This window comes from Tenrec ecaudatus, chromosome 10 (genome assembly GCF_050624435.1).
Source record: "Tenrec ecaudatus isolate mTenEca1 chromosome 10, mTenEca1.hap1, whole genome shotgun sequence".
NCBI classification, from domain to species: Eukaryota; Metazoa; Chordata; class Mammalia; order Afrosoricida; family Tenrecidae; genus Tenrec; species Tenrec ecaudatus.
In genome coordinates this window covers 25,858,829-25,919,776 of record NC_134539.1, presented here as the reverse complement: position 1 = coordinate 25,919,776, position 60,948 = coordinate 25,858,829, and the positions used below count along the sequence as shown (strand labels likewise).

Here is a 60,948-nt window from a genome sequence, read left to right as displayed (position 1 = left end):
CTAAATTATCTTCATATTATAACTTTTAGCTTCATAAAAACTGTGAGAGGCAGAAACTACATCTTTACATCAGTTCACAGTTGCTTGTTACAATTCACTAAGGAAAAGAGCTGTTTTAAAGCTCCACCTTTCCTCCTTTTCAGGGGCATTAATTAAAAACATTTTATTTTAAAAGAAAGAAATGGAAACACGACGAGGGGTGCCGTCGCGCCAGTGGGTTCCGACCGCAGAAGCTCCACGCGCCTCTGAGGTGCCTCCGGGAGGAAAAGCGATGGGCTCGAACCAATCGCGATCGCGCTTCAGGACGATGTGCGACGAGACCGGAAGTGACGTGTCAAGGCCGCGACGCCTGCGTCCGCTGCCTGACGTCTCAGCCCCGGGGCTGCGGTCGTTGCTGAGCCAGCCGGCCGGCTCCCGCTGCATGGTGGCTGCTGGGAGACCATGACGGGGAAGAAGTCTTCCCGTGAGAAGCGGCGCAAGCGAAGCAGCCAGGAGGCCAGCGCAGCCGCCGCGGCGCCGGACCCGGCGGCCACCCTGGCCAGCAGCGGCAGCGGCAGCACCAGCGGCTGCGGCAGCACCAGCGGCTGCGGGAGCGTCACCTGCTGTGGCAACACCAGTGTCAGTGGAAGTGTCACCGGCGGTGGGAGCCTCGGCAGCTGCTGGGGCGGGAGCAGCGTGGAGCGCAGCGAGCGGCGGAAGCGAAGGAGCACTGACTCGTCGTCCAGCGTCTCGGGGTCCCTGCAGCAGGTGCGTCCGGCTGCCCAGCCGCTTCCCCGCGGCTGCTGCTTGGTCCCAGGAAGGCCGACGACCAGCGCAGCGGAGTTGGGCCGCCGAGCGCGACTCGCTGTTAGCGTTATCTGTCTCGGGCTCCACCTGGGCTCTGGTTCTGCTTCCCCAATCCCGAAACGTTTGCTTTGAAGTACCAAGCTTCTGACTGGCTAACTTCTTTCAACTTTTGACCCCTCTCATCCCTGGTTTCTTCCCCCGCCTGAAAAGCAGGAGGCAAGAGCTATGCATCAATTTCCCCTGGAGCTAGGCATCAATGCCCCCAGGAGCCAGGCATCAATGCCCTGGTGAGCCAGACACGTGACTTCTCATTTTTTCTTTACTTTTTGATTTGTTGTTGTTGGATGCTGTCGACTGACTTCCGGCCGTAGCAACCCTATGTACCACAGAACGAAACACTGCCCCGTCCTGCGCCGTCCTCACAATTGTCCTTATGCTTGAGCACATTGTTTGCAGCCACTGTGCCAATCCATCTTGCTGAGGGTCTTCCTCGTTTTTGTTTCCCCTCCTTCTTTACTAAACATTGTGCCCTTCTCCAGGGACCGATCTCTCCAGACAACATGCCCAAAGTAGGTGAGGCAAAATCTCACCATCTGTGCCCCTCATTAGCATTCTGGCTGTACTTCTTCAAAGACAGATCTGTTTGTTCTTTTGGCAGTCCACGGCACTTTTTATATTCTTTTTTTCATTGGCCTTTAAGTAGATGTGGTTAGCTCTACATTATAGATAAGAAAATTGTGGGCAGGACCATGTACCCAAGATAGCAATTAATAGCGTGTAGATTTCAGTCCAGATATCTGGCTTTGTCAAACTCATGTTTTTTATTGTCCGTTGACCTGGCAAGACAATGTGTTCTTTAACCCTTTAAAAAATAGTATCATAAAACAAGTACATGAATACATGCTTGAACAAAATTCATACGGCAAAGAACTAAAGAGAAACTCTTGAAAGTCGTTCTTTGTGCGTCCCTTTAAAAAAAGCTTGATTCACCCCAGAATCAAAGCCCAGTGCCATGGAGTTGATTTGGACATACAGTGAACCGTTTCTGAGCTGTAAGTCCTTAATAGGAGCAGGCAGTCTTGTCTTTCTCCAGCAAGTCAGCTGGTGGGCTGAAACAGCTCACCTTGCAGTTGGGAGTTCACTGCCAGGACTCCACACGTTGACACAAAACCCTCGCATTTTCTTACCCTCTGTGTACAATCAATGCATTCCTACTCTTATGCTTTATTGTGATTCCACTCCCCACGTTGAATTGGGTTCTATCGCCAGGTCATTGGGATGAGGGTCTTTCCAGACCTAGCCCTTACTTTTTTAGTGAGAGGAATATTTTGGCTTCCGGTATTTTGCTACCACAGTGGACATTAGCGTTAGCTTTAATTCGGTCTCAGGAAAATCTGAGCAAAGAGCATGCTTACTTGTCTTTTGGCTCCTATGAGCCAGCATCGACTTGATGGTAGCGAGTTAAGTTTTGTTGTTTTTTTGCATTGGCTGGGCTTTTAGTGTAGCATTGGACAATAACAGTGATAGCAGGCCTACATCTCCCATTCTTTAGTGGGGTCATTTCTAATGTCCCATTAGAAATATGATGTCTGTCCCGTAAAAACAAAGTTCATGGCTGCCTAGTTGATTCTGGCTCAAAGTGACCGACAGGAGAGAGTAGAAATGCACTATAGGGTTTCCAAGACGGACATACATTTTCCCCCCAGCCTGCTGACCTTGTGGTTTGTCTCCCCAAATGCTTAACAAAATGTGGCACCAGGGTTCCATCTTGGATCATGTTGTGTAGATTGTCTTTAATTCCTTATTCTCTGAGTGTTGTAGAGTTTTCTACAAATCAGATACTTTTCTGGCATTCAGATCACACAATTTTCTTCTTTAACTGTATGAAATTATTCATTTATTTTTATTCATTATTCATAAATGCACTTCATGTACTTGAAGTATGGGGCAATAAACCCTATTTGGTTTGTTCTCATCTGGAATTCATATGATAATTTACTTTTGTGTTCATAAGCTAGATGATCTAAAAAGGAAATAAAAACATAAAATAAAACAAACAAAAAGTTAGATGGTCTTAGGGCATTTCATAGGCCTGCTAAGCACCAGGTCATCGGTTCGAATCCACTGGCCCCTTCTTAGGAAAAAGATGAGGCTTTCTACTCCGGTAAAGAGTTACAATGTTGGAAACTCATGGGCTTTTTAAAAGAGTTACAGTCATGGAAACCTACCCATGGAGAAGTTGTACTCTGTCCCAGCGGGTCATGATGAATCAGGATGGTTTGGTCTTTGGCCCGATTTCCATACAAGTTAATGCCTGCCAGCTACCCATATAAATACTCCCCCCCGTATATTGGTTTGTTTCCTGTAGTCTTGCTGAAAGTTTGTTTAGTTTAATGGTTTAGTTGACCACTTGTGATTTCTTATATATACTATTATATTTGGAAATAGAGATCTTTTTGCTTCTTTCACCCCAGTTGGAATGCCTTCTCTTTTCTTGTCAAATTGCCAATATTGTTGGGTGCCTCTGAGTTGATTCTAACTCATAGAGGACCCACATGACAGACCACAGTTGTCCCATAATTTTCTTGGTTGTACAAAGCAGATTGGAAAGACCTCAGATTCATTGCAGGGAGCCCGGTAAGTAAGTTATTGAAACAATTTAGGCAAACCTGTAAAAGTAGCTTTGGAGAAACTGGATATATTTGAGAGAAGAAAGAGAAGTGCCCCCAAATGTATTGATTAACAAATTACTTGGCTCCTTTTGGAATGTTTATATTGTGTGTAACAGATTTAAAAACCAAAATAGCCCCTTGTAAGCAACATTACTTGATTGTACAGCAGTTGTGATTTGTCATAGTTTTGCCATCTTTTTCTACTTATTTATGTGTTCTTAGGTAGCATGTAGCTTCATTCTTGCATATACAACGTAGCTTCAGAAAATCCATGGGAAAATGGAGTAGAAAGATAATGAAATTTTTCTGCAAGCTTTCTGTAGCCCCTTTGTATGGAAGACTTAGGTGTGAATGACCAACTTGAAGAATACTTGAATTCTTCAAAAGTCTAAAATTGTATTCAGTATTGAGTATATGTTCATGTGTGTGTCCTAAAATATTATCAAGTGCTGGTTTAATTGTCACATGAAGAGTATGATAAGGGAAGACTGTGCAGTTAGTTAACCTGTGGTTTTCAGATCTGTGCAAAGAAAGAATTTGGAAATGTTTCATGAGGAAGAATTTATTATATGGCATCCTATACATATTTTACACATTTTGAGTAGTATTTAATATTTCTTTTTCTCTCTCCATTTTAGGAAACCAAATATCTTTTTCCATCTTTGGAAAAAGAATTACTCTTAGCAGAACACAGTGACATTGAAGAAGGTGGACTGGACCTGACTGTGTCTTTAAAACCAGTTAGTTTCTATATATCGGACAAAAAAGAAATGCTTCAGCAGTGCTTCTGTATCATAGGGGAGAAGAAGTTACAGAAGATGCTTCCTGAAGTGCTAAAGGTACTTCCTTGTACACAGTATCAGACTATATGTGTATTTGGGAATACAACTCTTATTGTAGTGGGCACCTTACACATGCACTTTATAATCGAGTGCTTTCAATTAGAACAAGTTACATGAGAAGTCATAAAAAGGGATTCTGTGAATCATAAATTGTCTTTTGTATTTAGATGTTGGTCAAGAAAAAGATGAGGCCTTTTGCTATGAAGGCAGAAAAATTTTTTTAAAACAATTTATTGGGGCTCATACAATTCTTATCACAGTTCATACATATACATACATCAGTTGTATAAAGCACATCTGTACAGTCTTTGCCCTAATCATTTTTTTCTCCTCTTTTCTTTTTTTACATTTTATTAGGGACTCAGAACTCTTATCACAATCCATACATATACATACATCAATTGTATAAAGCACATCCATACATTCCCTGCCCCAATCATTCTCAAGGCATTTGCTCTCCACTTAAGCCCCTTGCATCAGGTCCTCTTTTTTTTTCCCCTCCCTCCCCTTTCCCCCCTCCCTCATGTGCCCTTGGTAATTTATACATCGTTATTTTGTCTTATCTTGCCCTATCCGGAGTCTCCCTTCCCCCCTTCTCTGCCGTCCCTCTCCCAGGGAAGAGGTCACATGTGGATCCTTGTAATCAGTTCCCCCTTTCCAACCCACTCACCCTCCACTCTCCCAGCATCGTCCCTCACACCCTTGGTCCTGAAGGTATCATCCACCCTGGATTCCCTGTACCTCCAGCCCTCATATGTACCAGTGTACAGCCTCTGTCCTATCCAGCCCTGCAAGGTAGAATTCGGATCATGGTAGTTGGGGGGAGGAAGCATCCAGGATCTGGGGGAAAGCTGTGTTCTTCATCGGTACTACCTCGCACCCTAATTAACCCATCTCCTCTCCTAAACCCCTCTATGAGGGGATCTCCATTGGCCGACACTTGGGCCTTGGGTCTCCACTCTGCACTTCCCCCTTCATTTAATATGGTATATATATACATATACACATATATACACATACATACACACACTTATATCGTTTTTGTTTTTTTTTTTGCATGATGCCTTATACCTGGTCCCTTGGCACCTCGTGATCGCACTGGCTGGTGTGCTTCTTCCATGTGGGCTTTTTTGCTTCTGAGCTAGATGGCCGCTTGTTCACCTTCAAGCCTTTAAGACCCCAGACACTATCTCTTTTGATAGCCGGGCACCATCAGCTTTCTTCACCACATTTGCTTATGCACCCATTTGTCTTCAGCGATCCTATCATGGAGGTGTGCAGTCAATGATATGATTTTTTGTTCTTTGATGCCTGGTAACTGATCCCTTTGGGACCACTCGATCACACAGGCTGGTGTGTTCTTCCATGTGGACTTTGTTGCTTCTGAGCTAGATGGCCGCTTGTTTATCTTCAAGCCTTTAAGACCCCAGTCACTATCTCTTTTGATAGCCGGGCACCATCAGCTTTCTTCACCACATTTACTTGTTCACCCACTTTGGCTCCAGCCGTTGTGTCGGGAGAGTGAGCATCATAGAGTTCCAATTTAATAAAAGAAGGTATTCATGCATTGAGGGAGTGTTTGAGTAGAGGCCCAAGGTCCTTCTGCCGGAAGGCAGAAATTTTATTGAAAAAAATAATTCTGTAAACGCTCACTGCAATTTTTACTCAGCAACCCAACAGGACAGAGTAGACCTGCCCATTTGGGTTTTCAAGATTAGAAATGTTTGTAGGAGCAAACAGCCTCCTTTTTCTCCCATAGAGAGTCTGGTGGATTTGAATTGCTAATCTTATAGTTAGCCCAACACGTAACCCACTATGCCACCAGAGTTCCTTAATACAGGAGCTAGCAATTAAATTGAGGGAATAATCAATTGTTTGGTGCTTTAAAAAATAGTATGATAATAGACTGGTATGTAACTCCACAATGGTTGGTAGGTAATGTATTTCATCAAATTCATAACTCTTTCCATGTACTTGTGAAAATGATCAAGGGAAAAACAGCATTATTCTGATTTTATAGTTGTGGAAAAGAGCTTGAATAAGGTAAACCACGTTCATATGTCTAGAAAGTATAGAACCAAGACTTGCATATTTAATCCTTTAAAGAATTGCTTGAAGTGAAATTAAGACTATCTGGCCACTTGATTTATTCTTTAGTTTGTTCTTTCATGATAAATAAGCTTTTATATGTTCCCATCAATTTTTAAATAAAATGTTCACATGTTAAACTAGCTCTTTTCTTATTTCATTACACAGAGAGATATTTGTGAATCTACTTGAGACTTAGAATTTGTTCTTATAAGATTTTGTTAACTGGATTTTTTTACGTGCTAACCAGTTTATGGTAGAGTTATATTACATAACATACAATTTTTTAATCCCCTTTCCTTAGAACTGTTCAATAGAAGAAATTAAAAAACTCTGCCAGGAACAGTTAGAGCTCCTATCTGAAAAAAAGATCTTGAAGATTCTTGAGGGTAAGGATGCTTATCTGCATATTCTAGGACATGTCTTCGTTATAAATTCTGTGGTATTCTCTTCTTATTTTGGGTATTAACATTTTGTTTGTAGGTAGCCACTGAAGAGTTTTTTAGTTCTCTTTGTATTGACAAATTTGATTACACGTCAGAATAACATTTCATCATTTACTGACCTAGAGTTTTTCTAAATCAAGTGTATGTAGGTAAGTGTGTAAGGTTGTACATAGTAAAATGAAATAGAAAAGGTTTATTCAAACTACTATAAATAATGTTTAAAAAACCCAAATTTCTCCTAAAATAAATTTTTACTTGCTGCTGTGTCTTCATAGCTTCATCGCCTTTTGCATATCTCTGCACTACTCAGACCCTTTTCACAGATAAAGGAATCTCACAGACTTTGCCAGCTTTCCTGTGTGCCTCAGTGACTCCTCTTTGTGTGATACTTTTTATTATCTCTAGAATTTTCGATTTACAAGCCCCCCCAAAGTTTTATTGGCACATAATTTACATATAATTCAAGTTTTTTCCTCTTGAACATTGGAGTGATATTTGTATTAGTGATATAAGAGTAGGAACAAAAATAGAGACCTTCACTTTCTAGAAATAATTTCTAATTTTGCTTTTCCATGAACTTTTTGAAACCCCCTCATATAAGCATTTAAAAAGTGTAACCTTTCAAAACTATAAAGTTCCTTAATCTGCAGCACTTTTAACGTTGACATTTTTGTCTGATTGAATCGTGTTGATGGTTTTTTTGTAAGCATGTTTTATATAGTTTATTTCGTTTATAAGGTGACAATGGTATGGATTCTGATATGGAAGAAGAGGCAGATGATGGCTCTAAGATGGGATCTGATTTAGTCAGTCAGTAAGTTAAAAAAAACACTTTCATTTTGATTTCATACCTCACGCATGTGATAGTTTTATGTGTTTTGTTTTCTAGAAAATAATTCTACAGTGTAGAAGAATTGATTTGATGTAATGATCGAAAGCCTTATACTGATTGCTCATTTTGGTGTCTGAAAATAGAGTTAATCGCTTTCAGGATGAATGTGATTTTCCCCAACTATTATACATAAGACAACACAGATGTCAACCTAAAGCAAATTCTTATCTCTCCTTAGAATTTGAATATATACTTCATAATATCTAACACTTATCCAGCATGTACTATGTACCAGATTCCATGTTAACAGTACTGGTGATTTTATATTATTGAATTCTTCTGCATATCTAATACTATTCATTTATAGTAGACTCATTTCACAGATGACTTAGTAAAATGGTTCATTTTATATACGTATATCAACCAAAAAAACAAAAAGCAAACTCACTGCTATTGAATCAATTCTGACTCATGGTGACCCTGTAGGACAAGGGAGAACTGCCCCTGGGGGTTTCCAAGACTGGAACTCTTCACAGGAGTAGAAGACTTCGTCTCTCTCCCGAGGATTGCCTGGTGCTTATGAAGTGCTGATCTTATAGATCCCAGCCAACTCATAACCACTAGGCCACCAGCATTCCTTGAAGTTCACAATAGCTGGTGACAAAGCTGCCGAGCCCAGAGCCCAGCCCTGTGCCTGGTTTCTACTGATGGCGCAGAGGAGGCGGGGTGGAGGGCGCCCGATGACAACAGTCCTTTCAGTGTCTGCTCTCTTCTCAGTGGGATGCAACTAGCCCTCTAGCCCCAGTCCCTCCCCAAAGGCTACTGGGGTGGTTAATTGAGACTTACTGTCCGTGTCTGATGTGCAGGGACTCTCCCCTCCCAGCTTCTCTTTGGTGAAAGCCTAACTACACACACATATAATTTGATTAGTGGGATGCTAAAAAGTGCCTACAATTCTGAAACACAAATTCATCAAAAAAAGAAGCACGCGGATGTTTTACAATAAATTTTTCTACCTGTGGTAGCATGGCCAAGGGGTGTAAGGTGCTGGAGTACAATGAAGCGTTCTGCCCTACCGCTGCTCATCAAACTCACACTCAAGAATGTTAGCCTCTAGAGGTAACTTTTGCCTGGAAAAGCAATTACTTTGGTGATTGCCAAAGACTGATTTTTATCTCATTTTGCAAAGCTTAGAATAAGAAAGGATTTGTACCACAGGTACACAATTAAGTCATTAGAGGCAGTAGAATAAATAAACAGTATATATTTCGCTTAAAATCTTGAGTACCTTTGCCATTTCTAAAAGTTCTATTGTGTAGGTCTCACTGAAGAGGGAGAATTTTACTTTATGTGATAATGTTTTTTTAAAAATCATTTTATTGGGGGCGCATACAACTCTTATCACACTCCATCCGTCAAGCACATTTGTTGCCATCATCATTCTCAAAACATTTTCTTTTACTTGAGCCCGTGGTATCAGCTCCTTGTTTTTCCTCTCCTGCCCCGCTCCCCCCTCATGAACCCTTGATAATTTATAAATTATTTTTATTTTGTTGTCTTAAACTGTCCAACATCTCCCTTCACCCACTTTTCTGTTGTCCGTCCCCTAGGGAGGGGATTATATGTAGATCCTTATAATTTGTTCCCCCATTCTACCCCACCTTCCCACCACCCTCCCGGTATTGCCACTCTCACCACTGGTCCTGAAGGGTTCATCAGTCCTGATTCATGTTACAACTTTAAAGAGCATCAAAATTATTGATTTGTAGCAAAGCTTTTGGAAGCTCACCATATTACTTGGCTTTCTCATTATCAACAGGCTCTATTAGGTCATCTCATACAATGATACCTCCTCGATTGTCGAACTCAATTTGTTCCAACGTTGTGTTCAGATACCCAAACTTACTTACAGCATCAGACAGTGATTCTTTCTGAGTGAACACAAAATTAGTTGTGTATTTCCTTGTGTTACAGAGTAAATTCTGGCCTGAATATTTGTTGTGCAAAGTCTATTAAATGAGAGTGAAGGGAGACCACATGAAGGTCAAGAAAGGTGACCTTACAATTATGTCAGTGTGTCAGCTTCTTATCAGCCTCTAGATAGGTTTTTACCTTCTCGTCTTAATTTTAATGAACAAAAATCACTTTAATAACGTAGAAAAAGGGATGTGTGGTATTGAACATCCATGAAAGTTGTGACCTTTCCTCTCAGAGTCCCCTCTTTCTCTTAAATAGTCTTCTCTACTTGATCTCTGGGTTCTGTTACCCGTTGCAATGGGTACACAGAACTCACAGGCAAATTTCAAGATGGAAGGGTTTATTAAGGACACTAACAAGTTGTAGTGCCAGTGAGAAATACTTAGGGATGAGGTGCTGATCAGGATGTGTTACACAGTTTTGTCAAGTCTGCCAGTAAATGCCCAAAGGGCATACTATTCTGCTAAACCTCAGCCAAAAGGCTGTGAGCTCCATTTCTTTGGGTCAGCAAATCCAGCTTCCCCAATTAAGTGCCCAGAGGCTCACCACTCCACAAGCCTGCCTCCTGCAAAAAAGCACTCATCTCAACTTGCTCTGTGGGTTGGGAAGCCCCTCACTCTGTCCCATGCTCCTGGTTCTGCTGCGGCTCCTCTGATGATGTAGCTCTCTTCTGGATCCAGGAGGTTCACTGCGCAGGGACTGCAGATCCCAAGAACATACTCCATCCACTGCTGCCTCTTGCTGGTAATGAAATCTCTCTACCGGACCAGGACCTATCCAGGGCAAGGTCATTTGAGAGACTTGGCCTCGAAGAGCCACATGGAATAATTCACTGCCCCGCACCACCTTTCCCCTTCATTATAGTTTTTGTCAAACGAGATATTCCATTGGTAGCAGGATCTCAGAAGCTGTCCCCTGTGGCAGTGTGCTATGTAAGGGTGTGCCTGTGTGGTATGTGGAGCATCTGCTGTAGTAACTGCCCCTGGGCAGTTAGCCACTGAGTGCGTCAAGGATTTGCATCACTTAGGAACTCCCTGTGTATTTTAGTTTCACTTATTCCAGTAACGATTTGAATATACAGAAGTACTTGTTTACACTAATGAAGCTATGTTATGAAATTATCTTTACACTTTTATCTCCTCACATTGTCATCTTTATATGTTGAAAATCTAGCCTTCCTTTAAAATCAGCTGTTAAATGCACACACCCCCCACTCCCTGTCCCCAGAGCTTCCTGGTCTCTACTGTTTTTTATAGAAGATTATTTCCTTATTCATATTTTATACTGTTTTGCTGGTGTCAAAATAGCTTGTGCTTTTGAAGTTTAGTGGTTAGTGTGCCTCAGAGATTAACATCCCCAAACTGGAAGCTGTAAGAAACTGTTAAAGATGAGCAAATAAGTGAACGTTGAATGTATAACACTTTCAATAGGAATAATGTATCACTAAAGTGGTAATTATAAGAAATGAGTGAGAATGGACCACTGTGAAACACGAATGAATGAATGAATGTCTACTTTATAACATTGCTTCTACTTCTCTTCACTGTAACAACTTCGAAGGATGAGATTGTCACCTCAAGTACGCTTTATGTAAATTAAGGATCATTTTAAAGCTTTAAAAATCCCCAGCTTCGCTGATCTTGAGTCGATTCCAAATCAGCGTGACCCTTTGTGGCTTCCCTTTGGGTTCCTAGGACTTGAAGTATTTGCAGAAGAAGACAGCCCCCTCTTCCTCCCTCAGAACGACTGTTGTGCTCGACCTGCGGACCTTTAGTTAGCAGCTCCATGCATGCTGCTGCCAGAGCGCCTTTAGTAATGTAGCATCTCTAACTTTGCATTGTTTAAAAAGTTCTACAAATGATGGTGAGCTAGTGAATGTTACAGATTAAGACAGATTACTTAATATGAACAATAATTTAAAGTTAAATGCAGTAATATGAAGAGGAATATATGGAGATGGATTAGGAGGAGCTTTATTTAACCAAAATGGCACTAAAAATAAGAACAGTATTAGTTTGATATAATGTTTTATAATTGTGCTTTAAATAATATGTTCATAATGAAATGTAAGTGTAAAATAGTACAGTGTAAAATAATCAGAATTAAAGTTTTTAATATAGAAAGGATAAAAAACACTTGGGGAAATGTCAGCAATATTTTAGAATTGCTCCCTCTAGTCTCTTTCTGAATTTCAAACTAATGCACTTTTAGTGAATGATATAGAGGGAGATGGCATTGGAAAGGAGTCTATACTTCTTTATTTTACATTTTATTAGGGGTTCATACAACTCTTATCACAATCTATACATGTACATACATCAATTGTATAAAGCACATCCGCACATTCCCTGCCCCAATCATTCTCAAAGCATTTGCTCTCCACTTAAGCCCTTTGCATCAGGTCCTCTTTTTTTCTCTCCCCTAATCTATACTTCTTTAGCTAATGTTAAGACAGTGTCACAATTCTAGGAGATAAATTTAAAACTCCAGGTTCTCAAAATAAGGTGTATGACTTGTCCTCTAAAGTAGATTCTGTACAGATATTCTGGAACGACTGTTCCTAGCCATTGCCGCTTTATGGTCACAGCATAGGCAGTTTCTAATGTCGTTTTGACTGGATTCTAGTTTTTCATTGTGCACCATAATGACCCGGTAGGAGATAGCAGAACTGCCTCTGTGGGTTTATAAAACTGTAAATCTTCACCACAGTAGAAAGCCTCATCTTTTTATTAGCAGAGCGACTGATGGGTTTGAACTGCTGACTTGAGACTAAGTAATATGCAAGGATAAGTAAAACGTTATTGCTCGTTGGGTTCCAGTTAATACATGTTTATTTCACATAAAGCATGCTTAAACATGTCTGTGCGATCAGAAATCCTCGCAGCAATATACTTGTCTTAGTCCTAGCAGGTTGCCTTTGAAAAACAAAATCCAGTCAAAAGGCTGGGTCAGTTAACTCAAAAGAGAGAGCTCCATCAGCTCAGACAGCTAGGATGACTATTAGGGCGAAGGACATACGATGATCACAGGAACCTGTTGTGAAGAAGTTTTAAGAAAACGGAAAACTTCAGTGGTGTGAAAAGGCCAGGAAAATGATATCAGGGAATTTTTTCTCCATCATGACAATACACCTGGCTCGTTCTTTGAGACTATCAAGGGCTGTCCCAGGAGAATTTCCTTCTTAAACATTATCCCATCCACCCAACAACAGCCCTAGTCTTGTCCCTCAAACTCCTTTTTGTGGCGAGAAGAGGATTCATGTGGAGCTCTGGTGGCACTGTGGGCTAAGCACAGGTTGGCTGCTCAAACCCTCAGTCACTCCACAAGAGAAAGATGAGGCGGTTTGCTCCCATAAGACTGACAGTCTAGAAGTCTTCGTGGGGCTACGTGAGCCAGCAGTTCGGAGCCCTGCGGTGTCGGGGTGCAGTTGTTGGGCTGCGATCCGAATGGTCGGCATTTGGAAACCACAGCCCCTCCTGGGAGAAAGTCTGGGTTTACTACCACCATTTACAGTTAGTCTCAGAACTCCACCGGGAGGTCCCGCGTGAGTACTAAATGGATGGCATTGAGTGTGCAGTGGGTTTGGTTTTTTTGTTCCAGGTAATTTGGAGTGGGCTTTTTTATAAAATGAATGTTTTTCTTTTGCCAAATCAGAAACGGTAGTGGTTTTATTTAAAATAGAGTACATAAATAGGCTTGAAATAGAAAATGGCTGAAAAGAGCAATTTATGGGTCAAGTAGATACTAGTTAGTATTTGCAATGTACTGGTTACTACAGTGCTATAGTTCTTTTTTTTCTTCAATCATTTTATTGGGGGCTCATACAGCTCATCACAATCCATCCAGCCATCCAGCCGTTGTGTCAGCACATGTGTACGTTGGGTGCTCTCATCATTCCCCAGACATTTGCTCTCTGCTCGAGCCCTGGTACAGTGTTATATCTCTTTCAGCGTCTACAGTTCTTCCACACCTCACATCAGGAAGTGTCCAGCACACAGCTGTTCGCAGTCAGAAGAGGCAGTTGAGGGATGAATGACAGAATGGAAGACGATCTTATTTGTAGGGCAGTTAATGAGGATGCAGCCTTGAGATAAGTTGCTTATTCTTGAAAATGATAGAGTGATCACTAGAATTGTGCATATGACCATTTTTCTATCGCTGAACTCTAACCAGTGGTGTATGGTAGAATTCTGTCATGGTATTTTTGTATGTATAGATAACTTTTAAAGGGGCAATGACATGTAGCCATATACATAAAACATTCTCAATAATTATCAACACAATTGGACATGTTGGAAATAAAAGAATCCATCATAAACTGCTATTCTTAAAAACTTAAAAGAAGTGAAATATTTGATTAAAATTCATATGCTATGAGCATTGGCTTTACAGTACTTAAATAAAGATAGTTTTATCCATAGATTCGAGAACAGGCCTCAGATGAGGAAGTTAACGTTTGATTTGTCAAACTCATGTAATCACTCCGGATGTAGGTGATTGTTTTGTGCCTGTGACTTAAAAAAAAAATTATGAAAAAAAACTCGATGCAATAGTTTATTAAATTCTCGCTTGCCTATTGCTCAGCTTGCCTTATACCATATTATTTTAACCCCTTTCAGTTCTTTCATTCTGATTACTTTGAAGCAATATCTTCACTCTGTTACTTTAAAACAGTGGTCCTCAACCTGTGGGTTGTGACCCCTTTGGGGGGTCAAACAGTCCTTTCACAGGGGTTGCCTGATTCATAACAGTATCAAAATTACAGTAATGAAGTAACAACGGAAATAATCTTATGGTGGGGGGATCACCACAACCTGAGGAACTGTATGAAAGGGCCGTGGCGAGAACCACTGCTTTAAAAAGACAGAGAGCTAGCTCTCCTAATTGCTGTAATAGTCCTGCATGAGCATGGTTGAGATACTCCAGGTGGGCGCTGACTGCAGGCAAGAGGTCCGACTTGCATGCATTGTGTCCCTGAAGGGAACTTTGAGGCCTAGGAGGAACTGTATTTTTGTAGCAGTCTCCATGCCGAGAATTTCAGTATTTTTTTGTGAATAGAAGCATTTTTCCCCTTCCTCATCAAGTGGCTTTACCTACCAAGTTTGTTAAAAGGATTTTTGCTCCACATTTTAAATTTAATCTTTATCATGAAAAAGCCAGACATCTCACGTGGTTCTGAACGGATCAGCTATCAGGCACCAAAGAACAAAAAATCATATCATTGGGTGCACACCTCTATGATATGATCGCTGAGGACGAGCAGGTGCATAAGCAAATGTGGCGAAGAAAGCTGATGGTGCCCGGCTATCAAAAGAGATAGTGTCTGGGGTCTTAAAGGCTTGAAGGTGAATAAGCGGCCATCTAGCTCAGAAGCAACAAAGCCCACATGGAAGAAGCACACTGGCCAGTGCGATCACGAGGTGTCGAAGGGATCAGGTTTATGGCATCATCATCATCAAAAAATAAAAAATCTTACCATAGTGAATGAAGGGGGAAGTACAGAGTGGAGACCCAAAGCCCATTTGTCAGCCACTGGAGATCCCCTCCCAGAGGGGTCTAGAGGAGGACATGAGTCAGTCAGGGTGCGATGTAGCACCGATGCAGAATAGAGCTTTCCTCCAGTTCCTAAATGCTTCCTCCCTCCCACCCCCACCCCACCCCCACCTACCATGATCCGAATTCAACCTAGAGCAGAGGTTGTACACTGGTGCAGATAGGAGCTGGAAACACAGGGAATTCAGGGTAGACGATACCTTCAGGACCAGGGGTGTGAGGGGTGATGCTGGGAGGGTAGAGGGTGAGTGGGTTGGAAAGGGGGAACCGATTACAAGGATCTACATGTGACCTCCTCCCTGGGGGATGGACAACAGAAAAGTAGGTGAAGGGAGACGTCAGGCAGGGAAAGATGACAAAATAATAATTTATAAATTATCAAGGGCTCATGAGGGAGCGGGGAGGGAGGGGGAAAAATGAGGACCTGATGCCAGGGGCTTAAGTGGAGAGCAAATGCTTTGAAAATGATTAGGACAATGAATGTACAGATGTGCTTTATACAATTGATGTATGCATATGTATGGATTCTGATGAGTTGTATGAGCCCCTAATAAAATGTAAAAAAAAGAAAAAGAAAAAACCAGACATCCAGAAAAGTAAATTGCAATATATTGAATCCCTGACATAAGCGTTGCCTAGATCTGCGGGTTGTCAATTGTAGCACTTTCCCGTGTGTGTTGCAGCTCAGTTCTCTAGTGCTGCTGTAACGGAAACAACCACAAGTGGGTGCTCTAACAAACAGGAAGTCATTGCCCCAGTTTGGGAGGGTCTCAATCCAAAGTCTGAACGCTGGCATTGGGGAAAGGCTTTCTCTGTTCATCACCTCTGAGAGAAGTTCCTTATCTCCTTGAACATCTGTGGGCCAGGCACTCACCTACATATATCTTGGTGTCAGTCTTCCCTTTGATCTAGGCGGTTCTCAGCACAGGGCCCCCGTATCCAAAGATCTCTACTCTAATGCACTCCAGAAAATTTCCCTACATTAAATTAAGATTGTGACCCAAGTAAGTGTATTGTAGACCACAAACACCCTGCCTTATTAACATAACAGACATAACTAATCCTGTTTAATGTAATCTAATCCTGCCTTATTTACCATGGCAGAGCTTAGGAACTACAACACATATGACAATTCTGCCCAATCGCAAAATGCTAGTACCGGCTTTATCAAAGCGCTTCTTCACTGTGATGTTTGACTTGTTTCTATGTTGTTATACTTGTTAGGTGCGATAAAGCGAGTTCTGACTCAACAAACCCACGCCAAACTCACTGCCATCGTCAGTGCTGGCCCACAGCGACCCCCTGTGGGCTACAGGGACTGTAACTGTTAATGGGAAAGCCAGACTTTCTTCTACAGAGCTGCTGGTGTTTCCTAATTGCCTACCTCTTTTCACAATCACTGCCATGCGTAGGCTCATGGTTGTAGCTCCTGTAGGTCGCACCATGTGGTTGACGTCTTCTTTTCTCTGTTCCTTTATTTTAGGAAGCCTGGTATCCTCCTCCACAGGCTGGTCCCTCCTGCTAACATGCCTAAAGTAGATGAGATGAAGTGTCTTGCTTCTAAGGAGGATTCTGACTATACTTCTTTCGAGATAGATTTGTTCATTCATCCGGTGGCCCATAGTATATTCAGTATGCTTTCCCAGCATCATAATTCAAATGAATCCATTTTGGGTCTTTCTAAATTCTTTGGGCATTAATCAGTACTAAAGGAGATTTGTACCACTTCCCCGCGCCACCAAGAGACCTGGTGGCTGAGTCTTCATGCTCATTTCGTAAAACTGCACACTTTTTCGTTTTCATCAAGCAAAGTGATATCGTGTGCATCTGGAAGATTGTAAACAAGTCTTCCTCCCATCCTGATTCCAAAGTCTTCGTCCTATAGCCTTAATTTCTAGCCACCTCATCTGTAAGCCAGTCTCCTGCCCGAAGGCACCCAGCTTTACTTGTGGCTCTGCCACCTTCCAAACAGTCTCCGACGGGCTTCCCTACTGGCTCTTCTTTCTGGATGGGAATGGGATTCTCTAATCCTGGTAGTTCTTGAAGTGTTCTTTGTGATAAACACCATTCTTCTTCAGCTTGCCCTTGCCTGACTGGTAGATTATACGAATAACTAGAACTTGTTCTTATGTGGGGAATTTCAAAAAGGTTGTAATAAGATTTTATCTTTTAATTTTATTTTTCATGAACTTTGTGAAGGGACCATGATTTTCCTTATCAGCTAGAAATTATTTTTTAACTTTAAAATTAGTACATATATTAATAATTGGTGTATTAAATTAATTTGGTATATTAATGTACACTTAGTGGACTTAAACAACATATATTTGTTCTGCACATTTTTAAAATCATTTTATCGGGGGCTCATACAACTCTTATCACAATCCATACATACATCCATCATGTCAAGCACATTTGTACATTTGTTTCCATCATCATTTTCAAAACATTTGCTTTCTACTTGAGCCCTTGCGATCAGCTCCTCATTTTCTCTCCTCCCTCCCCATTCCCCTCTCTCATGAACCCTTGAAAATTTATAAATTATTATTGTTTTGTCATATCTTACACTGTCCAATGTCTCCCTTCACCTACTTTTCTGTTGTCCATCCCCCAGGGAGGAGGTTATATGTAAATCCTTGTAATCAGTTCCCCCTTTCTGTCCCACCTTCCCTCCACCCTCCCGGTATCACCACTCTTACCACTGGTCCTGGAGGGATCAGATGATCCTGGATTCTCTGTGTTTCCAGTTCCTATCTGTACCAATGTACATCCTCTGGTCTAGCCAGACTGTAAGGTAGAATTGGGATCATGATAGTGGGGGCAGGAATCATTTAAGAACTAGAGGAAAGTTGTATGTTTCATCATTGCTACACTGCACCCTGACTGGCTCGTTTCCTCCCTGAGACCCTTCTGTAAGGGGATGTGCAGTTGCCTACAGATGGACTTTGGGTCTCCACTCTGCACTCACCCTCATTTATAATTATATGATTTTTTGTTTTTTGATGCCTGATACCTGATCCCTTCAACACCTCGTGATCACACAGGCTGGTGTGCTTCTTTCATGTGCGCTTTGTAGCTTCTGAGCTAGATGGCCACTTGTTTATTTTCAAGCCTTTAAGATACCAGACGCTATTGTCTTTTGAAAGCTGGGCACCATCAGCTTTCTTCACCTCATTTGCTTATGCACACATTTGTCTTCAGTGATTAGATCAGGAAGGTGGGCACCCATTGATATGATATTTTGTTCTTTGATGCCTGATAACTGGTCCCTTCTACACCTCATTGTCACACAGGCTGGTGTGCTTCTTCCATGTTGGCTTTGTTGCTTCTGAGCTAGATGGCTGCTTGTTTACCTTCAAGTCTTTAAGACACCAGATGCTATATCTTTTGGTAGCCGGACACCATCAGCTTTTTTTCACATTTGTTTGTATTTGGCGATTGTGTTGGGAAGGTATGCATCATGGAATTGTTCTGCACATTTCTGAAGGACAGAAGCCTCAAATCATTGTTACTGATGTAAGCAAGACTGGCTGTTTTTGAGGCTCTAAGGGGAGAATCTGTTTCCTGCCTTTCATATTCTGGCGGCCAGTTGCATGTCTTGGATTTTGGCCTATGCCGCTGTCTTCTCAACACCTTCTCCGGTCTCTGCTCCCTTCATTATTCCACTGTCTCCGCTGATTCCGCACCATAAGGACATTGGTGATTACTTCAGACCTGCCAGAATAACCATCTAAAGATTTTAAATCACATCTGCCAAGATTTTTTTTGTTGTCACAAGAGCTAATATCCACAGGTTCTTGGAATTAGGATATTTGGAGGGCTATTACAATAGAGAAAATATCAATCTAAAGATAATCCCTATTGGAAAAAAAATTCCAACCCACCTCCTGTTTTTGATCTTTTTCCAAAACAGAACTTCTAATACTTTTTTCATGTTACAAATCCTTTTAGAAGTCTTTTGAGCCTTTCTTTGAAGAATGGTGTGTGTATGTATTTAATTTAGGAATTGCAAGGCTCATGAAGGAAGCCAGTTATATTGAAATGGGTAATCATGACAAGGTGATATAGGTACCTTTCCAATATATTAACTAATATAATGTGGCAGAATTCTAGTAGCTTCCATAATTTTGAAGTCACAATAAGCTTAAACTGTATTTTGATCATCTGAAACAGCTATATCTTGAAATGGAAATATCTATGAAATGTGTTCATGACAAAACTCACAAATATTACTGATACTGTAACAGATGCTTAAATTGTACAATTTTAGTGAAAATACAGATATACCTTTCTCTGCCTTTGCTTGGCTGAAAAGAGCCCTTAAAAAGATACCCTTATCTTAGTTCCTGAAACTTTTAAATGTTAGCTTATACGGCAGAAAGGATATTTGTAGATATGGTTATCTGATGGAATTGATCCTCAGTTTAAAGCCAATTTTAAAAATACAGACTTTGATAGGTGAGTTCTGTGAGCAACTGAATGATCAGGAAATGGATTCTTTAATTTTGATGAAGTGCAATTTATTATTTTTATATATAGGCCATGTTCTGAATGTCTTATCTAAGAAATTTTCATTTAAGTTAGAGACACAAAGATTCGTTCCGTGTCTTCCATAATTTATAGATTTATGTTTTACATTTCACTTGGCATTCTGTCGATTTCTTGCGCTTTTATTTGTGCCAACGCATTCAGTACATCTTGGACTTCTTCAGTCTCATTGAATTTCAGTGACTAATCTCTGAGAGGTGGACAGCCTATTCCTTCTTTGTAGTCTATCCTTAGTCTGGAAGCTCCACTGAAACCTGTTCACCTTAGGTGGCCCTGCTGGTATTAAACATATTGGTAACACAGCGTCCAGCATCACCTGGCAACATGTGAGCCACCACTGTAGGACAGACTGGCAGATAAGTGGTAGGAGCAGCAGTCAAGAATGAAGCGATGTGATGCATTGGGCAGATGGGCTGTATGAGACCTGTTGAAAGCGTTGAAGGACAAGTGTCACTTCAAAAATGAAGATTGGCCGGACTCGGCCGTGGTGTTTCCAGTTGCCTCATATGCATGTGAGAGTTGGACAGTGAGGAAGAAAGAAGAATCGACGCATTTGAATGATGGGATTGGTGAAGACTATGGAAAGAAAGTACCCTGAGCTACCTGAAGCACAACCAAATCTGTCTTGGAAGAAGTACAGCCAGAAAGCTCCCGAAGCAAGAATGGTGAGACTTGTCTCACACAGTCTGGACTCGTTTTCAGGAGAGACCAGTCCCTGGAAAAGGACTCCATGCTTGGCAGAGGAGAAGCTCCGTTGAAAAGATGCTCAAGGAAATGGATGGACGGAGTGCCAACAATAGACTCAAAGATGACGACAATTGTGAGGCTGGCGCAGGGCCAGGCAGGCTTGGTTGTGTTGCACATAAGGTTCCTACGAGTCGGAAACTACTGGACGGCAGCTCCCAATAATAATAGCATGTTTTATTGAGGTCTTTGAATTAATTTTTATTTTCAAATTTGTTTCAAAAAATGGATAGTCATTTACCTAGGTATCCAATTATATTAGTACTGCTCAAAAATTATTCTTTACCTATTGAATTACCTTTTCTAAAAAAAAAATCAACCTTATACAAGAGAGTTAAAAAAATCTTTGGAAAAATGCAATTACAAGTTAATGGAATTTGTGAATTTTTTGAAGCCCCCTCATATGTCTGGGTTTGTTTGGGGGCTCTATTCTCTTCCAGTAATGTGTAGGCTGTCCTTTCTTCACTACCATAGTATTGGTTTCTGTCACCTTGTTGTCTTCAAATCCAATAACTCGTGTTCTTAAACACCCCCCCCTTTTTTTTCCAAACTGTTTTCTTGCCCATGATCATTTTTAACAGTAGGCGCTCATTAGAAGATAAGCTACTTTAACTCAGTCTCTGTTGTTTAATCCCTAAATGGTGGAGAGAACTGGGGCTTTTCTTTTGTAGTGCCATATTATCTGCTTCTCTGTCAGCTCACTTTTACTGAAATGAGAAGAATCAGCTTGTGTTTGGTTGTATTTCCATGTTTCCATTGAGGCATTTTCCAGTATCTTTCAGTTGGATAAGAAATGGATTTTTCCTGTTTAAACAATATTTTTAAAATTTGCTAACACATGTGTGATTGTTCTTAAATTTCATAAATCTCCCTAATGTATTTATTATTTTGCTTAAAAACATTTTATTTTAAAATTATTGTTTTAAGAAAGAATTGGAAATGGCTAACTGTATTGGGAGGAAATGATGGAAATGGACTGAAATGGATTTGAGACACTGAATCCCAAGGACAGATACAGGGCCCATGTTATGTTTCAAGGCCAGGCTTGCAAATTAAGCTGCTTAAAGAAGGCACCTGCAGTATCTGACAGTGTTTCCACGCTGTGCGTAAGGGTTCCATCAGCTATTTCCTCTGACGCGGACAGCCAATTCCTTCTTCATAGGCTGTTCTTAGTCTGGAAGCTCCACTGACCCTGCTGGCCTTTGAAATACCAGTGACATAGCTTCCAGCATGACAAACTGACAGACAAGCAGTGCTGACAAAGAACATGGGAAGTACCATCGACTGCCACGAGCATAAACAAATCTGTCGTGGACAAAGTACAGCCACAGCTCCTCACAGGCAAGGATGGCATGACTTCTTACATACATTGGATAGGCTGTTAGGAGGCGACCCATCCCTGGAGAAGGGCAGCATGCTTGGTAACATGGAGAGGCAGCAAAAAAAAAGAACCCCAGTGAGATGAAGTGACCAACTCCGGACCGGCAGTGTTGGTTTCATTGTTTGTGCATCGGGTCGGGTCACCGTGGGTGGGAACTGACTCCGTGACCCCGAGCGATGGCAGCAGCAACAAAGAAGGGCCACTGCACATGGGGGAAGGAATTTAAAATTTAGAAATAATTTTGTTATTTTTTAATGGTGAAGAAACACAAAGATTGTTGTTAAAAGGTTCGTCCCCATTGGGCCTCCACTCAAGTACTCCCTGAATGCAAGAACACTTTGTTCTACTAAACTGGCATTCCATGATGCTCACTTGCCGGACAGAATTGCTGAAGACAACGTGGGCGAATAAGCAAATGTGGTGAAGGAAGCTGATGGTGCCGGGCTATCAAAAGGTATAGTGTCTGGGGTCTTAAAGGCTTGAAGGTAAACAAGCGGACATCTAGATCAGAAGCAGCAAAGCCCACATGGAAGAAGCACACCAGCCTGTGTGATCAGGAGGTGTTGAAGGAATCAGGTCTCGGCATCATCAGAACAAAAATTCATATCATTGTGAATGAGGGGGAGTGCAGAGTGGAGACCCAAAGCCCATCTCTAGGCAATTGGACATCCCCTTACAGAAGGGTTGTAGGGAGAAGAGGAGCCAGTCAGGGTGCAATGTAGCAACGATGTATCATACAACTTTCCTCTAGTTCCTAAATGCTTCCTCCCTCCCCACCATCATGATGCCAATTCTACTTTACAAATCTGGCTAGACCAGAGGATGTACACTGGTTCAGACAGGAACTGGAAACACAGGGAATCCAGGGCGGATGAGCCCTTCAGGACCAGTGGTGAGAGTGTCGATACCAAGAGGGTGGGGTGGAAAGGGGGAACCGATTACAAGGATCTATATATAACCTCTTCCCTGTGGGATGGACAACAGAAAATTGGGTGAAGGGAGACGTCGGACAGTGTAAGTTATGACAGAATGATAATGATTTATAAATTATCAAGGGTTCATGAGGGAGGGGGGAGCGGGGAGAGAGTGGGGAAAATGAGGAGCTGATGCCAAGGCTTAAGTGGAGAGCAAATATTTTGGGAATGATGAGGGCAACGAATGTACAAATGTGCTTTACACAATCTATGTATGGATCTTGATAAGAGTTATATGAGCTCCTAATAAAATGATTAAATAAAAAAAGATTCGTCCCCAAACCAGCTTTGGCACAGAGTGCCTTTCTGTTCCCCTTATTTTCTCTCCCTACATCCTCTCCTTCCCTCTCCCCCCTCTCTGTCTCTGCCTCCGCATCCCTGTGCCTCCCCTGTCTGTTTTCTTTTGTTTACTCCATTTCCAGTTGTAGAACTTTTAAATTAAAAGTTGATACCAAAAAACTCTTTTAAGTTCATTGCCATCTAGTTGATTCCAACTCACAGTGACTCTCTAGGACAGATTGGCAACTACCTGTGGGTTTCTGAGGCTACAAATCATTCCAGGAGCCTAAAGTCTCATCTTTCCCCCAAGAGCAGCTAGTGGACTTGACCTCACCGCCTTATGCTTGGCACAACAAGTACCCCACACACCATCGCAGAGCCTTAAAGTGTGGTAGAAGTGCTTAAATGTCATTTGCGGCTACACTGTAATGTATTTTCTACCTCTGCTACCTGATTTTTGTTTGCTGAAGGTAGTTTTTTAAAAAATTCTCGTATAAAACTAAGTAACTATCATACTTACATGCTGTAATTTTCTTAAAAGTAACCACACTTCTCATTTTGCATATCACCTTTCATACTATTTAATGAAGATCTTTACATTGAATTAATGTGAAATTGGAGAGATTAGCGAGCATAGGTCTAACATTCGTAAGTTGTTTTTGGAAGTGTTTTCAATGTCTGATAATGCCTATATGAAAGGCTGGCTTTCCACTTTCAGCCACAAGGTGGTGACCTACACCTACTATCTGCAATTGTGCTTGGAGGTATCCGACAGCCGGATCAAACCGCATTTGAAAAAAAATAGATCAAATGCTATAGGAAGTCATGTTGGACACAAAAAATTGCTTCTGAGAGCACATAGTCGTCGTAGAGAAGGTCTCATTTTGATTGAAGGGACTTTAGGGGCCTTCCACCAAGAGGCTAATTTTGCTGCATTCATTAAAACGTTTTAATTCAGATATAATTTTAAGCTCATTGATATGTTGCAAGGATAACTGAAAAATAAATACCAACTTTATATGACCACTTATGTGGATATACTTATTACCATTTTATTACATTTGTACACCTTCCTTATGTGTGTGGTGCGTGTCTGTCCGCATCCTGCTTTTTCCTCTGAGGCACGTGGTGGTGGTAGTGTACGTCATGGCATGTACTTGGGACTGTTCCACTGTGTGTTTTTCTGAAAGATAAAAGTGTGTCCCCCACAACGACAATACAGTTATAACTTGTGTGCATTTAGCATCGCTACAGTATTTTTATACTCTCTGCCATCCGTGTATCAGTTTGTCATTTGATTCAATAATGTGCTTTATATCATTTCCCCCACCTAGCTCAGCTGTCTCAGATGTGTTTTTACATTTAATTATCATGTCTCCTCAGCCTCGTCTCACCGGGAATATTCCCGCAAGCCTTGTCTTTTTCTAACATTGATATTAACAATAACAACAAACTCTCTTCCCCTTTTTTTGAATAGAATATTCCTTATTTTCGTTTTGAGTTTGTCTGATGTTTCCTTAAACATAAGTTAGGCGTTCTCAACCGTGGCCTTTCCTGGGTATCACGCATGTTCATCTGTCTGTTGGTGCTGCTACATCATGCTTCGGTTGAAGGGATTTCTTTGTAAATTCAGGCGCGTATGTTTAGAAGACTAATCAGGGCTCGTAAGAATCTATAGGTATAAGCAAACACTTTTTTTCAAAAGGAAGATACATAGGAATGGATGCCGAGACTGCCAGGCTTCAGGTGGTACACTTTGACTACTCCTTGCCAGGCTTTCAGTGTAGTGCTTTGTAGACACTTAATCTGCCTCTTATGGAGCATTGTTGACTTCTCCATTGGATCTGCCAATCAGTTATTTTGGTAAAAGGATTAAATAGTAGGTGATGTTAGAAATAAGCATAAAAAATGGAGACATCTTAATTATAAATTTCTGAGATGTAACAATGAACACCAAACCCAAGTTATTTTGTAGTCTGTGTATGAGTTAATGCTTAAGCTAGTGGAATTTTAATAAAATGAACATGTGTCACTTTATGCTGATGTGAAAGAACGTTGTAAACTTCTAAGATACATCATTACAAGCCTTTTCCAGACTTGGACTGTTTGAGTCATTTGCTGCTATTAACTGGATAGAAATAGTAGCAAATTCCCTAAATATATCTAGTGTGTTAGTTTTAGGGTTTGTATAAAACTTCTCAGAAGGTTAGATACTAGGAAAACTCATAGAAAATGGTCACCTTTCTCGCTTGAACTGTTGAACTTAATTGATTACTTGACTTTCAAGCTGAAAAGTATTTTTGGCATTAATATTAACACTCTCTAAGAGAGACCGTTAGTTTAGCTGGCAGCACTGTTGCGGTACACGATGAATCAAAACTTTTTTTGCAAAATCTTATACTTAATCCATTTACTTTGATTACATATGTATATTACATATAAAATATGCAGTTCACACAGACTGCAGACATCAAAGCATTTGAGGTGTGAAATTAGGTGAATATAAAATCATTTGAATGCCAAAGTGCCCACTAAATTTAACAGTTGAACTTGAGAAATTGTGGGGCACTGCTGTGAGTGGTGACTTCTCCCATCAGCTACCCTGCAGAGGACTAGACGGGCGAAAAGCATGCTTCCTCTCTACCTCCCTGCCAGGTTTGCCTCTTATAAAGCAGTGCACCCTTCAGCTGGAACGAGGTGCTGCTGCTTCTGCCTCTGTGTATTTGCCGAGTGCACTGAATGCTGCCCTGAGGGCTGCGAAGAGGGCAGTGTGTTTTCAAGCGCCCAGCGTAACTGGGAAAGTGGACAGTAAATATCATTTGATTTAACTGTAGTTTCAAAAATTGTTTTTATTTATTTTCATTCCTCAGACAAGACATAGATTCTACTTCATCTCTGAGGGAGAACAAGCATCCTGAAGGTGTGGAATTAAAACAAGGTATGGATAAAGCACTTATTTTGTTTAAACCCTCCCCTGAGGAGTAGGAGCGTTTTAACTGTAATACATTTTCACAGTATTTCAGCTCCATTTCATTTTAGGGACACAGATTCATTCATTGGGTCCAAGGTCAAAAGCATCGAGAATCAAGTCTCCAGCTCGTGACTCCTTCACCCGCTTGGCTCTGCCTCAGTGCTGCAGAGTGACCACTTCCCACAGACATCGTTGTCATCTCCAATAACTTAATTTCAATTACATCTTCTCAATTGTAATTGTGATTGGGTTGAATATGGGGAAAATGATATAGGATAACTTTATCTTAACTTTAAAGTTTGGCTATCTTTAAAAAGTTATAAAAACTTTTTGAGGAGGTGTTTTCTTCTTGCCTATTTTCTACCTCTTTAATTGATCTTTTAACATCATTAGTTTTTGTCTGTACCATCTAGCAGAAGTAAAGTAGTACTTTGTAATTTATTCAAGACAAGTTAAATTAATAGGGCTAATCCTTTAAATGTGTTTGCTTTCTTTTCATGGCCAGTAAGAAAAATTGAAAGTAGAATAAATCTTTATTAGGATCTCAAATGTCACCGCTAGTCTTGACATTTCTCTCCTTTCCTGATAACATTAATTTAGAGTAGTGAGTATCGGTTGGTGCCAAGATGGTTGTGGAATCTGTTATAAACATGAACGATCTTTGATGTCTTAAAATAGTTTTCCCAAATCTTGGGTCATAGAATGCACTTTGTGTAGAGAAGCAGAACACCCTCTTACTTGGGCAGAATTTCCCTCCTATGGTGGTCTGCCACAAATACTGAGTTAGGAAAATGCAGTATGAATTGTATAATTTGAGTGTGTGATTCATTTGGTTTATATGTGGGGAAAACAAACTGCAGTTCTAGTTTGTGATTGGGGTTTATAGATCCGAGAGGGCTTCAGAAACATCATGGAGAAATTCAATTATTTTTTACTTCCAATATTCCACAAACTTTTTGAAGCCTGCTTGAAGGTCTGATGATTTTGATAATTCTCAGTGTTTTTCAGAAGTCCTGTTGTGTTAGTCTCATAAACAGCCAGACAAAATTATATCTTTGAGCTTAACTTCTGAATGCCACCCATATACATGAACTCAGATCCATAGTTTCATCTACATGTAATTGTCATGTATGAAAATTTCCAGTGACACATGAATTTCATATATAATATAGTGGATCCTTTGTTCAGCTCTCATACCACCAGGTATAATTTGGATAACACAGCTTTTTTATTGGCCTTGTGCATAGGCAGCGATGTGCAGGCCATCCTGTTAGATCACCCGGGGAAGAAAGAACATCAGCTAAAGTATAGAAAAACCTGGGGGGGCCAGTTGATCAGGGTTCTTGGGAATAAGGAGTATGATAGTAGTTTGCGAAGTAGCCAAGTGGCTAGTTGTCACACAGCGCAGGCCTTTGATGCACAGGAGCCTGTGGACTTCTCTGGGGTTTAAAGAGGTCTCAAGGACACTCCCTGGGGCCAGAGGGAGCGGCGGCAGCTGAAGTGAGAATGCAATTCCAAGTGCAGCAGCCCTGCGCCTGTGCTGACTCAGCCTGGAGGGAATGGTGAAAGCCAGTTCCAGCACTTTCGTTCAACAAAGCAGGGAAATAGATACAGCCTTTTAGAAAAATGTCTATAAAAATGACGAAAGCATAAAATATTTTGTTGCATAATGGGGCAGCATAAATAATCTACAGGATTCATTTATGTAGCCAAGCATCCCAGTAAATGTCAGCATAGCTGAAAGTCTGGCCAAGTCATAAGTAACTTGCTTAGAGTTGCCTAAAAATCTGAGGTAGAATAGGAAAAAAAAATCTTGGTAGGCTTAATAAAGGTGATCACCTTTTTCTAGATGAAACTATATTTTTTGTTTTTACTATGCAAAACTTTCAAAAAGCGTGTTAACATTCTCTCTAACTTTTCTTCCCCAAGTAGTAATTCTTGCTCACGGAATGTATGTAACAATGCTCCTTGTAAACACATGCTGTCATTTCATTTGATGGCTTGCCCATTTGAAATAATTCATCTAAGCTTAAATAATCCATTGTTCAGCAGGCCAGTAAACAAAACAACATTGAATTTTCCTTTTGTTCTCTTAGAATAAAATACTCTTATTATATGACATACATACTGTTGGTATGTAGTGGCAAGTAAATTACATTTTCAGGTTTTTCAGCTTCCAAAATATTCAAACATTGGGAAATACTATGAATTTGTTAAGCAGACATTGGCATTTCTTCGTCTATTGCTATTGACATTCATCTATCAGATTGTAAACTAACTTGTACCACATGTTAACCTTGGACTCAGACCTACAAAAACACCTCTAATGTGCGAGTTTTATTTAAATGTAAAAATAATCTATTTGTTGATTGATTGGTACTATAGTAAAATAGAAATTCCTTTGTTAGGGCTAGTTTTCTAAAGCATTCCTTTTAAACCAGTAATACAATATCACTTTAATGTTGTGTTGTTTTTTTAAAATAATTTTATTAGTGATTCATACAACTCTTATCACAATCCATACAGACATCAATTGTGTAAAGCACATCTGTACATTCATTGCCCTCATCATTCTCAAAACATTTGCTCTCCACTGAAGCCCCTGGCATCAGCTCCTCATTTCCCCCTCCCTCCCCACTACCCTCTCCCTCATGAACCCTTGATAATTTTAAAATTATTGTCCTATCTGGCGCGGTCTGACGTCTCCCTTCACCCACTTTTCTGTTGTCGTCCCCCAGGGAAGAAGTTATATGTAGATCCTTGTAATCTGTTCTCCCTTTCCACCCCACCCTCTGTCCACCCACCTGGCATCGCCACTTCACCATAATGTGGTGTTTTTATGCAAGTACACATACAGCAAACTTATCATGTGTAATCTGTGATCTTAGGTTAACTTCCCGGAGGGTTTTTGAGCTGTATCATTGCCAGTGTTTGACTCGGTTTTAAACTAGTGAAGGGCTACCACAGATTTTGTAAATACATCATGTAGTAGAGTTTTAAAGTAAGAAAACTGCTATTTGCCTATGCTATTTTGTCATCATTCTTTTTAAAATACCAACGAAGCATCCGCTAGTCTTGATGAATTCTCTTCCTGCAGACATTAAAAAAATACGTAAATTGACACAGCAATATTAAAATATTGGGCTGTATTTAAAAGATTGCTTTAGAGGTAACAACTGCATAAATTTGCAAATTACTCAGCTATTTTAACTTCAAGAATTAAGGTTTCATGTTTGCATTCCTTCCTGGGAGTTTCCATGAGTAATTATTTTTTTAAGTTTACGTGAAACATAGCTGAGGCATATGAGGCTGAAAAGAATAGTTGAGGTTCATAGTAAACAAGAAGATAAAGACAACCCCTGCCTTGGAGTCCCCCCCGCCCCGCAGGGTTGCGCACGCTCTCCACCTTGCAGGCGCAGACGCCCGCTCTCTGCTCTCTCCTGCGGAGGGCATTTGGATTAGCAGTCGGCCGCCAGGGCTTCAAGGATTGTAGTAGTTAATGGACAGTATTTGAAGGCATTTAAAATGAAAGCGGTGGGGCTTTTTTTATGTGGTGTATGAGAGTGAAATTGGGGTAAGTAGACAGATTTTGTTGCAATCTATTTCAGGGAGTCAGCGTTACCAGAAAAATGCAGTGAGTTGCCTTCAGCCGTCTTCCTTCATGGTACTGGAGGTGTTCAGACACAGGTTACACAGCCGTCACTTGGTGGCGCTGTTGTAGAGCGAATGCAAGCAATGCTGAGCTGTTGGGCCTTGATCTTGAAGATCCTTTATACTGTTCAGATCTTTATGAAGACCAAAGCCTAGAGCAGTGTCTGCACTTGGAGAGATGTTTAATAATTGCTCTTTAAAGTTGTTTAGTTGGAAACAGGAGGAAAGTGTACAAAAAGTTTTTTTCTGTTATCTTTACATTAAAAAAAATTTTTTTGGAAAAGGCAAGGTGCTTGATTTAGTTGTAAGATATGATAGCTGCTTGAAATTCATTTATTTGAGTATAATAATTAAAATAAACAATGTGCCTCTGTAATATCAGAAATGATAGTAAGACACTTATTAAGGCATTTTCTCATGTAAACGACTACTTTGATTTACTGGATGCAGACATACTTGCCCCAAGCGTGCACACGGAGTTTTTCTTTGTGTTGTATCAAATCTCACTTTCTTTTCCTTTTTTAGTAATAATAAAAAAATTATTGCTTCCTACAATTATATACTGACCTTCTAGCCCATGAGTTAGATAGTGAATGACAGACAGCTTTGAAACTTGTTAACAGAAACTTCAGAAAGTGGAAAGGTAGACTTCCATAGGGATTAAAGTGTCTGATTGCCAGTAGGTAAGCTATGGGATGAAAACAGAATAAATATTTTCTATGGAGCTTTTTCAGCCTTTCAGATTAGTGGTTACCCAGGGAAGAAGGGAAGGCAATCCTAGAACTCCCTCAGTAAGACATATGTAAGCATGACTATTTGCCCCTTAACATTTCCGCTTACGTTTATGTGATTATACCAGTGCACATTAATTTATGAGTAAACACATGCGTACGCTGGGTGAGCACTCTAAATGTTGTAATGATAGTGTTGCATGGACAAAGAAATTGAGAGGCTATACTTTTCGACTACCACAAAGGACTGAAGACCGCAATCGTTTCTGGCTTTATCACTTTAAAAACTGGTGTGGCCTGAGAGATTTTGCCATCATTAAGCAAAGATTTTAAATATCAGAGGGTCTGAGGTATCCTACCAACTGTGTACTCACTCCTGTAGAGTTGATTTTGAATCGTAGTGACCGTGAGGAGAATTGTCCCTGTGGGTTTCTGAGAATGTAACTCTGTATTTTTTCATTTGAAGTGAACGTTTATGAAGGCTTAACAGAGGCAAAGACAAAACACAGCCGCCATAGGAGGGAGCCGCTAGCACAAGGTTAAAATGGCATCTGGCTGTGCAGCTGCAGGGCAGTCAGAAACCTCATCTTTCTCCCAGGAAACGCCTGGTGATTTTGAACTGCTGACCTTGCTGTGAGCACCCCGAAGTGTAACCCACCGTGCCACTAAGGCTCCTATGAGCGATCAGAAGCCACCCAGCAAAAGTTCACCCGATTTCTAGTTTTGCTTTTATTGTTTTCTAGAGTAGTGCTGTATTGGGAGAAGCAAAGATGAGTACGCAGATGAGTTTGAGTCAAAAAAAAAAAGAAAGAAATGGATTTTCAGATAAAAAGGAATTGAGTTGTGCTTAAACTTCACAACTGTAGTTGAAGGAATAAAAGCAAGTCATCAGAATTACAAATATGATGAGACAAAGAGCATCCAAAACTTTTATTGCATTGTAATGGAAAACCAGTAAGCTCAGTAGGTGACCAAGCCGCATTTGTCCTTCAGAAGGTTTATATGACCCCCAACTGCAGATTGCCATACAACTATCCTTTGCTGGAAATTCTGTTCTGCTGCTTCCCAAACTGTAGGCCTGAGTGTTGCAGAACTAGGGGTGTGTGTCCTGAAAGAGTTACAAGCTGTCTGGAGTTGAAGCAAAGACGCATGGGTCCCATTGATTTGTTGTAAGAGTTTGTGTTTAATTCCATTCCTCTAGCCCTTGATTATCTCCTTGACTGGCCTTATCAAATAAGCATTCACAGAATACGGCTTCCAAACACGAGCTTGCGTGCTTTAAAGGAGTTTTCAAGGCCCGCTCTGGGGAAATGATGGCCAGTTCAGCAAGTGGGGACGTAAAAGGAGATGGTGGTATAGCCATCAGTGGGACTTAAGAATTTACATTTCTTTTGCTGACTCCTTTGAGCTTTTTCACAAGTTATTACCAGCAAATGACCCCAAACAGAATCCTTCCAGCTTTTTAATTTGTCTCTTTCTCTAAGTAGTAGTTGAGTGAAAGGGTGAAAATTGCATTTCGTGTGGCAGATTAGCTCATACTGTTTCCGCGCCCTTTGAAGGCTCCTCTGCGGCATTTAATGGTGACTTCTCTAAATTAAAAAATATATATTTAAAAGTTTCCTGGCAAGCTGTTTGGACGCATAATGACCTGCGTCTGTTTTAGTGAGAATAAAATTACAAAGGATTTGGTTCATTATTTTGGATGATACCTGTTTTAAACTTTCTGTCCTGTGATAGATTTCCTAAGAGCCCCAGACCTGCTCCTAGGACAGCCTAGAGCCTGCGCCTTCCAACCTGCAGGCAGTGCTCGGGGCCGTGGAGCAACACTGGTCCTGGGAAAGGCTGGTCCTCAGGTAGACCTCGGAGGCCTTCCACGTGAATCCTGTGTGTTTGTGTCTCCGTGCCCATTAAAGTTAGGTTTATACCATACAGCGGAGTGCTTAAAGTGTGTAGGAGCATTCTGAAAATTATGAGATTCGTAAGAATTAACCAGAATGTGACACAGACAGTAAGTAAGCCACATGCTTTTGGGAAATGGCACCGGTCGACTTGCTCAAAGCAGTATTGCTACCAACTTTCACAGCAAAACACACATATCTGCCAGAACCAATAAAACACGTCTGCTTGGAGAGCTGTGCCTCCTGCCCAAGGGAAGCTAGTCCATCTCTGCCTGCGCCGCGTGGACTCCAACTCCGGAGGGCAGAGTGGAACGGCCCCGTGGCCCTCTTAGACTGAATCTTGGCTCTACTGAGGCTGGTAATTGCAAACTGCTGGCAGTCCAATGTGCTCCCCCACTGCACCGCTGGACTTGAATCCAGATTTTGTTACCGATTCCTGCCCTTTTTCCTTACTCATTTCTGTAATCGATGATTTAAGTAGCAGTTTCGGTTGCTGCCTTACATAGTTCATATGGAGCCTAAAGAAGAATAAGAACTTATTGATCGATTTTTATTATACACTCTGAACGGTCTCCTTCATATTTAAGTGAGTTTAAGGGACATACGAGAAGGTATCTTCAGCCTGAATGAAGTCAGTCCATCAATCCAACCACTGAAGCTTCTGTGGTCCTTCTGCTTCTGTCAGGGTCTGGAGACAGTATAGAATTGATAAGTATGTAAGGATTTGGTAACTATAGTTGGGTTTAAATTCTGGTTTTGCCATTTACTAGGTGCGTGCTCTCAGGCAAGTTAAATTCTGTTCCTCATTTTTTAACCATTTCTAAAAGATAATAAATCTGAATGCCAGTTTCTTTGTGCTGGTAGAGGATCGGATGGGGTGGTGTTGTTAAGTGCTGCCAGGTCGGTTCTGTCGCACACAGCAGGCCTGTGTACAACAGACTGGAGGACCGCCCAGTGCCACGCCACCCTCGCCGTTGTTCATCAGTCCATCATGTTGAGGGTCTTCTTGTCGCTTCCCCTCGCCTTTAACAAATATGGTATCTTGTAGGGACTGGTCTCCCCTGACTGCGTGTCCCCAACTATGTGAGACTAAGTCTGGCCATCCTTGTCCCTAAGGAACATTCTGGCCGTACTTCTTCATAAGCAGATTTGTTTGTTCTTTTAGGAGTTCATAGTATTTTCAGTATTCTTTGTCAGAACCGTAGTTCAGACACATCACTTCTTCTCTGGTCTTCTTCATTCCATGTGCAACTGTCACATGCATACGAGGCGATAGAAAGCACCATGGCTTGGCTCAGGTGCACCTTATCCGCAAAGTAACCCACTGGCTTTTCACCATTTTAAAGAGGTCCTGTGCAGTAGACTTATCCATTGCCATGCATTGCTTGATCTTCCATGAGCACTGATGGTTAATACATGTAAACGACTTTAGAGAAGTACATAATAAGTACTCAATAAATATTATTTTAATGACTCCTGCCCTCCTTATTTTTGCCGTTATTCTTCTCCACATCATCGTCTTGGCTGCCTCTAGTCGAGAGTCTCTGTTTTGGATTACAGCCTCCCTTTATGTCATTCTCAATGAGCTGCTCTGTCTTAGACACTGGTTTGGTCTGCTTACATGATGTTACAAAAACTCTGCAAAATACCTTTTTTATTTTAATGCTTTTTTACCAGACAATGTTCTTTTAAAGAATGAAAAATGCCTCCGTTCATACAGGAAAATGTGGGACTCATTTCCTTCTCTTCCCTCTCCGTGTCCACTCTCCTTCCGGAAGTAACCGCTGTAAATCACGGAGAGTGCTTCTTACTTTTAAAACACGCATGGCCAATACGCTTCAGCATGCCAACACATCTTAGTAATTTTCCCATCCTTCCTGCCTCCCGATGGATATGTCTTACTCTTTACTAATGAATAAAAAGTAATGTCTTATTTTTATTTCACAGATTAATTATGAATTTGGACTTTTTTTGTGTATATTGACCCTTTCTTTGTATTTTACATTTTGTGAATTGTCTGGTTTCTACCCTGTGCTCATAATTTTGGTTTTCTATTAGCAGTTTTACTGCCATATAATTCAGATATCATATAACTCAATCATCCAGTCACATCATGAAGAATTGTACAACCATCACCACAATCATTTTCAGAACATTTCCCTCATACTTGTGCTCATTGTTATTAACTCCCCACTCTCCCCTAGCTACCGCCCAGGACAGTTCCTGTCTCTCTAGATTTACCCCTGCCTGGATTTCATATGCAGAATAATATTAAAAACTAAAAAAAACCTAAAAACGGCGACAAAGTATAACAGATCGAAACCTCGATCAAAAAGAAAACAGAAATATTAAAAATAGTTAAAAATGGATTGTAAGGGAAATCAAGTTGATAAGACGCTAAATTCTAACCTAACTGTATCTGCGATAATTCACTTTCCGATGCACGCTGCGTGGTAGGCTCTTCCCGTCCCTGCTCTGTGGGCAGAGGGGGTACCTGAAGTTTAATCCAAGTAGCTTTCCCCTTCACTTGCTATGTGGAGGCTCCATATAGTCACTTGTTTTTAAGAATAGGTCTTGCTAATCTTTTCTTTTAGTTTGCATCCTTTAATTTTACCTCCTTTCTGAGAAATCTTAACTCTCTCTATCTAATTCTGATGTTTTTCCCCTTGTGGCTGCTTCAGTTTGTGTTTCTTAATTTTATCTTCAGTTAACTTACACTTTGTGCTGTTCTTTTTAAGTTTCTTTTGTCACTTCAGTGAGTTCTTGAGAGAGAAATAAAGTAGATATGTATGTATGCTCAGTTTGCCGTTTTGCACAGAATTCAAACAAGTGTTTCAGTGCTCCATGTTCTAGCATTTGAGTCTTGGCTTAATTTTAATAATTCTCCATCAAGAGGCTTCACACATATGAATCAGCCACACAGAACATTAGAAAAGCCCTTATTTTATGCATTTGGACTATTTTCAGTGAATTGATTGTTATTAGAAACTCAAGGTTTTAAAAATGCCAGTTTGTTATTGATTATATAAGCAATGTAGATGTAGTCCATTCTGCTTTCTTACTACGTGGTAAACTCCTTTTTAATCTATATTGAATATATATTACTTTTAAAGTTACTGAGTCCTATGAATTTAATGAATATTTTTTTCCTCTGTCAATAAAACACATAAAAGGTGTTGGGTGTTCTATTTAGTGGTGGGATACTTTGCGTTTATTGGTTTATCCCCTGTTCCTAACTACACGCCACTGAATAATGTAAACAAATATTTCTCTGATAAATTATTCCGTTTATTCATCTGTGTCAGTGATGAATTTGGGTAATGATGGATTCATTTTGCTGTCTAGATAATCACAGTCTAGATGAATTGGCCTGTTATTTTAAAAATCCTTGGTACTTGATGCACAGTTTGACTAGGGCATGAATCAAGTTGGCAACACAAAGAGACTGGGAAAATGAAAGTAAACGAAATGGTGACTATCTACCGACAGGAGGAAGGTGTAATGGGAATCAGCTATAGTAGCCGAGTGCTTCACAAACCCCTGTGTTCTGTTACTTTCTCCCTGGAAATATGTTTAACTCTTTCTGTGACTTGCTGGAACTGGGCTAGTGCTTTCTCATAACCCGTTTGCTCAATTCCTACATTTCTGCTGTTATTCTTTGAAGTTCCTCTGATGAGAGGCAGTATTTCAGGGACCAGAGCTCCTGAGGAGAAAGACAAGTTACAGTCAAGAGACCCACAGGGACAGTTTCACATGTTCTTCGGGGTGGCTGTGGCTCAGAGTGGACTGGATGGCCGTAATTTGGGTTGGAGATCTTAGTAGAGATATGATTTATAGAAGGACTATATTATTGTATCCTGTTTCTTTGTTTATAGCTTTAAATTACTTTATTTTGCTGTTTGGTGACACCAGCAAGTTGAACTACTTTTGATGTGATGTCTTTTGTGATTTCTAAGTGGAATTTTAAAAATGATTTTTAATTACATTTTTGTTATTTAACCTTAGATCCACCTGTCTTTTATAGTTCTTGATGCATTTTAATAACCTTACATTAACTTGCTTACATTAAAACATTTTCTTTCTTTTTTTCCCGTAGACTTTTAAAATGTTAAATGAAGTTAAGCCCTGAGGTCTTTGTAAAAGCTGTACCCCTCTAGTTTACACGCTGATAGAATCATTAAAAAACACCTGTTTTGGTTTTGAATTTTTTATCATAAATCATGTCGTGATTATTTGTAGTCTTCTTGAAGACAGGTATTGGACATGACGTCAAAGAAAGAGTCTTACTGTGATAAGCCCAGGGTACAGGGACTCTTTAGCTTAGGTCGCTTCTTAAGCTTATGTAAATGACCTCAAAGGAGTGTCCGAACTATGTAAGAGCCTGCAGGCTATTTGACAAATGCCTGAAAGTTGTAGATTTCTTCCCAAAGAAAAAGGAATGGACATAATGTACATTGCCGTTTATTTTTAAATGTCCATAACCACTTATAGACATTGCTGCAGTCTGTGAGTAAGTAGTACATGGGGGCTTCACAAAGTTCATCGAAAAACAGGATTAAAAAATAATAGAGCTTTTTGAAGCCCCTCATATGTCTAGTATCCATTAGTATAGACTTTCCATTTATTTAATAAAACTTCTAAATTGCTACCATTTAAAATTTTTATTTGCATCTGGAGTCACAACATATTAATTTGTACAAGTGCATTTACTTTGAACTTTGTGACTTAGCATTTAAAGAATTGTTTAGTTGTGTATTAGTGTGTCATTATGCACCAATCCTTGGAGTAAGATGATAAATAGGCCTTGGTTATAATGCTCATACATTACAAATCCATTCTCTTGTACATAAAATCTGTTATTGAAAAGATTGTTGAAAAAATTAAGTAAAATCTAGATTAATAACTTGTGTCTTATCTTTCATTGGCTACTGCTGCCATTAAATTTTTGGGGAATTATCTTCCAGGTGAAGAATTCAGGAGACCTTCAAAGAATTAATGGAAAAATTCCATTGTTTTTCAATTTCATTTTTCTGTGAACTCTTTGAAGCTCCCTCCTATTATGGGAAAGATAAATGGTAACCATATAAAAAAAATCAGGAAACTTGTTTAAAGTATTAGGATTTTATATAGGTTTGCTTAGTTTTAACTTCCTGTAATATTAGATCATGGATTTTAGAAATATCCTAGAAAAACTTGCTTCCTTTTTACAGGAAAGAAAAGCTGATTGGATAAGACATTTGTTAGGAACCACATGCTGAATGTCAGAGTAAGGTTTAGACTTGGGTAGCTTGGTTTTCAGCATGTGCACTCGGCCTTCCTTAAGCTCGTCTGTGCTTGATTCATTATCTGGCAACTCCCCGTGAAACCGTGGCACTCGCCGCCCTCGAGCCAAGGCCATCTCACAGTGACTGTGTAGGACAGGGCACAACTGCCCAGTGGCATTTCTGAGGGGGCGCTCTTGTAGGAGTAGGAAGCCCTTTCCTTCCCCGTGGGGCAGCTGGTGACTTCAAATCCCAGTGAGTGACTACTGTGCCACTCGGGCTCCTGGCAACTACTTAGGGCTGGAGGTGGTGGGGTGTGTGTGTGTGTGTGTGTGTGGGAATTACATTTTTTAAAGAGCATCTTATGTTTTAAAATCTTTGAAATCGACTTCAGGTTTTCATTTGGAATCCGGGACTGCAGAACTTTAGGTGAAAGAGATGCTGACGTTAACTTTTGAGGCTCTGAGCCACTTAGCATTTATTTCATTTATTTTTGTCTCAAATTAGAATAATTTATATAAAGCGTTATTCCTGAAGGCAAAGCCTATATTCAATTTTCTGTAATTTTTGTTCTATTTAGAAATTCTTGCTGCTTTTAGAAACCATTTTAAATGTTCTTTAGCATTAAATATTTATCATTGCAGTTGTGCGTTTTACAATATCTGTTTATGTGCACAAAAATAATTTATTGATTCTTTTTCCATTTTAATGTTGGACCAGGGAGTCATTTTGATTCTGTGAACATGGGAGGGTCCTGCTTAGGCAAGGTCGATGAACTATCTGTTACCAAACCCAGGAAGTGAATAACTTATGTCCTTCCTACCCATTCTAGTATCAGAAGTTTTCACCTGTCAATTTATGTTTTGTAAATAAGTTTTCTGACCCACCGGAAACCTCACATTAGAGCTATAAATGTGTGCTTGAACTTAAACCCCTCACAGCTGAACTTCAGTGATGGCCAGGCTGATTGTCGTGAAGAGCCACTACTTTCAAGTTCTTTTCATCAGTTATAGAAGCTTTATAGCAAATGCATTTTTAAAAATCGTGGTGTACTAACTTTACTAATTAAATTCCTCTTGATGAAACTTGTTTTATCTTAGAAAATGTCCTTAGGCATTCTCTTTTAATTTATTTATTTGGAACAAAGTGTTTGAAAAGAGTTAGGATAATTGCAATGCACATGGTGTCCAGTTTGCTGATGGTATTTTTCCTTGGAAAAAAAAATAATGTGAAGTACTTTAAACTTTTTCCAGAATTAAATTTTGCTCTGCCAATAATAAGCAATAATCTATCCAAAGGGTTTTCAACATCAGCTTTCATTTGATACTGCAGAAGCTTCACTGTGATATAAAACCTTATGACATTTTAATTAGGAAACTAGATCATGGAACAGCATATGATGGAGTAAATTTCCCACTGCTTGCATGTTCTACTAAATTGGAATGAAAATATATTAAAACTTGCATTACAATCGATCTGGTTTCCAAGTTGAGTCAGGGAAAAAGGAGACAGGCTGGTGATGAAGGACGTGTTTGGGACTGCATGGCGGGGTGGGGATAAAGCCGAGCTGTGGTCATAAAGAGGAAGGACATTTTGGCTAGGGCATGTAGGTTACGTGGCTCTCTCTGTTGATTCCAGGGAAAGGCGAAGACAGTGATGTCCTCAGTATCAATGCCGATGCCTACGACAGCGACATAGAAGGCTCCTGCAACGAAGCAGCAGCTGCGCCCCCCGCCCCAGAACCGACGGCCCAGCATGAAGCCGGCCAGATCGACGACCTGGAGAAAGACATTGAGAAAAGCGTGAATGAGATTCTGGGACTGGCAGAGTCTAGTCCCAAGGAGCCCAAAGCAGCCACCTTGCCTGTGCCTCCACCGGAAGACGTGCAGCCTTCCGCGCAGCAGCTGGAGCTGCTGGAACTCGAGATGAGGGCCCGAGCCATCAAGGCGCTGATGAAAGCCGGGGACGGGAAAAAGCCAGCTTAGGGCCGGACTGGATGGGGTCTGAAGTTCAGGTGTGTTCGAGTGACGTCACGTCTTCTCATTTTGTGTATGAAGTTTATTTGGGGCCGTACATGACACTTCTTATGTAATCCTTATTAGGTAAATTGATCAAAGGTGTAAAATGTCTGTGGTTTTGGGGGTGACTTTTATATACTCGTATGTGTGTTATTGTCTTATGAATTCTTGAATAAATAGAGTTGGATAACCTGGATAATCTGTTAGAAGCTACATCTGCAAATTGCTATCTTGAAAGCCATTAACGAAGAGTCACATTATATTTTCTTTACATCTAAATATTTTGGCACCAAACCAAAATGCTTCAGGAAGATGACCAAGCATGTTGCTCTTAAGGCTGCCGATATTTTGCAATAGAATATTAAATTATTATTCCTAGATTTGTCGACAATGTAAGAAGTTTAGTTTTGCTTATCTGCACTTTTAAAATGTATATTGTCTTAGAGATGCTTTCTGTTGGCATAGATATACTAGTTGAAAATGAAAACAGATTAAAACTTATAAAACTTTCTTTACAATGCGTCAAGAGCTCAAATAGCAGAGGGATACTTTTCTTACCAAAAAAAGGGGACTGACTTTAATGCAATTTTTAGCCACGTGGAACTAATCAGCCAAGTCTAATTCAGAGGACATGTCCTTCTAACAGGTATTTGATATTATCGAACACTTAGTTCAAATTTTTGTTTGTTTTCAATAAAAAAGGAATAAGCTTGCATTTATTTACATTCCAAGCTATCAAGGGAAAAAAAGCATGTTTTATTGTATAGATGTCATTTAATGTGTTGTTGTTGAAGTTCTGATGTGGTAGAAACTCCATGACTCAAACATAATAAAGACTGCCATTCTGGGTCTGAAGACTTTTGATACTTTTCCAAAAGCAAGATTCATTTCTTGGACCTTTAATAAGTTAATCTCATAATTAATTGAATTTTGTATAGTTTTATAAATAAGTTAACCTCCTGCCATAATGCAGGATGCTCCTCCCCCATCACGAATGGCAGTTGTTTGATGCTGAGATGAATTTAGGTAGGGACCCTTCACTTCAAATAAAGCCTTTTTCCTTCTTGAATATAAAGCACAGGCTGCTGTTTTTATATTCAATTGCAACTATTGGATGTGCGGTTACCATGCTGACTGCTATTGTACAAAGATCATCCTTATCCTGAAAACTTGTAGGGATTATTAGCTGACATAATTATAGATAGAGACTTCAAAAAGTTCATGGAAAAAATCCCATTTCCTTTTCATTATATTTTTCCTTGAACTTTTTGAAGTGCCCTCATATGTTCATTTTAGGAGCTTTCTGTTTTAAGCTGTTTCCTTATTAGGCAAACCACCATTTCCCTCCTTGATTAAAAACAAAAACAAACAAGCAAAACAAGAAGCCAGGGTCCCAGAACTGAGGCAACTGGATCACAAACCGCATCACAAACCTAGCTTGACCCTGACCTCTAGACATTCGAGGCTGGGAAAGCAGCGAGAACAACAACATCGAGTCACGCCAAACGTAGGAATCCTGTTTGGTACCTTGACGTGTGTTGTTGTTAACGTCTCCCTGTTGGAGTCTTTCTACGCCAAATGCACCGAAGGAAGATCGAGTTCGCGCCTTAGAACTGCGGAAGGCTCATCGTCAGGGCAGTACCATGATGCAACCATTTCTTAGGATTCATTGCAATTGGGTGCAATTCCCTTGCCAACATTTTTTTTCTTTTATAAATAAATCTCCTATCATGAAAAACAAACAACCAAACCCAAGTCCCTACCATAGAGTCTTAGCGTCTCTACAGGACAGGATGAAACTGCTGTGCGTTTCTGAAGCAATAACTCTTAATGGGAGTAGCAAGCCTCATCTTTCTCCCCAGATGTGGGCAAGATCCCATTTTTGTGGTCCCCTTCCCTGTGGAGGATACACAGGGGCTAGTCTTGTGCTGTCATCTCGATGAACTCCCATTAGACACCCATTCTTGCAATTGAAGACACCAATGAAAGACCCCTGGCCCCGCAATCGGAACCATCTTGCTTTAACACAAATACCAGAGATACTACTAATTTGTGGGTCTCGAAAGCATTCCTACATATTGAATGCAATTCATACATCCCAGAAGACTAAGAGAGATGACTTAGTCACCGCCTCTGGATACATTCGACCCTAAGACGTCTCCTAACAGACAACTCACTCCAAATGGAGACTAAGGCGGCTGCTCCTTTTTTTGCCCACATCCTCGATTGTTCTCCAACCTTCCTTACTCAGGGTCCCGTTCACATGCATATGAGGCCGTTGAAAATATTAGGTAATTCACTGCACCACTGAGCTAGACATTCATTACACTTTGGACTTACGATTGTACCTTTTCTTCCTGCCTTTAAAAGCTTCCCCCCGCCTCGCCCCCCCCCCCCCTAATGAAACACAGGGCCTTGTATCATCTGAAACGCTTCACTTACACTTAGGAGTTCTCATTGCTTTAGGATGAGAAAGCACTGCTCTGGTAACACAATGTTCATATTCCTAATTAAAGTTAAAATAATAGACTTTACTGCTGCATATTGATGGAATGCATTGGATGTCATTTGTGTGATTGGATGTCATTGTGTCATTGGTGGTCTGTGCCCGATTGAAATCACCACCTGCTTGGAGCTCCGTGTGTCTCTTTCGCTCAGTGCAGAACAGATGAGGAGACATTTGACTGGTGAGGATATGTGCGAGGCCGAATGAGCTGAACAAAGGAGAGATTCCTACCTCTTTGTTTTCTCTCTTTTTCTCCTACCGAAAGACTGGAGTGAGTTTTGAGAAAGAATAATTTTTAAAGAGTAAGTAACTTAGTTTTTCAAATGCCTAAGTGATGGGGAGATGCCATCTATCGATCTGATGCTGCTCTTTAAATGATCAGCTCTTGGGTATTTATTGAATGCTTTTAAGGCGTTCAGACTTGTCCAGAATTTTAAACCTAGAGACGCTGCAATGTGGGTATACACATGGAAGACACTGACTAATAAGATGCAGGGCCTGCTGCTTCAACCTGATTCCTCCTCTCCCCACCTCTTCCACCCCAGACAAAGCAATGTTCTAATCACGAATATATTAAAACAAAACAAAAAACTAACACCCTAACTTCTCATTCAACACCAAGCAATCCTGACACTTGACCCAAGGGCTGAAGGCGAGGTGGTGACTGATGAGGCTTCTCTATTAATCGGCACTTGGCTCAAGCGTTAGGCCTTCATCTACTTTTTTGATGTTTGCAATGACTCCACATTCAAGAGTGATCCTAAAACGGTCTCCCAGTTACCAACAGAACACGACCATTATGGGGAAATTACCCGACTCTGAAAATCCTCTGCTTTTGTTGTACATCATTAATTCCTAAAACTACCCGGCAGTATCTTTTCCTCATAAATCTTGTTGCCAAAAGGTGTGCAGCAAAATGTTAGATTTAAATCATAAGTTATCAGAGGGAAGGTGTGTATTATAAATTGTTTTAACAGTAATGTAATTTTAAAAAATGACTTTAAGAAGCCATTTTTCAGGTAAAAGTGAAGCCACAATTTGAGCCAAATAGATGAGGGTAAGTAAAACAGTAATGCCACAATAATAATAAAAACATCGCAACGGGCAGTTTGTCTTTCTGATCCTACCCTCTCTCTAGGTCTGTCCATTTCCGCAGGTGGTGTTTTCATCCCTCTCACCCTTTCCCCAAAGCATTCTGGACTCGACTTGCGGTTGACACTACATCAACACGGCAGTTTTGGGATTTGTGAAGGACTCAGATCTGGTTTATTTATTTATTTTTCCAACCATTTTATTGGCGAGTAATTTACATGTATCAGTCAATCGTTCCAAAACTGTATTTGAAATGTTCTTTGCTTTTTGGAAACAAAAAGTCTGAAGGGTGAAGATGAGGGCTGCAGGGTGGGTGGGATAAGGGTTCCCAAAGAAATTCTGGAGTAGCCCTTCTTATCGAAGAATAAGCAGGTGCATTGTGATGGGGAGGAAATGTCTCAGTGTAGTTTACCTGGTCTTTTTCTTACCAATGCACTCTTTTTTTTGTCAAGATTACAAATTTGGATGGGTGTTTATTGTGGCAATCAATTAATTGAAGAACAATGAGAGGCTGCGGGTAAAACTTAACATTTAAAGGTGTAATGAGTTCCAGTCTCAGAAGCGTACAGGGGCCAGTTCTACTTTGGCCTCTAGGGTCGCAGCATATCAGCACCATTGACTGGAATGGCCATGAGAAGTCTCTCTATAATCCGGGGCAGGAGGCACTGTTTCTCCAAGAGGAATAGAAGCTACACCAAGCAGTACCAGCTAATGATTATAATATATGTATCGGACTAGACCCTAAGTAGAAAGATATTGGTTTTTGCTATTTGGTGACTCATGTTGACCTTGTGTACAAATTAAATCATTGCCTGGCCAATTACCAGCTTCATAACTGTTGTTACATTGGAGCCCATGATTGAAGTCATTGTGTTAATCTATCTTGTTGAGGGTCTTCTTAATTTGTACTGACCCTCTAATTTACCAGGCATGATGTTCTTGTCCAAGGACTGGTATCTTCTGGCAAAGTATGTGAGACTTCTAAGGAACATCCAGACTGTACTTCCCACAAGACAGATTTGTTTGGGCTCCCAGCAGTGCATAGTACTGTCATTATTCACCAACACCACAATTCAAATATATCAATCCCCTCGCAGTTTTTCTTATTGGTTGTCCAACTTTCAAATGCATAGGAGGCTGTTGAAGACAGCAGGGCTGGATTCAGATGCACCTTAGCCCTCAATGCGGCACCTTTGGGTTTTAACACTTGAAAGAAATCTTGTGTGGCAATGACCTTTGTGGATCTAAGTCAACAAAAGCCTTGACAATGCCAATTCTTTCTTAATTTTTCAGAATGTTGTCTATTGGGCCAGTTGTAAAGATTTTTGTTTTCTATACAATGACTTGCAACTCCGTGTAGTCTGCAGCATAATTTTCATCAGCAAGAGCTGCTTTCAGCAAGCAAGTCTCTTCCATCTACACAGTGCAGGCTGCTAACAGACCTTCATCAAGTTCTGATGCTGCATTTGTCTTCCTATCATCTAGCTTCTCAGATTATTTGCTCAATGTCTAGATTGAATTAGTATCGTAAACATATGCCACCCCTCTGCACATCATTACTGATTTTAAACCACGTAGCGTTTGTTTTTCTGCTTAAACAACAGCTTCTTGGTCCCTGTGAACATTCTGCATGAGAATATTGGAATTCTGATTGTTCTCAGTATTACCCATGATTTCGTATGATGCACACAGGTGTAGAGTTAATAAAGCATAATTAAACATCTTCCTGGTATTCTCTGCTTTCAGCAAAAATCTAGCCGACATCAGCAGTAATATCCCTCATCCCACATACTCTTCTGCATCGGACTTGGATTTTGGTCAGCTCCCTGTATGTACTGCTGCAACCATTTTTGAATTCTCTTCTGCAAAATTTTGCTTTTGTATGAATTAAGGAGATTGTTCGAGAGCTTCCACATTCTACTGGGTCACCTTTCTTTGGAATGGGCATGAACATGCACCTTTGTCATCGGTCGGCCAGATCGCTATCTTCCAAATTTCTTGGCAATGGCTAGTGAATGAATGCTTCCAGTGCGTCATCGGGTTGTTGAAACATTTCAAATGGTATTACTTCAATTCCTGGCGTCTTGTTCTTCACTAATACTTTCATGCAGTTTGGACATCTTCCTTCAGTCTTATCAGCTGAACAATTCTTTTTGCATATCTTCCATCTGCTCTTGATGTTTCCTATTTCATGATGACCAGAACCAGAGAGAGGTTAGCAATGCAGTTTTCAGTCGTTCTAAAACTTGTTGATAATATGCCCTATGACTGTTCTGGGGGTGGGGATCTATCAAGATTGCCCCTGGAGAATTCCAAAAGACAGTCACCTAACCAAAGCCGACCTTTCCACTTGAATTTGCCATATGGTCAGCAGATCCCCTTGAAAGTCAGTTTTGATTGGAACTTGTTTTTGGAAGGCGACCTTGTGAGACTAAAACATTAGCGAGAGAACGTCTCTGCAGCCATCCGCTGATTGCTGAGACATGTTTAAATCTATGCTTGAAATAAGCCCGTGCATGTGGGAACCAGAGCCCTGGCAGCAATACTCTTTAATTTGCCCTCATATGGGAGTAAAAGGTACTATTTCATCATAAAATGTAGGAAAAGAGAATCTAGTTATACATTTCCTTTAATGCACCTGTTTAATTCTAAGAATTAAAAGACCAATATATTTTAATTCCAAGCTCCTTGAAATCTTTTATATTTTATCTCCAAGTAGACTCTCGTTTTAAAACACCCAAAAAGTACTAGTGAGTAACCAGTGTTGCTGTCAGGTACTTTTGACTCAGTTCCAACTGGAAGCAGCCCTGGGTACAATAGAAAGAAACATTACCCAACACTGGCTGCCCTCAAAACCATCACTGCTTGTCATAGCCAAGCCACCGTGTGGATTATAACAAATAGTGGATAATGATGACAATCGTGGGTATTTCAGAATACTTAGTTTGATTCCTGGGCATGGTTAGTGGATTCCACTGATAATTTTAATCTTTCGTCTGGGTCTTTACCCAGCATGATCTCCTTCTACAGGGACTGGTGCCTCCTGATAACATGTCCAAGTACCTCCTTGCTGGCTGCTAGGGAGCGTTGTAGACGGACTTGTTCCACCACAGATTTGTTTGTTCACCTGGCAGTTCAGGTATGTTCAATTAAGTCCTCATCATCACCATAATTCAGAAACATCAATTCTTCCCTGGGCTTCCTTACTCATGTCCAGGTTTCACATCCAAATAAGACAATTGGAATACCACGGCTTGGGTCAAGCGCACACTAATCATCAAGTGACATCTTCGTGTTTTAACGTTCTTGAAGGAGGAGGTCTTGTGCAGCAGATTGGCCCAATGCAATATGCTGTTGATTTCCTCACTGTTGCTTTCCTGCACATCGATTGTGGACCCAAGTAAAGTGAAACCCTTGATAACTTTCATCTTTTATCCACTTATCATCATATTACTTACTGTTCCATTCTTGAGGCCTCCCTTCCCCGGGGCTATTGATCCGGAAGACTGTTGTCTTTGATCTTCACCAGCAAGCGCTTCCAGTCCTCTTCACTGTCAGCAAGCGAGGCGTGTCACATCCTTGTCCCAGGTGCTGAGGCTTTCTCCCATCCTGATGCACTTCTTCAGATAGCCCAGCTTCTGGGACTGCTTACTTGGCATATGGATTGAATATGTCTGCAGGAAGGACATCATCGTAACGTACATCTTTCTTGACTTGAAGCCATGTACGATCCCCTTGTTCTGTTTGAACAACTCATTCGGTGCCTAAGTAAAGGTTTCCCATGAGCACAACTAAGTGTTCTAAAATATCCATCATGTTCTGATCCACACTATGCATTTGCATAGTAAAAAAACCCACAAACAAACCTGTTTCTGGCATTCTATTTTCAGTTAAGATCCATCTGACATCAGCAACAGTCTCTTGTTCCACATCCTCTTCTGTATCTGATTTGAATTCCGGGTAGTCCCCTATTGGTATACTGCTGCAGCCATTTTCGAATGATCTTTGGCAAAAATTAAGTTGTATGCGATAACAATGGCATTGTTAGATAATTTCTACCTTTTGCTTTTTTTCATGCATGATCTTGATATTCCACAACTTGTCCAGGCTTCAGTCATTAGTGTTCAAAGCATTGAACCTATTCCTGGGATGGTCTCCATTTCCGGGATGGTCTCTTTTCCCAGGATGCTCTCTAGGATATATTCAAAGTTGTTCTTTGGCTTTCATGGACTTGTTTTCATGTTCTTCAGCTTCAATTTCAACTTGAATCTGACAGATTGTCTGTTTTCAGTCAACTTCTAGCTCTGACTGATTTGTCTCCATCATCGCTTTCTACAGATGTAGTCAATTTGATTCCTGTGTATTCTGTCTGGTGATATCTTTGTTTATAGTTGCTGCTTATCTTGTTGAAAAAACATTTTTATAAATAGGTTATTCATCTTGCAAATTATTTCTTGCAATATCTGGCATCAAATTCTATCATCAAGGTCATATTTCCCAACTGTGGACCTTTCTTTGTTTCCAATCACCAATAATTTCAATGCATCTTAACTACATGTTTGATCAATTTCAGATCCAAATGTTGGCAAAAATCCCAATTTCTTTATATTTGACATTGGAGTTTGGTATGTACATTTGAATAATGGTCATATTGATTGGTCGTCCGTGTAAGCGTCTGGATATTACCCTCTTACCGACGGGTTTTTACCTTCCGACAGATCTTTCTATGTTCCCTGGAGGATTAATGTGCTGCCATTCTCTTCAATTTGTGATTCTCAGCGTAGTAGATTATGTGATTGATTTTCAATGTCCATTACCAGTCCGATTCACTAATGTCTAGGATATTGATCTTTCTACATTCCATTTCCTTTTTTATAACTTCCAATTTTTCTTTTCTTTTTTCTTTTAATAAATCGTTTTATTGGGGGCTCTCACAGATCTTATAACAAATCCATCCATCCATTGTGTCAAGCACATTTGTACGTATGTTGCCATCATTGCTTTCAAAACATTTTCTTTCTACCTGAGCCCTTGGTAATAGCTCATTTTTCCTCTTCTATTCCCCATTCACCCTCCCTCACAAACACTTAATAATTTATACATTGTTATTATTTTTTGATGTCTTACACTGTCCGGTGACTCCCTTCTCCCACGTTTCTGTTGTCCATCCCCCAGGGAGGGGGTATATGTAGATCATTGTGATCAGTTCCCCTCTTTCTCCCTCTACCTTCCCCTGCACCTCTTGGTATCACTACTCTCATTATTGGTCCTGAGGGGTTTATCTGTCCTGGATTCCCTGTGTTTCCAGCTCTGATCTGTACCCATGTACATGCTCTGGTCTTGCTGGGTTTATAAGATAGAACTGAGGTCATGATAGTGGGGGGGAGGAAACATTAAAGAATGAATGGAAAGTTGTATGTTTCATAGGTGCTATACTGCACCCTAACTGGCTCATCTCTTCCGTGTGACCCTTCCGTGTCTATTGTCTACAGATGGGCTTTGGGTTTCCACTCTGCACTCCCCTCACTCATATTGATATGATTTTTTGTTCTGGTTTTTGAGCAATAATCTAAGTTATTGTTTTTTCCTTTATCTGTTGTTTTCATTGTCACAATCACTTGGTAAGTATACTATCTAGAATTACTTTTTCTGAGTCCATGAACTTAGGCTATCTCATTTTTAGTTTATGGTTTTATTTATTTCAAAATAATATGTAAACTCTTTTTTAAAGTAAAAAGTGTTTAAGACTTCTTTTCTACAAACTGCTCTTGCTTCTGTGTTAAGCACTTTCAAATCTTTTAGCTCTTTCTTCCAGTATTTATCACTGTGTTCCTAAATAATATGATTGTTATTTTTTTAAAAAACGTTATTGTGAATGATCAGATCATAATTTTCCTATTTGTTTTTACTATTTCCTGGTAATATTACTTATTGTGAAAATATTGGTCTATTTTGGAATATTAAGATTCAATTCTAGTCCTTGTATAAGCTTGTGTCTTTTCACCTTATTCTCCTAATAAAGTGTGATTACATTATAAATTTTCAGCTGTTAGAATTTAATATTTATGCTTTTTTGACTATATAAATACTATTAAAAGGGGCTATTTGTTGTCTGTAATTATATTCCTTTCTTCAAATTTTTTTGTTTTAAAGTTTTTGGAATTAATAATTTAATCACCTTGCTATTCCATTTGAACAGTTTTATGTACATTGTCAAGTTCTGTCCAGTTGGTTCCGACTCATTGTGGCACTATGTACAACAGAATGAATACTGCCCAGTCCTGCATCATTTTCCTAACTGTTGCTTTGTTTAAGCCAATTGTTGCAGCCACTGTCTTATCCCCCAATAGCTCTTCCTCTTTTTGCTGACATTCTGTTTTACCAAGCGTGACGTCTTATTCCAGGGACTGGTCTCTCCTGATAACATGTATTAGATACAAAAATACGTCTAATGAAGTCTCAGCCTCTTTGGTTGTTGGCTCTTCTGGCAGTCCAGGGTAATTTTACCAACAGCATAATTCAAAGGCCTCAATTATTCTCTGAGCTTCCTGATCAATTGTCTAGTTTTATTGAAAATCCTATCGCTTGGATCAGATGTACCTTACTCTTCAAAGTTACATCTTTGATCTTTAACACTTGAAAAGGTCTTGTGAGGGAGATTTGCCCAATGTAATCAATACATTATTTGATTTCATGGCCACTGCTAACATGAGCATCGGTTGTGGATTTGGGGAATATGCAATCCTTGACAATTTCAATCTTTTCTCCATCTATTACGATGTTGTCTGTTGGTCCAGTGGAGAGGATTTGGGGTTCCTTTGCATTGAGTTATACTCCACACTGAAAGTTGTGTTCTGTTACCGTCGCAGCAACTGCTTCAAGTCCTCTTCAGTTTCATCCATCAACTAACTTTCCACGTGGTAGACCTTCATTAGGAGCCCTGATGGCTTGCAGGTTGTATGTTGGGTTGCTACCCACAAGCTTAGCAGTTTGAACTCACTAGCTTCTCCCAATTTGCAGCCTTGGGAACTCAAGGGGAAGAGGGGGGCTCCTCTGTCCTAGAGGCTGGCGATGAGTCAAGATTGACCTAACAGCAGTAGGTTTGGTTTTAGACCCTAATTTATATCCAAAGTCTTGTAAAGAAGTGCAAATCGCTTCTCAGTAGGTGCAAATATATCCTATAATCTATGATGTGTCTTAAAGACCTTCCTCCTGGAACTGTTTTGTCTTCTATTCTATGCCACGTATTGTCTTGTAGTCTATGTATCGGTATTTTTCAACTGGATCCCAACTTCGGAAACCCTGTCTTTCTCTTGACTTATTTCCTCAATTTGCTCACACAACTTTCTTTTTACAGCTTTCTGTGAGAGACGGCTGCATAATAAGCCACTTTGATTCTTTCTGCAGTTGATTGAATCTCTCTGGCTGCTGACTTGTAGGCTGGGAATCAGGGTTCTGAATTTTGTTCCATTGCCTGCATGCCTTCTGCTGTCCGCTGAAGTTATTAAGCAGTCATTTGTCATACTACCTAATACTTTGATATGTTCTACTTCTTTCTCTTTGGAAGGTTTTAGGATCTCATCTCTCTCACTAGTAATCTGAAAATTGTTACATGATATGTGAGGGTATGGATCTTTTTATTCATTGAGTTGAGATTGAAGTTTTTTTTCAGTGAGGAAATTCAAGGGCTTCAGTTCTGGATCATTTTCTAATATTACTTCTTGGGCAAATTTCTTTCTTCATTTTTTTCCTAATTTCTCCTGCAACCCTTTTCATTCAGATATGAATTATTTTTACCTAATTTTTAATATTTCTTATCATTTCTATTTTTCACCTACTCTACTTTTTGGATAGTTTAATTTTTTTCCTCTTACAATTTATCCAATGATTTTTTTAAAAAAACACCTCTTCTATAATATTTTTTAAATCCCAAAGCACCTTTTGTTATTTTTTACTATTTACAAAACAATATTACATTATTGTTTCTGTAGGAATTGGTCTGCTTTGGCACCCGGATGATGTTGCGTGCATTCCCCTAAATCATAAAGACAGACCTTGAGATTTGGGCTGACTTAAGTTGCGGGAGAACACAAACGTTACCAAGAGCAAGGCGAAACACACAGTCTGGTGTGGAGCTGTCACAGGGCCATATTCGTGTCCTTTCTGTCTTGCAGGAGTTTCCTTGGAGGTGAATGCCACAGTACAGTTTTCTCATCTGTCTGCCTTTTCCTGGGAGGCAAAAGAATCACTCTTTCCTCCTCTGAGGCACAACTGCAGGCCTGACAGCTGCTGGCCCCAGCATGGCATTTGTTCCTGTTCAGTAGGGTTTTCCATCACACAGTAAAGCCCTCAAGTTGCATTGTCATTTGACCCATTGTGTGTCACACTGCACAAGGGCCATCTCCCCTCACTGTCGACATAAGTAAAAAGCTGTCTAAATCTTCAAAGGACTCATTGTCTGGGTACCAGATAAATCCGCCAGAGCTTTTCTGTAGCTAAGTGGGCTACCCTTGTTTAATCTTTTGTCATTTTTTGTGTGTTTTTATGAGGAAACACAGCAGCACATGTAGTATTCAGGATATTGTTTAAGGAGAAATTACCTGTTGTTTTTTTAACCAGTGTTTTATCATTTATTATTATTTTTTACTAAATTCAGATTTAGCAGGGTTAATTTAGGGTGACAGTTGATGGCAAATGAAAAGAGTGTGACAGGAAGTGAGAAGCCAAGGACGACACTGTGCTGGAATCACTGAGACTCGAGGCTGGCGTGGAGCAGGGCTTCTGCTAGCCCTCGTGTCACCGCACTTGCCTCTACTGTAACCGTCATGCTGGTGGTTCGCTGTTGATGTTCTCAGGGGCACGATGTACTATTTCACTATGTAATTTCACATCCTGCTTATTAAAAAAACATTTAAGAACCATTTATTGGACTATTATTTACTCTTGTTTTGATTTTCTTCAGATTTCCCATTACTCATTTTGGATTGCCTTTGCTTATCTTTAAGGATATGTCAACTTCTAATCAATTAAAATTTTTTTTCTTCAAAAAACTTTTCCTTCATTTTGAGTTACATTTTTCTTTTCCGTCAGTTCGTCTCAAGACATTATGCTTTAAGGAATGCTCCTGTGTTCCTTCTAGTTGAGGATTCTGAGATGATTTTTTTCTTTTATTTCAAAATATCCCCTGAATTCTATCACTTCATGTCTCACTCTGATTTATGCTTTGCTTTTATGTCTTGTATGTTTTTCTTAATGACTCTTATCTCACTCTCAAGTACTTGCCAACAGATCTGATAGGTATTGTGGACCTCTTACAGTCAACTTGTAGTCTCTGTAGGGGAATTACTGTCCTCCTTATTCTCTCCTTTTTATTTATAACAACATTGCATGGTATTTTGCCAGGATGCTTAAAAACCCAAACCAAACATTTTTTAATTGTGAATTGGATGACAATTTAGTTAATAGATTTTTCCATTCAACCTTACATACAGGTTTTGTTTCATCTCACTGATTTCAGCCCTCACAATGTATTGCCAGTTACCCCGCTTTTCCCTATTGTTCTTGTTTTCCCTCTGCCTCTACTCTTCATTTGTTGATAATTTTTTTTAACTTTCTCCTTGGGTAAATGCTGCCCTTCTGAATCCAAATGTTTGAGTTTGCTAGATACTGTGCATACCTCCTTTTATAGCTCCGTGGGCTGTTAACTCCAGCAGCTCGAACCCACCAGCAGCTTCGCAGGAGAAAGGATGTTCTCCTCCCATGAAGAGTTACAGGCTCCGAAACTCACCGAGGCAGCCCGAGCCAGTCCCTGAGGGTTGCTGGGAGTCAAGAGCACCTTGTTGGCAGAGTTGCATTCTTTCTGTTTTATTTGTTATTTGACTACAAACTGACCCATGGAGAGGAGTTCATGTCCAGACTTGAAGGACCTACGGCCGTAGTCTTGGAGTGTCACCAGTCTGTCTGACCAGGAAGCCTCGTCTGTTGTGATTGGAGATTTGTTTTACATGTGCCCCCCACGCTCCCTCCAGGGCCTTCAACTGTGGTCCTTTGCAGAACAGTTGGGAGTGGTAGCTGGACATCATCTGGTTTTCAGTCCTCAGCGTCATCGAGACCAGTGTTTGTCTTGTCCATTAGCCCATTTGATCAATTGTTTCCTTGCATCTTCGACTTTTTTTTCTGCTAAAGGTGATTTATTTTGCTGCATGTGATAATATACTCAGCAAACATATACTAATTCATCTGTTCCCACCTGTGCAATTTAGTACCATTGTTTACATTCTTTGGCTTGTGCCACCACTCTGGTTCCTTCCTCCCTTATTAAGATAAACTTATAAAAAATCCAAACGCAAACCCAATTCACGGCCACCAAGTTGCTTCCGACTCAGCGATTCTAGCGGCTAGGCTAGAACTTCCTTTTGGGGTTTCTAGACCGAAGTCTCAGACCCAGCACTTTGTAGCATACTACGTCACCCGGGTGCCTCCTGGCCTGAGTGTGTTGTCCCCTAAAGTGCTCGTCTTTGGAGTTGTAGTCAAGTTGATCCTGCGAGACAGCATTATGCCCAAGGGAGATTGATTGATTGATTGATTACCAGTTAAGCTCAATTCTTGTTCTGTTTTAAAAGACTTTCTGGGGTTCTCATTTTTACCTGATTTTCTTTCCCCCGGATTTTGAGAAAGAATTTGTCTTGAGTTAGGCTTTCTATCTTTATAGAGCTTCATTTTGTTTTTGTTTCTCTAGTGTGTAAGAACTATAGTCAATGGTTTCTCCTTAGGGAGGGATTCTGACCCAGTCCGGTCCAGTTCCCACCACATTCCAGAGACCTTTCACTCACCTCCACTACGTGGTCTACATGTTCCTGTATGATTCCATCCATGGCAAGTTCAATGGCACCATCAAGGCTGAAGATGGGAAGCTTTTCATGAATAGGAAGGCTGTCTCCATCTTCCAGGTGTGAGATCCTGCCAATGAAGTGGGGCGAGGCTGGTGCTGAGTATGTGGTAGAGTCCACAGCCATGGAGAAAGCTGGGGCTCAAAGGGTGATCATCTTTGCCCTCCCAACCTATGCCCCCAGGTTTGTGATGGGTGCCAACCATGAGAAATAGGACAATGCCCGCAAGGCTGTCAGCACTGCCTCCTGCACCGCCAACTGCTTGCCCCTCAGCCAACATCATCCAGGACAACTTTGGCATTGTGGAGGGACTCATGACCACAGCCCATGCCATCACTGCCACCTGGAAGCCGTGGATGCCCCCTCTGGGAACCACTGGCACAATGGCCATGGGGCCGCCCAGAACGCCATCTCTGTATCTACTGGTGCTGCCAAGGCTGTGGGCAAGGTATCCCGGAGCTAAATGGGAAACTCACTAGCATGGCCTTCCGTTTCCTCAGCCCCAATATGTCAGTTGTAGATCTCACCTGCTGTCTGAACAAAGCTGCCAAGTACAATGACATCAAGAAGGTAGCGAAGCAGGCATCCGATGATCCCTAAAGGGCACCCCTGGCTACACTGAGGACCAGGCTGTCTCCTGTGACTTCAACAGTGACACCCACTCTTCCATCTTGATGCCAGGGCTGGCACTGCCCTCAAAGACGACTCTGTCAAGCTCATTTCCTGGTATGACAATGAATTTGGTTACAGGAACAGAGTGGTGGACCTCATGGTCCACTTGACCTCCAAGGAGTAAGAGCCCCGCTGGACCACCAGCCCCAGCAACAGCATAGAGGAAGAGAGAGGCCTTCAGCAGCCCCCCACTCGATCCCTCAACACACTGAGAATGTCCCATCAACTCAAATTTACATCCAGGCCTTCTGAAGAAGGGGAGGAGCTTAGAACCCAGCTTGTCAAGTGCCATCAATAAAGGGCACTGTATTCAGCCACTCAATAAGTAAAAAAAATAGGACTTTATTGATTTTAAAAGATCATTTTCAAATATCTTAATTTTTAAAAGAGACTAGAAATCAGTTACCTTTAAAATATTTTATCGTGGTAAAACAGACATAGCATAAAATTTGCCATTTTAAACATTTTTAAGTGTACAATTTGGTGGAATTAATAATGCTCTATATTTTTAAGAATCATTTTATTGGGGTATCATGTAACTCTTATCATAACCTATACATATAGCCATTGTGTCAAGCACATTTGTACATTTGTTGCCATCATCATTCTCAAAACATTTGCTTTCTATTTGAGCCCTTGGTATCAGCTCTTCATTTTCCCCTCCCTCCCTAAACCCCTCCCTCATAAATCCTTCATAATTTATAAATTGTTATGATTTTGTCATGGCTTACACTGTCTGACATCTCCCTTTACCCACTTTTCAATAACACACTATCTTATGCAACTATTACCACCTACTATATCATCCCAAACAGAAACTCAATACCAATAAACAAGAACTCCTGGCTCTCCCTCACCCCAGATAACGTGTAATCTACTTCTGTCTCTAGAAATGCAGATTCTCGTGGTCATCTTGTCTAATTATATAACAGGCTTATCCACTTAACATACTGTTTTCAAGGTTCATCTGTGTCATATCATGCTTTAGAACAATATTCATTTTATGGCTGAGTAATATTCCATTATTATATTTAGCACATCTTACATATCTATTCATTCTTGATGAATGCTTGGGTTGGTTTTACCTTTGAGCTCTTGTGAAAAATGCTGCAATAAACATTATTATACAAGAGTGTTGAAATTTCTTGTTTTTAATTATCTGGGGTATATACCTCAGAGTGGAAATGCTGAGTCATATTATATATATAGCTTTTTAAGGAGCTGCCAAACTGCTTTCCATAATGATTGCATCATTTTTACATTCTTATCAGCAATGCATCCAGGTTCCAAGGTCTCTGCACTCTCACTAGCACTCATTATACATACACACATATATGCAAATATGTGTATATATAGAGATATATGTTTAATAATAGCCGTTCTAGAGCATGAGTAAGTAGGAGCCCTGGTGGCATAGTGGTTATGAATTTGGCTGCAATCCCAAGGTCAGCAGTTCAAAACCACCAGCTGCTCCTGCGGAGAAGGACTGGGCTTTCTACTCTGGTACACAGTTACAGTCTAGGAACTCAAAGGGACAGTTCTACCCTGTCCTGTAAGGTCAGTATGAGTTGGCATCGACTCTGAGGGAGTGGGTTTGTTAATTTTGGTGGGGAGGAGACAATGGTATCTCATTGTGGTTTTGATTTACATTTCCCAATGTCCAAGGATGTTGAACATCTTTACGTGTCTCTACTGCCCATTTGTATATCTTCTTTGGAAAAATGACTAAGTCCTTTTTTAATTGAATTATGTTGTCGTTGAGTTCTTCAGACACTCTGAGTATGAAATTCTTATCAATAGTTTATAAATATTTTGTTGACAATGTCTTGGATGCACAGATTTTAAATAATACGATGAAGCTAATTTATACTGTTTTCTTTTGTTACTTATGCTTTTTGTGCCACTTATAACAATGCATCACCAAATCGAAGATCACTAAGTTTTAACCCTACGCTTTCTCCTAAAAGTTTCATGGTCTTACCTCTTCTGGGAGGGGGCTTCCGAAAGTATATGGAGAAATTCTACTCTCTTTTAATTCCACTTTGCTATGACTGTCTTGAAGACCCTTATATTTAGACCATAGATTAACTTTGAATTAATTTTTGTAAATGTGTGAGGTAGAAATCCAACTGTATTCTTTCACACGTGGAATCTCAGTTGTCCCAGCAGTGGTCCCGACAGATGATTCTTTCTTTATCGTATGGAGTCCTTGGAAGACAAATCGACTGGTCGTAGAAGGAGGACTTATTCTGGCAGCACGTTCTTCACCTTGTTCAATGGTCCAATCTGCTACTTGGGTGGAAAGTGACCTCGGGGAGTATTTTTGACTTCCAATTAGAAGGTTTTCTCTGCCTGTAGTGTCAAGTTCCTCTAGTTTTTCTGAGCATCCAGTGTGGCTTTCTTGTTGTTGTTTAACTTTGAGTTTTGTTCTACATTTAAAAAAAAAAATCTCACATTACCCGGGATCTTCTATGGTGATCTTGTTGAGTGCTTAGTAATGGTAGCTGAGTCCCACCTAGTTCGTCTGATCTAGACTAATTGGTTCCTCAAATTTTTATTTTCTTTCATTCTCCTCAGCTAGGAGGAGTAAGGGCTAGTAGTTACTTCTAAGATAGTCGCTTGGGAGATTTTAAGACCCCAGATGCTATTACCATACCGGGATGTGAAACTTATCTTTATGAACTGTTTTTGGCAGTTGACCTACCTGTTCCCCTTGATGACTATATTCCTTGGCCTTCAGATCCAGCGATACAGTGCCAACATCTAGGCAGGTTCTAGAACTGTGCCCTCTGCGTGCTCTAGTATATTTGAGGGAGCTTCCAAAAATTCACTGGAACGTTTCATGATCTTGTCATTTCATTCCCAGAAACGTTTAAACGCACCCTTCTACAGATGCAGCATTTGCAAATACGCATGTAGAAATATCCACCACTACACCATTTTAAAAACACATTTTCAACTACTGCCCGTACACAAGGGGTGTAGAAATGCCCTCCATTGTACCATTTTTAAAGGCGCTCTGGTGGTGCTTTTGGATAGTCATTGGATGCGAATGCCTGGCCAACATTTTAAATACAAGCCACTCTTCGGAGAAAGAAGAGGCTATCATCTCCCGCCCTCCCCCCAAAGATTTATAACTTCAGAGCCATATAAAGGTCACTGAGTCAGAACTAACTCAACAGCAGTATATATATCTATATATTTTTAATTCCATTTTTGTGTTTGAGTGTACTACTGTATTTAGCAAACCTCACTTACTTTGCAAACCTCTGTATCTCCTCAAATCACTGATAGTTATTGCTGTTGAGCACTCTTAGATGCTGTAGTGTTTACCCCAAACCCACTGCCATCGAGTCAATTTGACGCTTAGCAAAGCTATGTATCCCGTGTCATTATTGTACTTTATTCTTGTGTGCCTTTGAGTCTTCCTTAACCTGGGTCAGGTTTTGTCGACTCCTCCCCTGTTGTTTATTGCCTTTTTCTTTCACCAGGATTAGCTCTTGTCTACTATCGAGGACTGGTTCTTTATCCCGTCTGTTTTCCTTCCTGGTAGGAATCAAATGATATTTCTTTCTGTATGTAAAACTGTTCTTACTTTTTATAATAGTGGTCCCATACAATATTTGCCTTTTCATAACTGACTGACTTCATTCAGCATAATGTTCTCCATTTTCATCCATATTGTGAGCTGTTTCACAGATTTATCCTTGTCCTTTAGCCCTGTGTATGTGGGTACCATGGCTTATTCATTCAGAAATCCATTGGTGGCTATCACAATGATCTACACATAACCACCTCCCTGGCAGACAGACAACAGAAAAGTGGGCGAAGGGAGACGTTGGATGGTGCCAACATAATAATAATTTATAAATTATCAAGGGTTCATGAGGGAGGAGGGGTGGGGAGGGGAAATGAGAAACTGATACCAAGGGCTCAAGTAGAAAGCAAATGTTTTGAGAATGATGATGGCAACAAATGTGCAAATGTGCTTAACCCAATGGATGTATGGATTGTGATAAGAGATGTACAAGCCCCCAATAAAATGATTTTTAAAAACCCCAAACAAAACAAAAAATCCATTGGTGGAGATTTAGACTCTTTCTATCTTTCTAGTGCTGCAAAGAACATGGGTGTGAGCATAGAGCTATTCAGGTTACTGCTCTTATTTCTTAAAATATATGCCTAGGAGCAGGATTACCGAATCATATGGTATTTCTATTGATAGCTTTTAAGGAAGTGTCAGAGTGCTGTGCCATTCTTCAGTCCTATGAGCACCGAATGAGTGCCAGTCTCTTCGCCGTCTTGGTCGTATCTGTTCTCTTTTTGGACCCAGGCCATGCTTACCAGGTGAGATGACATCTCATTGCACTGCGGATTTCTCTCTCTTGCTGGCGAAGGAGCCTGATAGCACAGTGGGTTCAATATTGCATCAAATCCCCCAACACTTGTAGGAGGACCAAGAGGAAGCTCCCATAAAGACTCAGAAACCCAAGGGCGCAATTCTACTCTGTCTTAGAGAGTCACTGTGAGTTGGAACTGATTTTATGGCATTGCGCTTGACTTTGCTTATTTTGGTTTAAAGCAGTGGTTCTCAACCTGTGGGTCGCGACCCTTTGGGGGGGGGAACAACCCTTTCACAGGAGTCACCTGATTCCTAACAGTAGCAAAATTGCAGTTATAAAGTAGCAAAGAAAATAATTTTATGGTTGGGGGTCACCATCACATGAGGAACTGTATTAAAGGCTCACGGCCTTAGGCAGGTTGAGACCCACTGGTTTAAAGGTTAATGATCAGGAGCATCTTTTCATGTGATTATCACCAAATATCTACTTTGGTGAAGTGTTTATGTCCTATGCCCATTTAAAAATCAGATTATCTTTTGGTTGTTGAGGTGTTGATATTTTTTCTAAATTTTAGAGATTAGGTCCTTGTCAGACAAATTGTAAAAAGTTTCCTCCTGTACTTCTCTTTTTGTTCTTTTGGCAATGTCTTTATGTGTTTGTCTAATTTATCTCCAACTGCTTATGTATTGCTTGCTATTTATGCCAACTACGAGTGTCTCTAGCGTGGTTCTATTTTTTTCTTTTATAATCTTTATAGTTTTGGGTTTTACATCTAAGTCTTCAATCCTTTGTGACTCAGTCTTTCTGTATGGTGTGCTATGTGGATCTTTTCCCCAAACCTTTGCTAAAGAACAGCTGTCTACAAGTGGATGGATTTATTTCTGCATTCTTACATCTAGTCTGTTGGTTTATGTGTCTGTTATTGAACCAGGACAAGGGTGTTTTAATTACAGTGGCTGGTAGTAAGTTCTGAGAAAAGGGAGTATGAGGCCTAATAACTTGTTCCTCATCTTCAACAAAAGACCCCCAGGGATGTCTTGCAGGAAGTGTGCCTTGCCAGCTAAAGCAGGGAACTGGGTAAGGCAGCTGCACTCTGGTCTGACCATCAGAAAACAAGAGACCCGAGAACTAGAAAGGAGAGGCTCACTGAGCCATTTATCCTTTCGCCCTTCAATTAACCCCACATGTTTATCAGCCAGGTTGACACAATAAACTAACTATCTCACTATCCATAAACATGGTATGTTTTGCCAATTATGTAGATCTCTCTCTCTTTCTCTGTCTTGTCCTAGTGATTTGTAGTTGTCTTTATGTAAGCCTTTTATGTCTCTAGTTAGACGTATTACTAAGTAGTTTATCTTTTTAAGGGTTACTATATTTTATTGTTATTAGATTGTTTCCATGGTTTTCTTTTCAGAGTTCTTTTTATGAATATTGAGGAATCCACTTGCATTTTGTCTATTGATCTTGTATCGTACTGCTTTATGGAAATCTTCTATTAGTTTCACTAGTTTTCTAATGGAGTCTCTGATTCATAGTCCATGGGAGTGCAAGCCAGCAATCAGCAGGGGATCAGGGCAGCAGTGGCTGCAAACACACACACCGATAATTGCCTGGATAATGCATGGTGGAGGCGTGTGATAGGTAGGTTTATTGTGCCAACTTGGCCAATAGGAACATGGGGGATTAACCAGGTCACAGTTTGATTGGAGGACAAAGAGATACATGGCTTGACTAGGCCTGCTCCTTGCTCTCTTGTGATCAGACAAGCTTGCGGCTGCTATAGCCAGTTCT

The 60,948-nt window shown here is 40.4% G+C and overlaps 1 protein-coding gene across 2 annotated transcripts; it reads left to right on the top strand.

Annotated features, from left to right (window-relative positions):
* The first annotated feature begins 368 nt into the window (after positions 1-368).
* On the top strand, positions 369-40,032 carry CAAP1 (caspase activity and apoptosis inhibitor 1). Of its 2 annotated transcripts, XM_075560002.1 has the most exons (6): positions 369-747; positions 4,097-4,297; positions 6,693-6,777; positions 7,573-7,648; positions 25,993-26,060; positions 39,273-40,032. In XM_075560002.1, exons 1-6 carry the CDS (start codon positions 442-444, stop codon positions 39,617-39,619), a joined length of 1,083 nt encoding a protein of 360 aa, XP_075416117.1. In that variant the 5' UTR covers positions 369-441; the 3' UTR covers positions 39,620-40,032. The 2 variants fall into 2 exon arrangements, with proteins under 2 accessions (XP_075416117.1, XP_075416118.1); XM_075560003.1 differs by lacking the exons at positions 7,573-7,648; positions 25,993-26,060.
* The last annotated feature ends 20,916 nt before the right edge of the window (positions 40,033-60,948 follow it).

Excerpts from the sequence above, each read along its gene's own strand:
- CAAP1 (XM_075560002.1), top strand. The coding sequence starts at position 442 with ATGACGGGGAAGAAGTCTTCCCGTGAGAAGCGGCGCAAGCGAAGCAGC. Across the intron at positions 6,778-7,572 it reads GATCTTGAAGATTCTTGAGG|GTGACAATGGTATGGATTCT; the intron begins GTAAGGATGCTT and ends TTCGTTTATAAG. Across the intron at positions 26,061-39,272 it reads AGGTGTGGAATTAAAACAAG|GGAAAGGCGAAGACAGTGAT; the intron begins GTATGGATAAAG and ends TGTTGATTCCAG.